The following is a 71408-nucleotide window of genomic DNA, read 5'->3' as shown; positions in this document are numbered from 1 at the left end:
AGTAAGGGTCAGTGTAGGGTCTGTGTAAGGGTCAGTGTGAGGGTCAGTGTGAGGGTCAGTGTAAGGGTCAGTGTAAGTGTCAGTGTGAGGGTCAGTGTAAGGGTCAGTGTGAAGGTCAGTGTGAGGGTCAGTGTAAGGGTCAGTGTAAACGTTAGGGTGAGGGTCAGTGTAAGGGTCAGTGTGAGGGTCAGTGTAAAGGTCAGTGTTAGGGTCAGTGTAAGGGTCAGTGTAAAGGTCAGTTTGAGGGTCAGTGTGAGGGTCTGTGTGAGGGTCAGTGTAAGGGTCAGTGTGAGAGTCAGTGTGAGGGTCAGTGTAAGGGTCAGTGTGAGGGTCAGTGTGAGGGCCAGTGTAAGGGTCAGTGTGAGGGTCAATGTGAGGGTCATGTGAAGGTCAGTGTGAGGGCCAATGTAAGGGCCAGTGTGAGGGTCAGTGTGAGGGTCAGTGTGAGGGTCTGTGTGAGGGTCAGTGTGAGGGTCAGTGTGAGGGTCAGTGTGTGGGTCAGTTATGAATTTCGTTCTTTGGGTAGATTCAGGGCTGAAACCCGTATAATTCTGGATTCAAAGGGACCCAATGAACACCGGGATATTGCGGGAACACCGGGATATTGCGGGAACACCGGGATAGCAGAGCAGTTTAAAAAGACCCAAATACCTGACCCTTGCTCATATTGCTGATATCGGAGGAGATGAAAGGATCCTTGGCAAATTGCTGATCTGTACCTTGTACGTTGCACAAAATAGCAGCCACATTGGTGGTGGGTGGTGGGGGGGTAATATTGTATCTTGTTCATGATGGTTGATGGACTGCTTTGTCCTGGATAATGTTGTTCAACAACAACAATTTGCATTTATATAGCACCTTTATTATTCAAAGGAGTAAGGTGGTCACAGAAATAATTATCAAATAAAGGGGTAAGATAAGGTAAATAAGTCCTTGACTCCCAAAATGACAGAAGAGATGCAGAGTAAGATTAAGCAGAAATAAAAGGGCAGGTAACAGGTGTCAGGTGGATAATACAATTGAGAAGCAGACTGGGCGTTTGGAAGGTTTAGAGCACACAGAGAGTATGAGAAGACAGGACATTGGAAGGTTTAGAGCACACAGAAAGTATGTGAAGCCAGAGCGTTGGAGGGTTTAGAGCACAGAGAGAGTATGAGAAGACTGGGTGTTGGAAGGTTTAGAGCACAGAGAGAGTATGAGAAGACTGGGCGTTGGAAGGTTTAGAGCACACAGAGAGTATGAGAAGACCGGGCGTTGGAAGGTTTAGAGCACACAGAGAGTACGAGAAGACTGGGCGTTGGAACGTTTAGAGCTCACAGAGAGTATAAGAAGACAGGTCGTTGGAAGGTTTAGAGCACACAGAGAATATGAGAAGACAGGGCGTTGGAAGGTTTAGAGCACACAGAGAGTATGAGGAGACTGAGCATTGGAAGGTTTAGAGCACACAGAGAGTATGTGAAGCCTGAGCGTTGGAGGGTTTAGAGCACACAGAGAGTATGAGAAGACTTGGCGTTGAAAGGTTTAGAGCACAGAGAGGGTATGAGAAGACTGGGCGTTGGAAGGGTTAGAGCACACAGAGAGCATGAGAAGACTGAGCGTTGGAAGGTTTAGAGCACACAGAGAGCATGAGAAGACTGAGCGTTGGAAGGTTTAGAGCACAGAGAGAGTATGAGAAGACTGAGTGTTGGAAGGTTTAGAGCACACAGAGAGTATGGGATGACTGGGCGTTGGAAGGTTTAGAGCACAGAGAGAGTATGAGAAGACTGAGCGTTGGAAGGTTTAGTGCACACAGAGAGTATGAGAAGACTGAGCGTTGGAAGGTTTAGAGCACACAGAGAGTATGAGAAGACTGAGCGTTGGAAGGTTTAGTGCACACAGAGAGTATGGGATGACTGGGCGTTGGAAGGTTTAGTGCACACAGAGAGTATGAGAAGACTGAGCGTTGGAAGGTTTAGTGCACACAGAGAGTATGGGATGACTGGGCATTGGAAGGTTTAGAGCACAGAGAGAGTATGAGAAGACTGGGCATTGGAAGGTTTAGAGCACACAGAGAGTATGGGATGACTGGGCGTTGGAAGGTTTAGAGCACACAGAGAGTATGAGAAGACTGAGCGTTGGAAGGTTTAGTGCACACAGAGAGTATGAGAAGACTGAGCGTTGGAAGGTTTAGTGCACACAGAGAGTATGGGATGACTGGGCATTGGAAGGTTTAGAGCACAGAGAGAGTATGAGAAGACTGGGCATTGGAAGGTTTAGAGCACACAGAGAGTATGGGATGACTGGGCGTTGGAAGGTTTAGAGCACACAGAGAGTATGAGAAGACTGAGCGTTGGAAGGTTTAGAGCACAGAGAGAGTATGAGAAGACTGAGCGTTGGAAGGTTTAGAGCACAGAGAGAGTATGAGAAGACTGAGTGTTGGAAGGTTTAGAGCACACAGAGAGTATGAGAAGACTGAGCGTTGGAAGGTTTAGTGCACACAGAGAGTATGAGAAGACTGGGCGTTGGAAGGTTTAGTGCACACAGAGAGTATGAGAAGACTGGGCGTTGGAAGGTTTAGAGCACACAGAGAGTATGGGATGACTGGGCGTTGGAAGGTTTAGAGCACAGAGAGAGTATGAGAAGACTGAGCGTTGGAAGGTTTAGTGCACACAGAGAGTATGAGAAGACTGAGCGTTGGAAGGTTTAGTGCACACAGAGAGTATGGGATGACTGGGCGTTGGAAGGTTTAGAGCACAGAGAGAGTATGAGAAGACTGAGCGTTGGAAGGTTTAGTGCACACAGAGAGTATGAGAAGACTGAGCGTTGGAAGGGTTAGAGCACAGAGAGAGTATGAGAAGACTGAGCGTTGGAAGGTTTAGAGCACACAGAGAGTATGGGATGACTGGGCGTTGGAAGGTTTAGTGCACACAGAGAGTATGGGATGACTGGGCGTTGGAAGGTTTAGAGCACACAGAGAGTATGTGAAGACTGGGCGTTGGAAGGTTTAGAGCACACAGAGAGTATGGGATGACTGGGCATTGGAAGGTTTAGAGCACACAGAGAGTATGTGAAGACTGGGCGTTGGAAGGTTTAGAGCACACAGAGAGTATGGGATGACTGGGCGTTGGAAGGTTTAGTGCACACAGAGAGTATGGGATGACTGGGCGTTGGAAGGTTTAGAGCACACAGAGAGTATGAGAAGACTGGGCGTTGGAAGGTTTAGTGCACACAGAGAGTATGAGAAGACTGGGCGTTGGAAGGTTTAGTGCACACAGAGAGTATGAGAAGACTGAGCGTTGGAAGGTTTAGTGCACACAGAGAGTATGAGAAGACTGGGCGTTGGAAGGTTTAGTGCACACAGAGAGTATGGGATGACTGGGCGTTGGAAGGTTTAGAGCACACAGAGAGTATGAGAAGACTGGGCGTTGGAAGGTTTAGTGCACACAGAGAGTATGAGAAGACTGGGCGTTGGAAGGTTTAGTGCACACAGAGAGTATGAGAAGACTGAGCGTTCGAAGGTTTAGTGCACACAGAGAGTATGAGAAGACTGGGCGTTGGAAGGTTTAGAGCACACAGAGAGCATGAGAAGACTGAGCGTTGGAAGGTTTAGTGCACACAGAGAGTATGAGAAGACTGAGCGTTGGAAGGTTTAGTGCACACAGAGAGTATGAGAAGACTGAGCGTTGGAAGGTTTAGTGCACACAGAGAGTATGGGATGACTGGGCGTTGGAAGGTTTAGTGCACACAGAGAGTATGGGATGACTGGGCGTTGGAAGGTTTAGTGCACACAGAGAGTATGAGAAGACTGGGCGTTGGAAGGTTTAGTGCACACAGAGAGTATGAGAAGACTGAGCGTTGGAAGGTTTAGTGCACACAGAGAGTATGAGAAGACTGAGCGTTGGAAGGTTTAGTGCACACAGAGAGTATGAGAAGACTGGGCGTTGGAAGGTTTAGAGCACACAGAGAGTATGAGAAGACTGGGCGTTGGAAGGTTTAGTGCACACAGAGAGTATGAGAAGACTGAGCGTTGGAAGGTTTAGTGCACACAGAGAGTATGAGAAGACTGGGCGTTGGAAGGTTTAGAGCACACAGAGAGTATGAGAAGACTGGGCGTTGGAAGGTTTAGTGCACACAGAGAGTATGAGAAGACTGAGCGTTGGAAGGTTTAGAGCACACAGAGAGTATGAGAAGACTGAGCGTTGGAAGGTTTAGAGCACAGAGAGAGTATGAGAAGACTGGGCGTTGGAAGGTTTAGAGCACACAGAGAGTATGAGAAGACAGCGCTGGAAGGTTTAGAGCACACAGAGAGTATGGGATGACTGGGCGTTGGAAGGTTTAGAGCACACAGAGAGTATGAGAAGACTGGGCGTTGGAAGGTTTAGAGCACACAGAGAGTATGAGAAGACTGGGCGTTGGAAGGTTTAGAGCACACAGAGAGTATGAGAAGACTGGGCGTTGGAAGGTTTAGAGCACACAGAGAGTATGGGATGACTGAGCGTTGGAAGGTTTAGAGCACAGAGAGAGTATGGGATGACTGGGCGTTGGAAGGTTTAGAGCACAGAGAGAGTATGAGAAGACTGAGCGTTGGAAGGTTTAGTGCACACAGAGAGTATGAGAAGACTGAGCGTTGGAAGGGTTAGAGCACAGAGAGAGTATGAGAAGACTGAGCGTTGGAAGGTTTAGAGCACACAGAGAGTATGGGATGACTGGGCGTTGGAAGGTTTAGTGCACACAGAGAGTATGGGATGACTGGGCGTTGGAAGGTTTAGAGCACACAGAGAGTATGTGAAGACTGGGCGTTGGAAGGTTTAGAGCACACAGAGAGTATGGGATGACTGGGCATTGGAAGGTTTAGAGCACACAGAGAGTATGTGAAGACTGGGCGTTGGAAGGTTTAGAGCACACAGAGAGTATGGGATGACTGGGCGTTGGAAGGTTTAGTGCACACAGAGAGTATGGGATGACTGGGCGTTGGAAGGTTTAGAGCACACAGAGAGTATGAGAAGACTGGGCGTTGGAAGGTTTAGTGCACACAGAGAGTATGAGAAGACTGGGCGTTGGAAGGTTTAGTGCACACAGAGAGTATGAGAAGACTGAGCGTTGGAAGGTTTAGTGCACACAGAGAGTATGAGAAGACTGGGCGTTGGAAGGTTTAGTGCACACAGAGAGTATGGGATGACTGGGCGTTGGAAGGTTTAGAGCACACAGAGAGTATGAGAAGACTGGGCGTTGGAAGGTTTAGTGCACACAGAGAGTATGAGAAGACTGGGCGTTGGAAGGTTTAGTGCACACAGAGAGTATGAGAAGACTGAGCGTTGGAAGGTTTAGTGCACACAGAGAGTATGAGAAGACTGGGCGTTGGAAGGTTTAGAGCACACAGAGAGCATGAGAAGACTGAGCGTTGGAAGGTTTAGTGCACACAGAGAGTATGAGAAGACTGAGCGTTGGAAGGTTTAGTGCACACAGAGAGTATGAGAAGACTGAGCGTTGGAAGGTTTAGTGCACACAGAGAGTATGGGATGACTGGGCGTTGGAATGTTTAGTGCACACAGAGAGTATGGGATGACTGGGCGTTGGAAGGTTTAGTGCACACAGAGAGTATGAGAAGACTGGGCGTTGGAAGGTTTAGTGCACACAGAGAGTATGAGAAGACTGAGCGTTGGAAGGTTTAGTGCACACAGAGAGTATGAGAAGACTGAGCGTTGGAAGGTTTAGTGCACACAGAGAGTATGAGAAGACTGGGCGTTGGAAGGTTTAGAGCACACAGAGAGTATGAGAAGACTGGGCGTTGGAAGGTTTAGTGCACACAGAGAGTATGAGAAGACTGAGCGTTGGAAGGTTTAGTGCACACAGAGAGTATGAGAAGACTGGGCGTTGGAAGGTTTAGAGCACACAGAGAGTATGAGAAGACTGGGCGTTGGAAGGTTTAGTGCACACAGAGAGTATGAGAAGACTGAGCGTTGGAAGGTTTAGAGCACACAGAGAGTATGAGAAGACTGAGCGTTGGAAGGTTTAGAGCACAGAGAGAGTATGAGAAGACTGGGCGTTGGAAGGTTTAGAGCACACAGAGAGTATGAGAAGACAGCGCTGGAAGGTTTAGAGCACACAGAGAGTATGGGATGACTGGGCGTTGGAAGGTTTAGAGCACACAGAGAGTATGAGAAGACTGGGCGTTGGAAGGTTTAGAGCACACAGAGAGTATGAGAAGACTGGGCGTTGGAAGGTTTAGAGCACACAGAGAGTATGAGAAGACTGGGCGTTGGAAGGTTTAGAGCACACAGAGAGTATGGGATGACTGAGCGTTGGAAGGTTTAGAGCACAGAGAGAGTATGTGAAGACTGGGCGTTGGAAGGTTTAGAGCACACAGAGAGTATGAGAAGACTGAGCGTTGGAAGGTTTAGAGCACACAGAGCGTATGTGAAGACTGGGCGTTGGAAGGTTTAGAGCACACAGAGAGTATGAGAAGACTGAGCGTTGGAAGGTTTAGAGCACACAGAGAGTATGAGAAGACTGGGCGTTGGAAGGTTTAGAGCACACAGAGAGTATGAGAAGACTGGGCGTTGGAAGGTTTAGTGCACACAGAGAGTATGAGAAGACTGGGCGTTGGAAGGTTTAGAGCACACAGAGAGTATGAGAAGACTGAGCGTTGGAAGGTTTAGAGCACACAGAGAGTATGGGATGACTGGGCGTTGAAAGGTTTAGAGCACAGAGAGAGTATGAGAAGACTGGGCGTTGGAAGGTTTAGAGCACACAGAGAGTATGAGAAGACTGGGCGTTGGAAGGTTTAGAGCACACAGAGAGTATGAGAAGACTGGGCGTTGGAAGGTTTAGTGCACACAGAGAGTATGGGATGACTGGGCGTTGGAAGGTTTAGAGCACAGAGAGAGTATGAGAAGACTGAGCGTTGGAAGGTTTAGTGCACACAGAGAGTATGAGAAGACTGAGCGTTGGAAGGGTTAGAGCACAGAGAGAGTATGAGAAGACTGAGCGTTGGAAGGTTTAGAGCACACAGAGAGTATGGGATGACTGGGCGTTGGAAGGTTTAGTGCACACAGAGAGTATGGGATGACTGGGCGTTGGAAGGTTTAGAGCACACAGAGAGTATGTGAAGACTGGGCGTTGGAAGGTTTAGAGCACACAGAGAGTATGGGATGACTGGGCATTGGAAGGTTTAGAGCACACAGAGAGTATGTGAAGACTGGGCGTTGGAAGGTTTAGAGCACACAGAGAGTATGGGATGACTGGGCGTTGGAAGGTTTAGTGCACACAGAGAGTATGGGATGACTGGGCGTTGGAAGGTTTAGAGCACACAGAGAGTATGAGAAGACTGGGCGTTGGAAGGTTTAGTGCACACAGAGAGTATGAGAAGACTGGGCGTTGGAAGGTTTAGTGCACACAGAGAGTATGAGAAGACTGAGCGTTGGAAGGTTTAGTGCACACAGAGAGTATGAGAAGACTGGGCGTTGGAAGGTTTAGTGCACACAGAGAGTATGGGATGACTGGGCGTTGGAAGGTTTAGAGCACACAGAGAGTATGAGAAGACTGGGCGTTGGAAGGTTTAGTGCACACAGAGAGTATGAGAAGACTGGGCGTTGGAAGGTTTAGTGCACACAGAGAGTATGAGAAGACTGAGCGTTGGAAGGTTTAGTGCACACAGAGAGTATGAGAAGACTGGGCGTTGGAAGGTTTAGAGCACACAGAGAGCATGAGAAGACTGAGCGTTGGAAGGTTTAGTGCACACAGAGAGTATGAGAAGACTGAGCGTTGGAAGGTTTAGTGCACACAGAGAGTATGAGAAGACTGAGCGTTGGAAGGTTTAGTGCACACAGAGAGTATGGGATGACTGGGCGTTGGAAGGTTTAGTGCACACAGAGAGTATGGGATGACTGGGCGTTGGAAGGTTTAGTGCACACAGAGAGTATGAGAAGACTGGGCGTTGGAAGGTTTAGTGCACACAGAGAGTATGAGAAGACTGAGCGTTGGAAGGTTTAGTGCACACAGAGAGTATGAGAAGACTGAGCGTTGGAAGGTTTAGTGCACACAGAGAGTATGAGAAGACTGGGCGTTGGAAGGTTTAGAGCACACAGAGAGTATGAGAAGACTGGGCGTTGGAAGGTTTAGTGCACACAGAGAGTATGAGAAGACTGAGCGTTGGAAGGTTTAGTGCACACAGAGAGTATGAGAAGACTGGGCGTTGGAAGGTTTAGAGCACACAGAGAGTATGAGAAGACTGGGCGTTGGAAGGTTTAGTGCACACAGAGAGTATGAGAAGACTGAGCGTTGGAAGGTTTAGAGCACACAGAGAGTATGAGAAGACTGAGCGTTGGAAGGTTTAGAGCACAGAGAGAGTATGAGAAGACTGGGCGTTGGAAGGTTTAGAGCACACAGAGAGTATGAGAAGACAGCGCTGGAAGGTTTAGAGCACACAGAGAGTATGGGATGACTGGGCGTTGGAAGGTTTAGAGCACACAGAGAGTATGAGAAGACTGGGCGTTGGAAGGTTTAGAGCACACAGAGAGTATGAGAAGACTGGGCGTTGGAAGGTTTAGAGCACACAGAGAGTATGAGAAGACTGGGCGTTGGAAGGTTTAGAGCACACAGAGAGTATGGGATGACTGAGCGTTGGAAGGTTTAGAGCACAGAGAGAGTATGTGAAGACTGGGCGTTGGAAGGTTTAGAGCACACAGAGAGTATGAGAAGACTGAGCGTTGGAAGGTTTAGAGCACACAGAGAGTATGTGAAGACTGGGCGTTGGAAGGTTTAGAGCACACAGAGAGTATGAGAAGACTGAGCGTTGGAAGGTTTAGAGCACACAGAGAGTATGAGAAGACTGGGCGTTGGAAGGTTTAGAGCACACAGAGAGTATGAGAAGACTGGGCGTTGGAAGGTTTAGTGCACACAGAGAGTATGAGAAGACTGGGCGTTGGAAGGTTTAGAGCACACAGAGAGTATGAGAAGACTGAGCGTTGGAAGGTTTAGAGCACACAGAGAGTATGGGATGACTGGGCGTTGAAAGGTTTAGAGCACAGAGAGAGTATGAGAAGACTGGGCGTTGGAAGGTTTAGAGCACACAGAGAGTATGAGAAGACTGGGCGTTGGAAGGTTTAGAGCACACAGAGAGTATGAGAAGACTGGGCGTTGGAAGGTTTAGTGCACACAGAGAGTATGAGAAGACTGGGCGTTGGAAGGTTTAGAGCACACAGAGAGTATGAGAAGACTGAGCGTTGGAAGGTTTAGAGCACACAGAGAGTATGGGATGACTGGGCGTTGAAAGGTTTAGAGCACAGAGAGGGTATGAGAAGACTGAGTGTTGGAAGGTTTAGAGCACACAGAGAGTATGAGAAGACTGGGCGTTGGAAGGTTTAGAGCACACAGAGAGTATGAGAAGACTGGGCGTTGGAAGGTTTAGAGCACACAGAGAGTATGAGAAGACTGAGCGTTGGAAGGTTTAGAGCACACAGAGAGTATGGGATGACTGGGCGTTGAAAGGTTTAGAGCACAGAGAGGGTATGAGAAGACTGGGCGTTGGAAGGGTTAGAGCACACAGAGAGCATGAGAAGACTGAGCGTTGGAAGGTTTAGAGCACACAGAGAGTATGAGAAGACTGAGCGTTGGAAGGTTTAGAGCACACAGAGAGTATGAGAAGACTGAGCGTTGGAAGGTTTAGAGCACACAGAGAGTATGGGATGACTGGGCGTTGGAAGGTTTAGAGCACAGAGAGAGTATGAGAAGACTGAGTGTTGGAAGGTTTAGAGCACACAGAGAGTATGAGAAGACTGAGCGTTGGAAGGTTTAGAGCACACAGAGAGTATGGGATGACTGGGCGTTGGAAGGTTTAGAGCACACAGAGAGTATGAGAAGACAGTTTTGGAAGGTTACGAGCACACAGAGAGTATGGGATGACTGGGCGTTGAAAGGTTTAGAGCACACAGAGAGTATGGGAAGACTGGGCGTTGGAAGGTTTAGAGCACACAGAGAGTATGAGAAGACTGGGCGTTGGAAGGTTTAGAGCACACAGAGAGTATGAGAAGACTGGGCGTTGGAAGGTTTAGTGCACACAGAGAGTATGGGATGACTGGGCGTTGAAAGGTTTAGAGCACACAGAGAGTATGGGATGACTGGGCGTTGGAAGGTTTAGAGCACACAGAGAGTATGGGATGACTGGGCGTTGGAAGGTTTAGAGCACACAGAGAGTATGAGAAGACAGTTTTGGAAGGTTTAGTGCTCACAGAGAGTATGAGAAGAGCCTGGCAGCTAACGTAAAAGAGAATCCAAAAGTCTTCTGCAGGCATCTAAATACTAAAAGGATGATAAAAGTAGGAGTGGGGTTGATAAAAGAGGTATTAGATAAACTGACTCTATTTAAAGTTCTGAATCGCCAGGACTGGTCGAAATGTATCCAGAATGCTGAGGGGAGTGGGTCTGGAAATCATAGGGTGGGATTGTCCCCGACCCGGCGGGGCGGGCGGTCCCGGCGCCGAGGAGCGGCGGTACCACTCCGGCATCGGGCCGCCCAGAAGGTGCGGAATCCTCTCCACCTTCAGGGCGAGGGCAGCACCGCCGGGGTTGGCACTGCCCCAGCTGGCGCCGAAGGGCCTCCGCTGGCCAGCGCGAGTTGGGGCATGCACGGGGGGGGGGGGTCGTCTCCGCGGCGGCCATGGCGGACCGTTACACCGGCCGGCTCGGAGGGAAGGAGTGCACCCACGGCACAGGCCAGTTTGCGGATCTGTGGGCCCGGATCGGGGGCCAGGCCTCCGTGCGCCAGATCCCCCCCACAGCCCCCGAGGACTCGGCAGGCCGCCCACAGAGCCAGGCCCCGCCGGTACGGACCTGGTGTAATATACGCCGGCGGGACTGGCCGAAAACAGGCGGCCACTCGGCCCATCGCGGGACACAGAATCGGCGGGGGGCCGCTGCCAATGGTCCCTCACCGGCGCAACGATTCCCGCCCCCGCCAAAAACCGGCGCCGGATAATCCAACAGCCGGCGGCGGTGCGGGATTCCACACCACCCCCCAGCGATTCTCCGGTGCGGCGGGGGTCCGAGAATCCCACCCATAGTGTTTCAACCGTGTTTAGATAGAGGGATGATGTCAGAGGACTGGAGAATTGCAAGTGTCACATCATCGTTGAAAAAAGAATATGAGGATAAGTCCAGCTTTACAGGCCTGTCACTTTAATATTGGAAACTTTCAGTAACAATGGGCACAGGTTACCAGAGCGACGTGTTCAGCCGCGTGTTTCCCGAGCTCGCAGCAGTTAGATACAGGGCCTCAGCGGGGAGCGCACAGCCAGGGCCGCACATCGCCGCGTTTTCTGCACTTATCAAATGTAGTTCCAATCTCTGGAGCCTCCGACACAACCCTAGAACCCCCCCTCCTCACCCCCCAAGTTCCAACTCAGTATTCGGGGGTACTTGGGCCCCCACACACCCCTCCCAACACCCGCGCAGGGCACTCCCAGCCCAATCGTCACCGTGCAAAAAATGCCAGCTCGGAACCCTGGCTGTGCCACCTGGACACCTTGGCAGGGACAGGCTGGCACCCAGGTGGCACCAGTGGTGCCAGGATGCCACCCTGACCAGAGGGAAAGCACCTGGGGCCTCCGATCCCCTGCGGAAACCCCACAAGTGCCATTCGGCCTGGTCCTCGAGAAGCAGGATAAACCAAAGGGCACAAATGTAAAGTGTGCTAAGAGGCACAGAAGCTGGTGTTTGGATGCAGATAATTGAAGGTGGTCGAAGGAGGGAATGGTAAGTGGCTAAGGATTGGGAATCGCTTCCTGATTTGTGCTCCCAGCGTGAGTGTAAATAAGGTGCAATTCAGCTCCAGCGGGAGAATAAAGAATGGGATTCTCTGTCCCGTCAGCCGGCCAGTGGGGTTGCCCATTTTTGGCAGCCCCACGCCGTCGGAAATCCCAGCCTGCCAGAGCAACGGAGAATCCTGAGAGCAGAGAATCCCGATAGCGGAAAATCCAGCCATAGTCTCTCAGACAGCGAATCCTGCTCCAGGGGCGAGATTCTCCGACCCCCCGCCAGGTCGGAGAACCGCTGGGGGCTGGCGTGAATCCCTCCCCCGCCGGTTGCTGAATTCTCCGGCACCGGATATTCGGCGGTGGCGGGAATCGCGCCGCGCGGTTGGCGGGCCCCCCCCCGGTGATTCTCCGGCCCGAGGTCCCGCTGCTAGAATGCCTGTCCCGTCGGCGTGGATTAAACCACCTCTCTTACCGGCGGGCCAAGGCGGCGCGGGCGGGCTCCAGGGTCCTGTGGGGGGGCGCGGCGCGATCTGGCCCCGGGGGGGGGGGCCCCCACGCTGGCCTGGCCCGCGATCGGTGCCCACCGATCCGCGGGCGGGCCTGTGCCGTGGGGGCACTCTTTTCCTTCCGCCTTCGCCACGGTCTCCACCATGGCGGAGGCGGAAGAGACGCCCTCCACTGCGCATGCGCGGGAATGCCGTCAGCGGCCGCTAACGCTCCTGCGCATGCGCCGCACGGCAAAGTCATTTCCGTGCCAGCTGGCGAGGCAGAAATCAGTCCGGCGCGGGCCTAGCCCCTCAAGGTTAGGGCTCGGCCCCTCAAGATGCGGAGGATTCCGCACCTTTGGGGCGGCGCGAAGCCGGACTGATTCGCGCCGTTTTTGGCGCCGGTCAGCGGACATCGCGCTGATTGCGGAGAATTTCGCCCCAGATGCCACGCGGTTGGTATTCGCATGATCAGATCAGGTGGTCAGAATTGGCAAAGGATGAAACGACAAATTAGGAGGGAATCTTGGTTGGCGTCTTTCGAAGCCGTTCTGAGCGATTGGATGGTTTTGGGTGTTGAAGTGTAAAAATAGTACAAATTTACTGACTAAGCATAAACACACCATCTGGTCACGCTCAGAAACACAGGGTAACAGTGACACCCAGTGTCGAGACTCTGCAACTGCTTACAGACTTAACACAGTTTTCAATATAACCAGTGCTCACATTAATATTGGAAATCCTGAGCGGGATTCTCTGGAATCCGGCGGGCGGGCTGTACTGGCGCCAAAGAGTGGCGTGATCCACTCTGACGTCGGGCCGCCCGGAAGGTGCGGAGGCGCCGGCGGGGCTGGCGCGTGTTGGCACATGCGCGGGCGCACCAGCGTGTTCTGGTATGATCCCAGCGCATGCGCAGGGGGTTTCTTCTCCACGCCGTCCATGACGAACCGTTACAGTGGCCGTGTCGGAGGGAGAGAGTGCCCCCACAGCACAGGCCCGCCTGCAGATCAGTGGGCCCCGATCACGGGCCAGGCCACCGTGGGGCGCCCCCCCCCGGGGCCAGATCCCCCCACGCATCCCCCTGAGGACTCCGCAGGCCGCCCGCAGAGCCAGGTCCCGCCGGTAAGGACCTTGTTTGATTTACGTCGGCGGGATTGGCCGAAAGCAGGCAGCCACTCGGCCCATTGAGGAGCGGAGGATCGCCGTGGGGTGGGGGTCCACTGCCAACAGCCCGCAACCACGCGATGCGATTTCCACCCCCGCCAGAAAAACGGCACTGGAGCAACTCTCAGTATCGAATCCATGGTACATGAGACCTGGTGGGATGTCCAGGCTGCTCTGGGTGGGAGAAAGTGCAGAAATCAGGGGCGGACTTCTCCGGAAACGGCGCGATGTCCGCCAACTGGCGCCCAAAACGGTGCAAATCAGACGGGCATCGCGCCGCCCCAAAGGTGCGGAATGCTCCGCATCTTTGGGAGCCGAGCCCCAATCTTAAGGGGCTAGGCCAGCGCCGGACGAATTTCCGCCCCGCCAGCTGGCGGAAAAGTCCTTTGTCCTGGCGCGGAAATGACATCCCCGGGCGGCGCATGCGCGGGAGCGTCAGCGATCGCTGACAGTTTCCCGCGCACGCGCAATGGAGGGAGTCTCTTACGCCTCCGCCATGGTGGAGACCGTGGCGGAGGCGGAAGGAAAAGAGTGCCCCCACGGCACAGGCCCGCCCGCGGATCGGTGGGCCCCGATCGTGGGCCAGGCCACCGTGGGGGCACCCCCCGGGGCCAGATCGCCCCTCGCCCCCCCCCCAGGACCCCGGAGCCCGCCCGCGCCGCCTTGTCCCGCCGGTAAGGTAGGTGGTTTAATTTACGCCGGCGGAACAGGCATTTTAGCGGCGGGACTTCGGCCCATCCGGGCCGGAGAATCGAGCAGGGGGGGGGCCCGCCAACCGGCGCGGCGCGATTCCCGCCCCCACCGAATATCCGGTGCCGGAGACCTCGGCAACCGGCGGGGGCGGGATTCACGCCAGCCCCCGGCGATTCTCTGACCTGGCGGGGGGTCGGAGAATCTCGTCCCAGTTTAGATCTCCCTTCTAGTTGGTGGACCATTCTTCACACTCTTAAGAGTATTAATAATGATAGGACTTTCACATCTCTTCTGAGAACCGGAGAAAGCACCAAATCCAGTCACCACTTCAATAACAGCGGAAAGGAGACTCCAGCTTCAACACAAACAGCAGCACAGCGTCTACATTAACCGTAATCTTTTACTGCTTCTCCCCACAACCCAGCCCGATATCAAGAGGTTGTACATAATGGCTCTATGGCCGACGCAAACAGCAAGGGGGCTACGGGGGAACTCAGTCTGGTTCCTCTCTGCAGACCAAAGTTCTTGGACATGAAACCATTTGTGAGTATCGCCGCCAGGGGTCTACGATCCGACACCTGAACCCACTGAATATGTTCCGCACCCAACCCAAATCTCCACAGTGTGTACACCAGATAATTCCACCCAATCAAAGCTTTCTGCGCACCCAGGAGTTCACCAGCCTGTTCAGTGGCCACTTCTGGAAAGCCTGGATCACATTCAATAACCGTCTGACATGATTACTGGGAAACTGACCTTTAAAAACCCAGACTGATCCTCCTGAATGGTCATTGGAAGAATTCCCTCTAACTTTCACATCAATACCTTAGATAACAACTTTAGATCAACATCCAGTAGTGAGATTGGCCTGGAGGGGGCACATTCCTCCGGGTCCGCGCCCATCTTCAAAATCAGGAAGGTGTTGCCACCCGGAGTGTTGGTGGCAAACCCGTCTCAAAGGACTAACCAATGGCCTTATTAACAGATCCTTAAATTCTCTGTAAAACCCACACCCAAAACCATCTGGCCCTGGGGCTTTACTCAGCTGAAGTTCCTTCATGGCCACAACCACCTCATTTTTACAGAAAGAGGTACTTGGACAAAAGCTGATTCTCCGAAACCTCACGGAGCTCGAGGGAAGAGAAGACGGCCCACATGCATTCCTCACATCACCAGACTGGCCCGATTTACATGATTCAGCATAGAAATCCCTAAATGTCCCATTAACCTCCTACCTCCCGAGTTCCGTGCAGAGGGGATGCTCTAGAGTACGCCCTCTTAGTCAAAAAAGCTGAGAGGTTACTCGGCTCATTCACAAACTCATATAATCTTTGTGGACCTTATACTTCTCTCAGATTGCCGCATCAAGAGGCACTCTAACAACATGAATCTTCCTCAGCAGCTGCTGCTCGGGGACCTTCTGTACATCAGTCAGGCAAACCGCAAACCCATGCTGAGTCTCCAGAATTCTCTGCGTTTTATTACTTGTGGAAGAAATATCCAATCTACCGAGCAGCGGCCTTACAGATCTCCCACAGACTGGAAGGAGTGACATCAGAAAGGAAACTGACCAAGTCAAAAGCCTAAAACTCCTTAAAATACGTAATGAAGGATTTATCCCGAGGCAGGGAGCTGTCAAACTGCCATCACCGAAGCTGGGGAGGGGAGGGGGGGCGCGGAATTGCAGGAAAACGGGAGCATGGTCCAAGATTACATCAGAGTGTGGCAACTAGGGGATTTTCACAGTAGCTTCATTGCAGTGTTAATGTAAGCCTACTTGTGACACTAAAGATTATTATTCTTATATTATTATTATCACAATGCGTCCCATAGAGCAAGAGGACACTAACTGTAGGATACAGTGGAGAGTGGAGGGGATTTCCCATGACCGGGATCTTCTCCATCAAGGGGTTCAGGTGACAAAGACTCCGCCCACAAAAGAATGAGCCAATGCTAAGAAAGTTAAGTGCATTCCAATCACTCAAGCGTGTGATTTCACTGCACTTACCCTTCTTTGATGTGGTCAATAGGGTTTCACCACTTAAGCCACTGAAGCCTGAAAGGAAATGAATGGATCAAAGGTACAGATGGTTTTACAAGCTGTCAATCACAGACCACAACTAGAAAGCTATGAATGGCCTGCAGATAGTGGATCTGACACAGACACAGCTGCTCTGCTTCCAGGAATGGACATGTGGAGCTGCAAGGTGAGTATTACAGCTTCATACAGATTTGGCCTGGCCTGCTCCCTACCTTCCAGACACGGGGTTGCTTTTCCCGGGGGGGTGGATCTGTGGAGGTGGGGGGGGTCCCTTAGTCAGGGGGTCCTAGGGGGTTGCTTTACTTAGGGGGGGGTTCCCTTTAGTGAAGGGATCTCTGTGGAGGACCTCCCCAGTACACCGGTGGGGGGGGTTACCTATTACATCGTTCCCTGTGGGGGGGTCTCCCTATCACAAGGGTCCCTGTGGGGATCTCCCTATCATAGGGGCTCCCTGGTGGGCAGATCGGGACAGACCCTTACTTGGGGTGGGCACCCAGGCAATCCGGGGTTGGGGGCTGCTGTGTGGTGCAGGGAAGGGGAGGTTAAGGGCCCATTTGCCGTGGGGGAGGGAGAGCCTCGGGCCTCTGATTGGCTCAGATGGTCTCTACCATCGTAGCCCTGGCATCGTGGACCTTCTGGGGGGCCAAGAGTCAACGTTTGGCACATTGGACCACCGTGAGGTCCACTTCGACAGGGCCACAGCTGTGGAGACCACAAGTGAACCAGGGGGATCGCGAATCACAGGAGGGTGGAGTGTAGGGCACCGGATCGCTAAATAGATGAAAGTGGGTCATTATGAGCCATTTGCATTTATTTACGTGCTCCTGTTGGTGCGTGACGTGGAGCTTCTTCACGCTGCCAGCGGGGAGGGAGAGGGGGGCGCAGGGAGGGGGGTTCAGCGCATGGCTTTCAGGTCAACGACCGCTGCTGATCCCGATTTTGCCCCAATGTCCTATTCTCCACCCCGTCGGGAATGCATTCCGGGCGCCCTGGGGATGGAGAATGCCGCCCTGTATTTTTAGGAACATCATTTAAAATTCCGGTCCTGCAAAAATTATTTCCATCAATGAGTGAGAGTCCACAACCAAATCAAGATCTGGATTCGAAAAATTGAAAGTTACCGTCAAACCTTCGTTTTTGGAAGCTACTAAATGAGTTGTTGTTGAATATTTGATTCTTACAGATCTTTCTCTGACATCTCTGCTAACTCATCTGATTGGACAGTAACTGACTTTGTCCACATCCACAAGAGATCAGGAACAATGATTAAGGGCCAATATTAAGGACAGCCAAGAATGGTTATAAATGGTTGAACGCATTGTTAATGAGCAATACAGACTATTGTGCGATCAAATTGGATTCAAAGCAACTTGCTTAACTTGTCATTGGAAAGTGAGCTGCGATCCTGCCAAAGGACTGGAGTTTACAGATGTTATATCACTGTTCCAGACAGGAAAGAGGGATCGAGCAGGACCCATCGGCGTAACGTCAGGAATGGGGAAGCTTTTCATGGTTAGCACTGCTGCCTCACAGCGCCAAAGACCAGGGGCGGGATTCACCCCTACCCGGCGGGGCGGGGGATCCCGGCGGGATGGAGTGACGTGAATCTCTCCGCCGTCGGGCCGCCCCAAAAGTGCGGAATCCTCCGTACCTTCAGGGGCTAGGCCCACCCCGGAGTGGTTGGCGCCCCGCCGGCTGGCGGGAAAGGGGCTGGGTGGCACGCCAACCGCTGCCTAAGAGCCACCGCTGGCTGGCATGAGTCGGCGCATGCACGGGAGCGCCAGCGGGTGCTGGAGTCATCCCGCGCATGCGTAGTGGGAATCGCTTCCGCACCGGGAATTGCGGAAGACCCCAGCCTCCAGTGCGGAACAATAGAGTGCCCCCACGGCACAGGCCCACCCGCGGATCGGTGGGCCCCGACCATGGGCCAGGCCACCATGGGGGCACCTCCCGGGGCCAGATCCCCCCGCGACCCCCCAAGAACCCCGGAGCCCGCCCGCACCGCCAGGTCCCGCCGGTAAGGGACCTACTCTGATTTACGCCGGCGGGACTGGCAAAGAACAGGCGGGGCTTCGGCCCATTGCGGGCCTGAGAATTCGGTCAGCCCCGGGGCCCATTGAGTCGCCCCGGACCCCGCCATTCTCCGAGGTGGGCGGCGCGACTCCCGCCGGGGCAATCTTTGGGTGGTGGGAGAATTAGGAGGACGGCGGGGGCGGGATTCATGCCAGCCCCCGACGATTCACCCACCCGGTGGGGGGTCGGAGAATCCCGCCCCAGGGTTCAATTCTGGTCTTGTGTCACTGTCTGTGTGGAGTTTGCACTTTCTCCCCGTGTCTGAAATGAAATGAAATGAAAATCGCTTATTGTCACAAGTAGGCTTCAAATGAAGTTACTGTGAAAAACCCCTAGTCACCACATTCCGGTGCCTGTTCGGGGAGGCTGGTACGGGTGTCTGCGTGGGTTTCCTCCGAGTATTTTGGTTTCCTCCCACAGATGTGCAGGTTAGGTGGATTGGCCATGCTAAATTTCCCCTTAATGTCCAAAAAGGTTAGGTGGGGTCATTGGGTTACGGGGATAGGGTGGGAGCCTGGGCTTAAGTAGGGTGCTCTTTCCAAGGGCTGGTGCAAACTCAATGGGCCGAATGGCCTCTTTCTGCTCTGTAAATTCTATAATTATCTAAGGAAAAATTAATTGGCTATTGGAAAAATGTGGGTTAATAAGTGACAGTCATCATACGGGACTATAATATTGGAAAACCGTGTTTGATAAACTTGATTCAGTTATTTGATGAAGTAACGGAAAAAATAATCAAAGATTTCATGGGTAGACGGATATTCAAAAGGTGTCTGGCAACGTACTGCATACAATATACATCGCCGCATATAAACTTCTCATCAAAATTGAAAGCCATAAAATTAAGGAAGAAATTAAGTGACAAGGGGACCCCCCCCCCCCCCCACAGGGGCCCCTTCACTAAAGGGACCCCCCTCCCCCCCAGGGACCCCCTAACTAAAGGAATCCCCTCGGACCCCCTGACTAAGGGAATCCCCCCCACCTCCACAGATCCCCCCCCCCCACCCCAGAAAATCAACCCCATGCCTGGAAGATAGAGAACAGTGTGGACACAAAACTGCCTCAGAGACAGAAAGCAGAGAGTAGAGGTGAATGATATTTTTCAGGCTAGAGGAAAATGTACTGTCGTGACCCCCTGGGGTTGGTATTAGGACTCTGTTCTATTTGGTGGATTTTGACATAGAGCGCCTCATTTCAAAGTTTGCAGGTCACAAAAAAGGCAGAAATGTGGTCTTGCAGACTGCAGGAGGATATAGATTCAGGAAATGGGCAGTCACGTAGAACCAGAGGACCATAGAATTCCAACAGTGCAGAAGGAGACCATTCAGCCCATCAATCTGCATTCACCCTCTGAAAGGGCACCCGTCCTAGGCACAGTCCCCCGCCCAACTTTCATGGCTTTCAATTTTGATGAGAAGTTTATACGTGGCGATGTATATTGTATGCAGTACGTTGCCAGACACTTTTTCAATGTCTCCCGTCCAACCGGCACATCTTTGGACTGGGAGGAAGTCGGAGCACCTGGAAGGAACCCCCACAGAAGATGCAATTAAATTCAGAGAAGTGTGAAGTGATGCATTTTGGTAGGAAATACAGCGAGAAGTCATATAAACTGAATAGTTAAAGGGGATTCTGAAATAGGGAGTGGCAGGACAAGACGGTCTCTGAGGCCCAGAGTACAAAACCAAGGAAATTAAGATGAGCCAGTGTAGGTCACTGGCTGGGTCCCAGCATTGCTTTTTACTCACTCACAGAATGTAGACGTCACTGGGAAGACCAGCATTTATTGCCAATCCCTAATTGGGAAGGGAGTGGTGAGTCACCTTCTTGAACACTGCAGTTCGTGTCGGGAAGGTGCGCCTACAATTCTGCAGAAAGGGAGCTCCGGGATTTTGATCCGGTGACGATGGAGGGACGACGATATTTTCTGCTCAGGACTGTGAGTGACTCCGAGGAGGAACCTCTAGGTGATGATTTTCTCAAGCACCTTCTGCCTTTATCATTCTAGAAAGTAAAGTTTGCGATTTTGGAAGATGCTGCGAAATTATCAAACTTTGATGAACTGTTGCAGGGCGTTTTGTAGAGAGCATCACGATGTCCTGCTGCACCAATGATGGAAGGACTGAATGTTTAATGTGGTAATGGGTTACCCATCAGATAAGCTGCTTTGTCTTGAACAATAACAAGTTTATTTTGTGTTGTTGGCAATTCACTCATGCCGATGAGTGAGGAGTATAACATTACGTTCCTGAATTGTGCCTTATGCATGGTGGAAATGTTTTAGGAAGACAAGACATGAGTTAGTTGCTGCAGAATATACAGCTCCTGACCTGCCTGTTGTAGTCACAATAATCATGTGTTCAATCCAGTTAAGTTTCTGATCAATGGTGACTATGAGGCTGTTAATGATCGAAGATCAATGTGGTGTCATTGAATGTCAAGGAGAGATGGGTAGACTCTCTCATGTTGGAGATGGTCATTGACTGGCACCTATTTGGCATGAACCGTGCTTGTCACTTATCTGTCCAAATCTGAATGTTGTCTGGATCTTGCTGCATGTGGACGCATATTGAGAAGTTGTGAATGGAACCAATCAATATGAAATCATTAGTAAACATCCCACTTCTGACCTTATGTTGGAGAGAAGGTCATCGATGAAACGGCTGAATATGGATGGTTCTAGGACAGAACCCTGAGGAGCTCCCGCAGCAGAGTCCTGAGACGGATGTGATCGGACTCCATCAACCACAACTATTTCCATTTGTGTGAGGTAGACTCCAGCCAATGATCCTCATTAGCTTCAATTTTACTCCGGGGCACCTTGATGTCACAAACAGTCAAATAATGTCAAGAACAGTCGCTTTCACGTCAACATTCAAATTCCGCTCTTTACCTATGTTTGGATCAAGGATAGAATTAGATTTGGAGAAAATTTATAGCTCAGAAAGAGGTAATTCTTTCCATTATGTTTGTGCCGGTCCTTCTGCAACTCAAGCTGAGCAGGTGGCGAGCAAGTTATTGGGAGTAAGCAGTGCATGATGGCACTCACAAAGACACTTCCATTACTTTTTTGAAAGTTTAATTGCTGTACATTATTTTTAAATACATGGTCGCTTTAAGATTTTATCAGCAGTTGCGCATGGGGTTTATCACCGAACAAGGTCTGACGTGATACCCATGCAGCCAAACAGGAACATCGCTCAGTTAATTACTTTCCCTGCACAGTCACCTCGTTATACACCTTCCAGCCTGCAGTTTCTTCTGGGTTATGAGGCCCGGACCTTCCATGGAGGGATAGCCATTCTGCTCAAACCTTTCCACATCTTGATGCTGCCCACATTTCTTGCTGGGTCTTCTGAGCCAAGCTTTTCCAGAAATGCTGAGCGCAGCGTCCATTGAAGGATACGTAGCATCAGGGGGAAGACAGGACATGCTCCTTTTGTTTATTCACAACACTGCTGTATGGTAAATTTAAATGTCTAGTGTGAATGTTAGTGAATGAGTGAATGGGTAGGCTGGGTGAGTTAAGTGGGTAAGTGAGTTAAGTGCGGTGAGTAAGTGGGGAGGTAGGTAGGTTGGAATGTGGTCATGATGTGCATCTTGTGTCATGTGCCTAGTATTTCTGATCTGGAGACCGGAAAATCTGGGCCATTGTTTCCTTCAGCAGAATTTGCCCAAAGTTGACCAGCTTGGCAGAATAAGTTGATCAATTTTCAGCATAAATTATATTCAAGACGAAACGTGTTTCCGCAATCTTTTGAACTAGATTTTAAAAATCGCACTAAATGATGACCCTGACTATCAAACAGCCAAGTTCCCATGCTGAATTAATCACTGTTGCAAGTTTCAGCGAATTGCACCTATTTCGGGGTGATAACAGTTAAATTGACTATTTTGGGTGCAATAAACTCAAAGTATTTTAAAAAATATTTTACCAGGATATTGAAAATTGTAGAACAATGTAACTAACCAAGTGGGGAGATTTTGAAAATTAATTTCCAGTCAATTAATATTGGGTTGCTGTCAGGTGAAAATGTTGGAGATACTCAGTAAGCTAGGGAGCATCTCTGGAAAGAGAAAGAGTTAAAATTTTGGATCAATTCTAACAACAGCTATATCTCCCACAGATGCTGCCCGATCTGCTAAATATCTCCAGCCTTTTCTGATTTGATCTCAGATTGCCAGCATCTGCAGTATTCCGCTTGTGTTCTGAAGTTTAAAGTACACTTCCACTTTATAAGTAATGTAACAATTCACAGACACTATAAAATCAAGTCTAAAAAAAGACATTGATGCTAATTGTTTCATTGTGTGCTTTCAATGATTTCTGTGCAGAACAAAACACTTTGTTCTCTGCTTTGTTTCATAGAGAATTTTTAGTTTCCAACCAAAATCATTTAATAAGTTACTTATCAGTAGAATGCAGTGGCAATCAGCATGGATTTAAATAGCTTTATTGAATGCATTTCCATTTATTTGGGGGTCTTTATCCGAGCTATAATGTTCACCAGAACACAAGCTTTTGGCTTTATCTCCTGCACCCAGAGTTAAATGACTAACAGTGTAAGGTGGGGAAATAATGTAATTTTGTTTTGTATGACTATCAGGTGCAATACTCTGCTCTGGAATCTTCAGCAACCCCACCAGGCCGTCCTGCTCCAATCAGAACCTGTCAGCCATTTATTGGTCAGCAGTGATTTTGACATCAATACCGATCTAACCAATTGTAACTGCGTCTTGCGGTTTCAAAGAGCTGCTCGCTTTGTCTCATATATAATTGCCACAGAATGAAATGATCGTACTGAAGAACGAGAATCAGAGTGGACAATCCCTGCTTTGCTTCAGAAAAGTAAAATCGCTTTGGCATTGAAATTAAATCTTTCGCTTTTTATTTTAGGCACGTGGAGACATTTTACGGCATGAAACCGAGGACAGTTTTGCTGCTCACTGCACTGCTCTACATTGATGCTGCAGGTAGTTTCAATCATATATCATCTTTTGTGCTGTTTATTGGTAGGAAGTTGATCTTCTGTTTTGTCCTAGGCATCTTCAGTTATAAGTTGGAAAATATCAATTAAATAAAAAATCTAACAATATTGCATAATTCCATCTGAGCTCACAATATCCTCTATCTCAATAGATTTTACCAATGTGACCCCAATTTGAAAAACTTTAGCCTGCAGTTCATAGGATCCCTACAGTGCAGAAGAAGACCATTTGCCCACTGAGTCTGCACCGATACTCAGAAAAAGCACCTACCTAGGCCCACTCCCCATAAGCCTACCTAACTTGCAGATCTTTGGACAGTGGGAGGAAACCACAGACACGGGGAGAACGTGCAAACTCCACACAGAGTCACTCGAGGCCGGAATTGAACCCAGGGTCCTGGCGCGGTGAGGCAGCAGTGCGAACCACTGTACCACCGTGCCGCACAATTTCACAACGTGGTGGGGTCTTGCAAATCTATCAGCCGCTATGTAGGTGTGATTTAAACTACAGACTATTCTCAGAATAAAAGAGCCTTGCCTTTATATAGAGCCATTCACAAGCTCAGGATGTTTCGGAGCAGAATGGTGAAGGCACTGAAGAACTTTAAAGTGTAATCACCGTTGAAATGTACGAAATACAGTAATTTGCCCCACAAACAGCCGCCTGATAGTTACCAGATCATTTCTTTGTTTAATGATGTTCAAAGATAAATATTGTCTGGATCATTAGAGACAACCCCAATGCTCTTAGTGCCATGGAATCTTTCCTGTCAATCGGAGGTGGCAATCAGGACCTCAATTTAATATCTCCTTTGAAAGACAGCCTCCAACATTATAATTCTCCCTCCAGGCAGTGCTAAGATGGGCAATGTATTTTCACTGGTGTCAGCTTAAAATCTATGATCACCACAGGGAGTGGGTTTAAAGCTGCAACCTACAGACTCCAAGGTATGAGCTTTACAGCTGGCAAGGTAACCACTGTAATCCTTATATCCCACTATCATCTATTGATTATTTCAAACAATTTTGGAAAGTACTTTATAATGCAATTATATAATTATAATTTCAAATGTACTGAGGAACAATTATAAAACTGAATAGTGCATAGACAATTCTATCCCAAAGTACACAATTCTCATTCACAGGCCGCTGTGTGGAGCTTTATGTTCACTTACAGCTGGTTTGATGGGTATCTGCAGAGGTGACCATCAGCTGCCGTCTGCCAGCTCTGCTGAGCATTGTGAACTCGTCTGGATGTTATGTATAGAGGACCCACTTATGGCAGAGCAATAGGTTTGTGTGGCTGGGAGATTGTGATAATTCAGTCCACTGCAAGTTCAGTCTAACAGTGCCAGTTAGAGATTACAATAAAACTAAACTGGAATCACAGAGCTCCTCGTAGCCCAGCTGCCTCTTTCAATTAGTGCGGACAGTCAGATTTGAAAGCGGGTTTTAAAATAGCAGCAACATATTTCTGTGTATTTCCATTTTTAACTTTTAATTCTGAATCTGCCATTACAGAAAACAGTAACTGTTCCTCGAAGATACACCGTATATTTTTAAATATTAATTTGCGGGATGCGGGCCTCACTGGATAGACCAGCGTATATTGCCCACCCCTAGCTGCCCTTGAGTAGGTGGCGGTCAGCTGCCTTCTTGAATCGCTGCAGTTGTTGAGGTGTAGGTACACCCACAGTGCTGTTAGGTAGGGAGTTCCAGGATGTTGACCCAGCGACAGTGAAGGAACGGCGATATATTACCCAGTCAGCGTGGTGAGTGACTTAGAACATAGAACATAGAACGATACAGCGCAGTACAGGCCCTTTGGCCCACGATGTTGCACCGACATGGGAAGTCAAAAAACAAAAGCCACCTAACCTACACTATGCCATTATCATCCATATGCTTATCCAATAAACTTTTAAATGCCCTCAATGTTGGCGAGTTCACTACAGTTTCAGGTAGGGCATTCCACGGCCTCACCACTCTTTGTGTAAAGAACCTACCTCTGACCTCTGTCCTATATCTATTACCCCTCAGTTTAAAGTTATGTCCCCTCGTGCTAGCCATTTCCATCCGCGGGAGAAGGCTCTCACTGTCCACCCTATCTAACCCTCTGATCATTTTGTATGCCTCTATTAAGTCTCCTCTTAACCTTCTTCTCTCTAATGAAAACAACCTCAAGTCCATCAGCCTTTCCTCATAAGATTTTCCCTCCATACCAGGTAACATCCTGGTAAATCTCCTCTGCACCCGCTCCAAAGCCTCCACGTCCTTCCTATAATGCGGTGACCAGAACTGTACGCAATACTCCAAATGCGGCCGTACCAGAGTTCTGTACAGCTGCAACATGACCTCATGACTCCGGAACTCAATCCCTCTACCAATAAAGGCCAACACTCCATAGGCCTTCTTCACAACCCTATCAACCTGGGTGGCAACTTTCAGGGGTCTATGTACATGGACACCTAGATCCCTCTGCTCATCCACACTTTCAAGAATTTTACCATTAGCCAAATATTCCGCATTCCTGTTATTCCTTCCAAAGTGAATCACCTCACACTTCTCTACATTAAACTCCATTTGCCACCTCTCAGCCCAGCTCTGCAGCTTATCTATGTCCCTCTGTAACCTGCAACATCCTTCCGCACTGTCGACAACACCACTGACTTTAGTGTCGTCTGCAAATTTACTCACCCACCCTTCTGCGCCCTCCTCTAGGTCATTTATAAAAATGACAAACAGCAACGGCCCCAGAACAGATCCTTGTGGTACGCCACTTGTAACTGAACTCCATTCTGAACATTTCCCATCAACCACCACCCTCTGTCTTCTTTCAGCTAGCCACTTTCTGATCCACATCTCTAAATCACCCTCAATCCCCAGCCTCCGTATTTTCTGCAATAGCCTACCATGGGGAACCTTATCAAATGCTTTACTGAAATCCATATACACCACATCAACTGCTCTACCCTCGTCTACCTGTTCAGTCACCTTCTCAAAGAACTCGATAAGGTTTGTGAGGCATGACCTACCCTTCACAAAGCCATACTGACTATCCCTGATCATATTATTCCTATCTAGATGATTATAAATCTTGTCTCTTATAATCCCCTCCAAGACTTTACCCACTACAGACGTGAGGCTCACCGGTCTATAGTTGCCAGGGTTGTCTCTACTCCCCTGCTCTCTGTGGTCCCCTGGGCTCCCGTGCATCTTCCCCCCCTCTCCCCCCGCCCTATTGGCTGTTGGCTTCGAACGGGTCCTGGAACAAGTTGGTGAATGGCCTCCACGTTTTGCTCTCCTCTGACCCTCAGATAGCGAATTTGATCTTCTCCAGCTGGAGGAATTCCGCCAGGTTTACCAGCCAGTCTGCAGCTGTGGGTGGTGCTGCTGACCGCCAGCCGAGCAGGATTCTCCGGCAGGCAATTAGGGCAGCAAAGGCAAGGGTGTCGGCTCCCTTCCTCATGAATAGCTCTGGCTGGTCTGGTACCCTGAAGACTGCCACTCTCGTGCACGGCTCCACCCTCACCCCCACAACCTTGCACATTGCCTCGAAGAAGGCTGTCCAGAACCCGAGCAGTCTGGAGCTTGTTGAGTGTTTTGCTGGCCGGAATGGGAGTGCTGCCATGGTGAGGTCCGGACGGTCATTCTTGTACAGACGGACTCCTCCATCCTCACCCATTCCGTGTCTGGTTCCTTCATCCAGAACATGTGGGTGTGGTTGGCCGGGCCCCTCTGGCACCGCTCACATTTGTCCTCCACCTCCGGGAAGAACCTGCTCATTCGGGTTCTGGTCAGGTGCACTCTGTCAACCAGTTTGAACTGCATTAGGCTTAGCCTTGCAGATGAGCAAGTGGAGTTGGTGCTGTTCAGAGCTTCACTGCAAAGTCCTCACCCCATTTCCGTCCCAAGCTCTTCTTCCCATTTTTCCCTTGTTTCACCCAGTCGGGAGCGCGTCCTTTCTAAGAGTCACCCGTATATATCCTGCAGCTCCCCTTTCCCAGACTGTCCATGTCAGTAACTCCTCCAGCACTGTGCTTCCCAGACTGTCCGTGTCAGTAACTCCTCCAGCACTGTGCTTCCTGGGGTTCGTGGCTAAGCTGTCTTCTCCTTGCAGAGAAAGTTTTTGACCTACAGATGTCGGAGTTCCTGTCCATTTGGTAGTTCCAGTCTCTCTATCGTTGGTTGCCACAGCTGGTGGCCACGATGGACACCTCGGTCATGCTGCCTCATCTGGTTCCAGGTTTGGAGAGTGGCTACCACCACTGGGCTGGTTGAGTGTTTTGCTGGTGGGGATGAGAGCGTTGCCATGGCGAGGGCCCTGGAGGGTTGTTCCTGTACAGGAGGACTCCTCCATCCTGGTCCATTCCGTGTTTAGGGTCCTTCACCCACCTCCTCACTCTCTCGGCCATGGTTGCCCAGTGGTGGTATTGCAAGCAGGCCCCCCAAGTTCCTTCTTCTTTGTAATACCGTTTTGGGGATTTGGGGATTGTTCACCACCGCCCCCCCCCTCCCTCCCCCACGCCCCTACCCCACACACACACACACACACAAACAGCATGAAATCCCATTGAGAAGCAGCGGGAGTAGAGAATCCTGTCGTCAGTGAATGGTGCGTCACGCAGTTGGGGGCTGCCCTGCGTATATACGTTTGCCGATCCATCTATTCCCGCAACCTCTTAAATTGTACTACAAAGTTAGACTTTAGGAACGTTTAGCATAGTTGCATTCCCCGATCAGCGACACCCACAACCCAAGAATAAATGTATTAAAATGTACCTGATGAGGACTAATTTTCAGGTGGTGGGAAGGAACTAGCTTTTCAAAAGGGTTAACACACAGGCAATGATTTGCCGAATAACCACCCTTTGGACTATAATAGTCAACAATTCTGTGATTCTATCTGGGCCATGTTATGAAATCTGAATTTAGCTCAAGTCATTTGAGAACACCTTCAATAAATCATCTTTAAAAAGGCTGGTATTTTCACATTTACTCACTCCTCACTCCGTGTTGAGGAGTTGGGGATTTCATCTGCGGCTCAGTGACTGACATGAGACTTGCACTCTGGGTTTTTGGGAAGGTCCACTGGACCACATGCCAATCAGGCAAGGGCGAGGCCAGCAGTGGCCTTGCTCTGGAATCAAGGCCCCAGGGGTGAAGGTCCCACTGGCCTGGGCTCAGCAGCACCACACGGAAGGCCCTGGTTGCTGCAGCAAAACATCCACTGGAGTCCCAGGATCATGGAATGACCGAGGCCTAGCTAAGTCATAAGGGGGGGGGGGGTTTCGTTGAGTGGGGGGTTCACTGAGAGAGGGTTGTAGAGGGTCAGAAGCGAGGGAAGGGTGGCTCTCAGTGGAACTGCCCCTCTTCTCAATGCACAGTCCCTCAAAGGTCACAAATAGTTCAGTGAATGCCCTCAAAGTGCCCTTTGTTGCTTGACATCAAGAAGGGCCGTCCTCTGAAAGACATAAAAGTGACTGATAAAAGTTACTCTCCAAAACAAATTTCAGATTGTAATCGTCTGTCAGAACCCTTGAAATCTAGTTGAGAGCACTTTCCATTTCAGAGGTGCTTATTGAGCTTCAGTCTCGTCTCCAGAGAGATCCGGAATCTAGCCTCCCACATGCAGCCATGAGTAATAATGACCCCCATACTCCCCCCACCCCCGTGATGAATGAAGCGTGTGGCTAACAATGCCTCAAAACAGACAGGAGAGGGTCCAACCGGGCGGGAGGGCACCAGACATCAGTGTCCTCATCTCCTGAGAGGAACAGGCCCTGGAAGTCACGGGGGGGCCGAGGACAGATCGGTCACTGGCGTAGAGTTGGCGTACGCCGCAGAGGTGAAGATCCACTGGCCCCACCCAGATGACCTGTCACACGTGAGTTGTCAATGCTATACCGACTGACCCATCCCTCCCACTGACCACATGTCCATTCTCCCGCAGGATCTCCATCCAACGATGCAGACCCACTCCTGCCTCCCATCAGAACACCTCGGAGCGGAGCTCCAAAGAGACCATCGTATTCGTGGCACAGCTGTCGCCCCACCCTCCACCAGAACAGAGATACACATTGGTGGGTGACAGTAGCGACAAACAGCAGTGTCTTTCACCCTGGGACTCTCATTTACCCCTTACCACCCCCCCCCCCCCCCACCCCACATCCCGGTGCCCGGGGTGGTTCTTGATTCTGGGTTCTCCCGCCATCCTATGGCCTCGTCGTGCTCTCACTCAGGCACAATGCAGCAAATAAATCGCGCCACTGTATTGCTGTATAACATTTGTGTAATAATTTTATTTGGTCTAATTTTTCAATTGCACAATACACTGAGGCAGTCCGTACCACAAAATATTTCTTCAAAGACCTGTATTTATCCAGCTCCTCACATGACCACAGGGGGTGGGGGGTGGGGTACCAAATTGCCCAACAGCCAATGAGGAGCTGCTGAGGTGAGCAGTCACTGTTGTAATGTAGGAAACATGGCAGCCATTTAGGGCACAAAATACTCCCCAAAAAACATTGTGACAAGGACCAGATTCTTGGTTACTGGGATGTCGACTGAGGAATAAAAATTGGCCAAAACCTGGGGGAGAGCTCCTTAGCTCGCTTTTGAAAAAGCGTCTCAGGATCGTTTGTATTCACCCAAGAGGCAGATGGTGAGGCCGCAGTTTAATATCTCACCTGAGAGACAAATGACACAGTTCAGTCACATTGCAATGAGCTGAATTATAAAGATCCAATGACTCTAATGAGAAGGACATCAATGTGTTTATCTTATTTATTTTACAGCAACTGTCAGTATTTGGAATTCAGCAAGTCGACTAAATGAGAAGAAAATACAGTCCCTGCGTCACCATTTATCTGACAATGCTCAACTGAAATCTTACCCTCGTCCTGTTCCTGAGAAAAGCCAAGAGCTACGTTATTCCCATCCTTTACCTGAGAGCAACCCAGAGGTCCCTAAATCCCATTCCATTACTTTGCCTGACAACAACAATGTAAAGGCGCCTCACCCCCATTCCGGAGCTTTGCCCGACAGCAATGCCATAGCTTATTATCCCTATCCTTTGCCGAAGAACAACAAACCAGATTCGCCTTTTCGCCGTCCTCATCCTCTGCACCCTCAGAACAAACCAATTTTTACCCAAGATTTTCCTCGTCCCTATCTTGTAAGTCCTCCACATAACTATCCTACCAAAACCAATGTGATTATTCCTGAGACCCGTCCTTACCCTCATTCCTATCCTCATCCCTATCCCTTTGTGGACAAAAACAAATTACTGCCTTTTAACTATCCGGAAATGGATCCCTCTTCAGAGCATGAGTCAGAAGTAGAAGCGTCCCATTCTCCGGAGAATGCGACAGATATGGAACCTTATGCTTCCTTAGAGGATGAGCTCGAGCAAGACATTGATTCCTCTGCAGAGGACGACACAGAAAAGGACATGTATCTTTCTTCAGAGAACGAGGTGCAAAAGGAACCTCCTATCACTGCGACCAATCTCCATGTCAAGCAAGCATCTTGTTTAATTGGGTGGATTTATAATAATCAATTATCTGCCTGTTACAACTTTTTCCAAGTAAAAATGACTTGGATACAAGCTGAGGTAAGAGTCTGGATGTGCTTATTATTACTTCACTTATTAAAATAGCTTTAATAAGAAAGAAAATAACATAAAATAATGTTCCATTTCTTTTTGTTTGTATGCGTCTGATTAACAAAGTCCACTCTGTCGCACATGCAATATTATCTGCAAATTGTGCGGTATTTTAGAAACATGGGGGTTACATACAGAGCCTTTCTGGTTCTTGAAAACCTTGCAACAAGTAATTGATACTAGTGATATAGGATTACTGGATTTCTACAGCAAAGCTTCACTATAATAAGTAGCTACGTGTGTAAAAAGCGCGGGAGGAGAGAGCCGGGACAGCGAAAACAGCGCGAGAGGAGAGAGAGCCGGGACAGCGAAAACAGCACGGGAGGAGAGAGCCGGGAGATTTAAAAAGCGCGGGAGGAGAGAGAGCCAGGACAGCGAAAACAGCGCGGGAGGAGAGAGCCGGGAGATTTAAAAAGCCCGGGAGAGAGCCGGGACAGCGAAAACAGCGCGAGAGGAGAGAGAGCCGGGACAGTGAAAACAGAGCGGGAGGAGAGAGACGGGAGATTCAAAAAGCGCGGGAGGAGAGAGCCGGGACAGCGAAAACAGCGCGGGAGGAGAGAGCCGGGACAGTGCTGGGAGAGGTGAGTGCACAAAAGGTGTGGCAGGAGTGCCTTTAGTCACAGAGAGCTGATTGGAACAGAGTGCATCTGAGTTTAGGTGAGTGACTGAGTTCGGGTGAGTGGCTGTGTTTTTGTTGGTGTTCGGGTTTATCCTTAAGGTTATATCAAAAATGTAAAAATAATAATAATTATTTAAATTAATTAACTAAATGAATATGGCTGGACAGGCGATGTGCTGTTGCTGTATGATGATGGAGCTGGTGGATCCCATTGAGACCGTCAGTGACCACATCTGCAGCAAGTGTTGGCTGCTCGAGGAACTTTGGCTCAGAATTGATGAGCTGGAGACCGAGCTGCACACACTGCGGCACATCAGGGAGGGGGAACATTACCTGGACTCTTTGTTCCAGGAGGCAGTCACACCCGGTAGAATAAGTACTGTTAATTCGGACAGTGGTCAGGGACAGAGTGGTGTGACTGCAAGGGAGGCAGGTAGGGGGATCCTGAGTTTAGGAGTTGAGGAGCCTCAGCCCTTGACCTTGTCCAACAGGTATGAGGTACTTGCTCCCTGTGTGGATGAGGAAGAGGGCTGTAGGGAGGATGCGTTGACTGACCACTGCACCGTGGTACAGGAAGCCATTCAAGAGGGGGGAGCAAAGAGACAAGTGGTAGTTGTAGGGGATTCTATAATTAGGGGGATTGATGGTATCCTTTGTAAGCCAGATCGAGAGTCCCGCATGGTATGTTGCCTGCCCGGTGCCAGGGTGAGGGACATCTCTGATCGGCTTGAAAGGATTTTGGAGAGGGAGGGGGAGGATCCAGCTGTTGTGGTCCACGTTGGGACTAACAACATAGGTAAGACTAGGAAAGCGGACCTGTTTGGGGATTATCAAACACTAGGGACTAAATTAAGGAACAGGTCCTCCAGGGTTATAATCTCTGGATTACTACCCGAGCCACGTGCCAATTGGCATAGGGTTGAGAAAATTAGGGAAGTTAACACGTGGCTAAAGGAGTGGTGCGGGAAAGAGGGATTCCATTTCATGGGGCATTGGCATCGGTACTGGGCAGGAGGGACCTGTACCGTTGGGACGGTCTTCACCTGAACCATTCTGGGACCAGTGTTCTAGCGAATAGGATAAATAGGTTGGTCACAAGGACTTTAAACTAGCAAGTTGGGGGGAAGGGAAGTGTAAAGCTATGGACAGTATAATGGTTAATGGAGATCTAGGCAGCAGGTTACGTGACAGGTTATTATGTAGAGATATGGGTTCAAAGACGAGGAAAATTAGGAGAAAGGGTAAGAGGAAAAATAAATTGCGAAAAGTTACTGATCAAAGTGTTAGGATTCATAACAAAGACATAAAAAACAGCATAAGTGTACTTTACCTGAATGCTCGTAGTATACGGAATAAGGTAAATGAGTTGATGGCGTAAATCATCGTGAATGACTATGATTTAGTGGCCATTACTGAAACATGGTTAAAAGATGGTCACGACTGGGAGTTAAATATCCAAGGGTATCAGACTATACGAAAGGATAGAATGGACGGTAAGGGCGGTGGTGTAGCTTTGTTGTTTAAGGATGGCATCCGGGCAATAGTAAGGGATGATATTGGTGCTATGGAGGACAAGGTTGAATCAATTTGGGTGGAAATCAGGAATAGTAAGGCGAAAAGGTCACTGATAGGAGTAGTCTATAGGCCACCAAATAGTAACAGGATGGTAGGGCAGGCAATAAGCAAAGAAATAACGGATGCATGGAGAAATGGTACAGCGGTTATCATGGGAGATTTTAATCTGCATATCGATTGGTTTAACCAGGTTGGTAAAGGCAGCCTTGAGGAGGAGTTTATAGAATGTGCCCGGATAATTTCCTGGAACAGTATGTAATGGAACCTACAAGGGCACAAGCGGTCCTAGATCTGGTCCTGTGTAATGAGGCAGGATTGATTAATGATCTCATAGTTCGGGATCCTCTTGGAAGGAGCGACCACAATATGGTGGAATTTAAAATACAGTTGGAGGATGACAAGGTAAAATCAAATACGAGTGTTTTGTGCTTAAACAAAGGCGATTACAATGGGATGAGAGAAGAACTAGCTGAGGTAGACTGGGAGCAAAGACTTCATGGTGAAGCAGTTGAGGAACAGTGGAGAACCTTCCGAGCGATCTTTCACAGTGTTCAGAAAAGGTTCATACCGACAAAAAAGAAAGACGGTAGAAAGGGGAAAAATCGACCGTGGATATCTAAGGAGGTGAGGGAGAGTATCAAATTGAAGGAAAAAACATACAAAGTGGCAAAAATTAGTGGGAGACTAGAGGACTGGGAAGTCTTTAGGGGACAACAGAAAGCTACTAAAAAAGCTATAAAGAAGAGTAAGGTAGACTATGAAAGTAAACTGGCTCAGAACATAAAAGCAGATAGTAAAAGCTTCTACAAATATATAAGACAAAAAAGAGTGGCTAAGGTAAATATTGGTCCTTTGGAAGATGAGAAGGGAGATTTAATAATAGGAGACGGGGAAATGGCTGAGGTGCTGAACAGGTTTTTTGGGTCAGTCTTCACAGTGGAGGACACAAATAACATGCCAGTGACTGATGGAAATAAGGATATGATAGGTGCGGATCTTGAGATGATTGTAATCACTAAGAAGGCAGTATTAGGCAAGCTAATGGGGCTAAAGGTAGACAAGTCTCCTGGCCCTGATGGGATGCATCCCAGAGTGTTAAAAGAGATGGCTAGGGAAATTGTAAACGCACTAGTGATAATTTATCAAAATTCACTAGACTCTGGGGTGGTCCCAGAGGATTGGAAAGTAGCAAACGTGACACCACTGTTTAAAAAAGGAGGTCGGCAGAAAGCGGGTAATTATAGGCCGGTAAGCTTAACTTTGGTTGTAGGGAAAATGCTGGAATCTATCATCAAGGAGGAAATAGCGGGGCACCTTGAGGGAAATTGTCCCATTGGGCAGACGCAGCCTGGGTTCATAAAGGGTAGGTCGTGTCTGACTAATTTGGTAGAATTTTTTGAGGACGTTACCAGTGCAGTAGATAACAGGGAGCCAATGGATGTGGTATATCCTGATTTCCAGAAAGCTTTTGACAAGATGCCACACAAAAGGTTGCTGCATAAACTAAAGATGCATGGCATTGAGGGTAAAGTGGTAGCATGGGTAGAGGATTGGTTAACTAACAGAAAGCAGAGAGTGGGGATAAATGGGTGTTTCTCTGGTTGGCAACCTGTAACTAGTGGGGTCCCTCAAGGATCAGTGTTGGGCCCGCAGTTGTTCACAATTTACATAGATGATTTGGAGTTGGGGACCAAGGGCAATGTGGCAAAGTTTGCAGACGACACTAAGATGAGTGGTAAAGCAAAAAGTGCAGAGGATACCGGAAGTCTTCAGAAGGATTTGGATAGGTTAGGTGAATGGGCTAGGGTCTGGCAGATGGAATTCAATGTTGCCAAGTGTGAGGCTATCCATTTTGGGAGGAATAACAGCAGAATAGATTATTATTTAAACGGTAAGATGTTAAAACATGCTGCTGTGCAGGGGATTAGATTATGACGAGAGGTTGAGTAGACTGGGACTGTACTCATTGGAGTTTAGAAGGATGCGGGGGGATCTTATTGAAACATATAAAATTATGAAGGGAATAGATAGGATAGAAGCGGGCAGGTTGTTTCCACTGGTCGGGGAAAGCAGAACGAAGGGGCATAGCCTCAAAATAAGGGGAAGTAGATTTAGGACCGAGTTTAGGAGGAACTTCTTCACCCAAAGGGTTGTGAATCTCTGGAATTCCTTGCCCAGTGAAGCTGTTGAGGCTCCTCCTTTAAACGTTTTTAAGAAAAAGATAGATACCTTTCTAAAGGTAATTGGGCAGCACGGTAGCATTGTGGATAGCTCAATTGCTTCACAGCTCCAGGATCCCAGGTTCGATTCCGGCTTGGGTCACTGTCTGTGCGGAGACTGCACATCCTCCCTGTGTCTGCGTGGGTTTCCTCCGGGTGCTCCGGTTTCCTCCCACAGTCCAAAGATGTGTAGGTTAGGTGGATTGGCCATGATAAATTGCCCTTAGTGTGGGGTGAGGTTACTGGGTTATGGGGATAGAATGGAGGTGTTGACCTAGGGTGGGGTGCTCTTTCCAGGAGCCGGTGCAGACTCGATGGGCTGAATGGCCTCCTTCGGCACTGTAAATTCTATGAATTCTATGATAATCTATGATAAAGAATAAAGGGATTTGGGGATATGGTGTTCGGGCTGGAAAGTGGAGCTGAGTCCACAAAGATCAGCCATGATCTCATTAAATGGCGGAGCAGGCTCGAGGGGCCAGATGGCCTACTCCTGCTCCTAGTTCTTATGTTCTTATGTTAAGAATGCAACTAAATAATGCAAGATATCAGATTCAGTCCTCTTTTTGGACTGGATTAATAACTGCAGCGGCGTTACCTCTTGTTGGAGGAACGGATCACGTGATAATTCCGAAAGATTGATCAATAGAATAAAAGAACGAGCAGAGTTGATTTAATCATTGCTGCACAGGTCGGCACTTTCAGGAAAGGCGGATAGACGGTGGAGTGCTGACAAAATCAGAGCTTGGATAAGGTTAAGATTTTTATATTCTTCAAACTTCATTCCTTGGCTTCGAAGCAAGACTTGAAATTGTTGTCCAGCGAGAACTCCCAGGATTTATCTCTAAATATATAATTAAATGTGTAAATATATAATGATTGACTGGTCAATCTCCCAGGATTTTGCGCATGGTGCTCAGAATCAATTCCCTCCCACTTTCTGGTGTGGGATGTCCCAGGCGGGCAGCAGACAAATTTCGTTTCACCTCCTCAGTTGCCTAATTGTAGCGTTCCGCCAATGGGCCGCACTCTGGTGGCCGATGAACACTCCAATAGCAGCCTGCTTCGTTATCACATGTCCGGCCAGTCTGCACCTTGGCAGCTTTGCTCCTGTTAAATAGGAGATGCACCCCATAGAAGGAAGCTGTCAATACTACAATCATCTCCAAGAAGACATTAAATAGATGAAGTCCAGTGGAGGAGAGAGGACTTTGAAGTTCATGGCTATAGTGCTCAAGGCCCCAGTAGTGGAAGTTGAAAGGGGGAGAGAAGCCAAGAAGCTAGAGGCTTTGGGGGCATGGGGGCACAATTTCCATGGACATATTGTGGCCTGAGTGGATGCTGTCCTCTCTCTTCACAGGTCTAACTGATCTCCACTGCAAGCTGCCAAATTTACCTGGCTTTGTCTGGCTTCTCATAGGGAGCTCTTAGCACTGATCTAAAGGGATCGGGAGGATAGCAGACACACATCAGAGCAATCCTCCAGAGCCCAGGCACCTCACAACAATCCTGCTGGAGATATTAGTAGTTTTGTCTTTATTGAAAATGGGTGGGAAGCTGCGGCCACATTAAAGGTGATGGAATGGAACATGAGCAATGAAAAATAGATCACACAACATTTTATTTCAATTTCAAGATGGCGTGTCAAAACTATGCAGCAGGCACACATCTCACCTCCATCCACGGCGACGATGACAATCAGTTCATTCGAGGTTTGATAAAGCAAAAGAATCCAGCGGAACCGAGTGCTTGGATTGGTCTGAGTGATTGCCACAAGGTAAAGCTGATGAAATGATTGGACATTTACTGTCACAGCAACATTCATATATTAACCAATCATCTCCCTGTTTCTCCAAATATCATCGTTTACCATGAATGAAGCAACAGAATTTGTAATATAAATAATCCAGACAATCACAGCACCTCACTCTAAACCAATCCCCCTCCCACATCCCCCACCCCTCCCCTGGACCCCAATCGCAGCACCGCCCTCTAACCCGCCCCCCCCACTGTCCCCCCCACCCCTCCCCCCCAGACCCCAGACAATCACAGCACCTCACTCTAAACCAATCCACCCCCCTACATCCCCCACCCCTCCCCTGGACCCCAATCACAGCACCGCCCTCTAACCCCCCCCCCCCACTTTCCCCAACCCCCACCCCTCCCCCCCTGGACCCCAGACAATCACAGCACCGCACTCTAAACCACCAACCCCCCCCCCCCGCCCCCCTCCACCCCTCCCCTGGACCCCAATCACAGTACCGCCCTCTACCCCCCCCCCACCCCTCCCCCCTGACCCCAGACAATCACAGCACCGCCCTCTAACCCCCCCCACCCCTCCCCCCCTGGACCCCGGACAATCACAGTGCCGCACTCTAAACCAACCCCCCCCTGCCCCCCCCACCCCTCCCCGGACCCCAATCACAGCACCGCCCTCTAACCCCCCCCCCACCCCTCCCCCTGGACCCCAGACAATCACAGCGCCACACTCTAAACCAACCCACCCCCTGACCCCCCCACCCCTCCCCGGACCCCAATCACAGCACCGCCCTCTAACCCCCCCCCCCCACTGTCCCGCCCCCACCCCTCCCCTGGACCCCAGACAATCACAGCACCGCACTCTAAACACCACCCCCCCATGAACCCCCTCCCACCCCTCCCCGGACCCCAATCACAGCCCCGCCCTCTAACCCCTCCCCTGGACCCCAATCGCAGCACTTTCCTCTATCCTCCTATCCCGCACCTCCTCCTTCCCAAGAAATCCATCCTATGTTATCCAATTATTGGAATTGCTCTTTCTTGATTCCAATCTTATCTCGATGAAGATTGTTATGTACTTTGTAACATACCATCCAGTTACCTCGAGAAACCCCAAACACCCATCCTTGCCCCTTTCTCCCACATCGACAAGCTGCCTTGAAGTGAATCATTCAAAGAAACATTGACAATACTGAGTTCTGTTTCTCCACTATCTCTGTAGACAGCTCCACTGATTGAATGATGTTAGATTGCTGGCACCCAGTCCTGGCTGAGACCCAGGTTGGAATTATTCCATCTGGGATGAAGGCATGAGGCGGGGGTGGAAACGGGGAGTGTTTGCCACTGCAGAGGCCAATGGAAAGCCACGCCATCACCTCCAGCCCAAATCTCACTAATTATACACCTGGGCGTTTAACGCCATATTCCCTGGTGCGGTGGTCACGATACCATGCGTGCGGCCAACATATCTGGGTGCCATGTAGAAATCATAACCAACTTCACTCATGCATCAGTGAAGAAAGAAGATGGATCTCCAGGAACACTCTGAGACTGGAAAGTGGACCTCCTTAATGAGTGAATCTGAAGATCCACCTGGAGATGCCCCCCCACCAACTTCATTCAGCAGCCCAGGATTGCTGGCTGGCCTCCATTCCGAATGCCATCCCCAGGATTGCTGGGTGGCCTCCATTCCGAATGCCATCTCCAGGATTGCCATGAGGTGTGAACCTGGTGAACTTCACTTCATCGATGAAATTGGGGTATGTCAATGCTGCTTTCACTGAGATTTAAAAGCTTTCCTGTGACATATAGATCCTCCTCTGACTCTCTGGCCAAGCTGGTGCCCCGAGGCAAGACCAGGTGGAAAGGTGGAAGACATATACAATATTTTTTGGGGGGGCTCAAAGCTACCAGAGGAAGGCTGGAGTGTAATAGGAAGTCAGGGAACTTTGTGACAATGGGGTGAATCTGACGGGTGATATTGGAGATTGGAAGCTGGCTTCCCATTAAGAAGTCCAGAAGTTCCATTATTACCTTGGAATAACACTTTGAAAAATAACACTTGAAAAAAATCCCTCGGGGAGAGGTCTGAGGCATGTGGGAGGAGCCAACAACTAAAACTTTGGCAGATTGAAGGTGGGAACCCGGATAATTATCTGCTAAAGACATCAAGATCAATGTTCATCTGAGCACTGTTGTTGTGGGTCCAATGCCCATTGGCGGACTATTGCTCCTTTACTAATGGTGCACATTCAGGTGAGAATCTCTTGTTTTGGAGATAGATTTGAGTCACCCTGATTGGCCGTGTGTTTCTGTAAAAGCATGAAACAGCCAAAGGCCAGAGCTGTTGGACAGAAGCTACATGTGCTCTACAAGAATCAATATTCCCATGTTAATGACCATGGCTTACAGGGTATAAAGATCATCATGTCATTGGAACAAGGCTAGCCCAGTGTCGAGGCTAAACTGACATTAGCCTGACTGAGGTTAGAACACATGGGTGCACTCACCCTGATCCACATCCTCTTTGTAAATGCACAGTCATATTGGAGCGGGGTGTTCGGCCACATGTGGACCTTCAGGATGTGCTTCCACTGCAAGGGGTGACCTCGGGTGTCATGTCTAGATTGAGGGCAGCCCAAATGGGCTTCACACTGGTTTTCTAGCTTGCAGATGGAGGGAGAACCTTCAAAGGTAAGGTGCAATGATGTCTCAAATATATTGGTCAACAGACACAAGGAGAAGTGGAAAATGCAAACTGCTACCTTCTTGATAACTTGGAGATGACTGGAAGCACCATTATCCTGAGGTACAAGAACCCTGTGGTCCCAGAAAGATCTGAACATTGATGTGGAAGGACCAAATCCACTAACATATTCTGTTCTATCAAGGATCATCAGAAGATGCAGTTCATGCATGGAGATCAGTGAAAGACAGAGCTGCCAATGCCTTCGCTTGTCTAGGGATGTGATATAACTCATATTTGCTGCATTCTCCATGAGGATTCACATTGCAAGGTCTTGGAGATCATCGAATGACAGTATCCCTCAAGGTTGCTGCAGCCCTTTGACCAGTGGATCGTTCCAATATGGACCTTGCAGTATCTCCTAATCAGTAACTCATAAATACAAAAGGGAGGTGATTGATGCCCGATTCAATTACCTGCAGTTCCACATGGGCAAAGCAAGCTAGACGGCTAGAACTGTGGGAATTGCTGCACTCATATGACCTTGAGAGCTCTCTGGAAGCAACCAATGTGATTGATAAACTAAAAGATTTCACTCTCTAAACGTTCAGTGATGATAGAATGCGGATCATGCATGTTTGTGCTCTATACCCTGCGGGCTCTCATGGTTCTTGCATCGTGAGTCACTTGCATGGACATTGATATCTTTAAGGTCCCTCAGGGGGTAGATGGTTAGTTCTTTGATGGAGTCTTTGATACACTAAAATGCTGGAGATAGATATCTGACAAACTTCTTCATTCTTCATTCAGTCTGGTGACTGCTTCTGGCAACTCTGTCTGATGTTCCCCTGCCTGTATTTACATCTCCACTGTTAGTCTTAGGGCTGATTTGAGAGGCTCATCATCGGACTCCACCAGACCAGCTGTCTAGCCAAGTGACAACTTGACTGGGGTCTGGTTTAGCTCAGTGGGCTGGCCAGCTGGTTCATGATGCAGGGCGAGGCCAGCAGCGTGGGTTCAATCACCGTACCGGCTGAGGTTATTCATGAAGGCCCCGCCTTCTCAACCTTGCCTCTCGCCTGAGGTGTGATGACCCTCAGGTTAAATCACCACCAGTCAGCTCTCCCCCCTCAAAGGGGAAAGCAGCCTATGGTCATCCGGGACTATGGCGGCTTTACAATCGAGAAACAGCAGAGCAGACAATCACTGATTGCCCTGTGATGAGATTCAACAAATTCTTCACTGATGCGTGATTAATGAGCTGAAAACTCACCTCACCGCCAGGCAGGAGTCAATCTTCCCATCCATCATCACGTCTAAATCGACAAAATGGAAAGCTCCAAAGTTATCATAGGCGGGATTCTCCGTTCCTGACGCTGATATCATGATCGTCAATCGGGAGGAGAATCCCTTCTGACGCCCAAACCGGGGGCGCCGCCGGTTTGATGCCAGTTTCTGAGTCTCCATCCCCTCTGAAATGGCGCCATCGCTTCACGCGCCAGTTGGAAAGGCGTTGGCGCGTCATCAGAAGCCCCTCCCCAATGCTCCGCCCCCGATGGGCCAAGTTCCCGAAGGCGTGGAACACATCTGCTATTTTTTTTCATCGACCCCACATGGCGGCTGCAGACTGTATCCAGTGCCGTCACAGTCGGGGGTGGGCGGGGGGGGGGGGGGGCTTCGGCAAGGGCTGGGGGACTGATGGGGGGTAGTCTGCCACGGACCTGGCCATTCTCCAGCCGTTTTTGCCGTGGGAGCCGGGGACCGGTGTGGCTGTCAGCTCCCCGATGGTCCCAGAATCAGGGCAGCTGTTGCAACGTTTCTTCTGGTGTAAAATGCAACAATTCCCCCGCCGCCATCAGCATTTCGTCTGCAAATGGGGGAATCCAGCCCCTTATTTTCCCTTCCAGGCACTAATTCTGTAACCTTGGCATCAATTCTCCCCCTGATCTCTCAGGCTAACCAGGACCAAACTGAATTTCTGATTCTTTCCCAAAAATTCACAAAGATTCTTCCCCATCACCACTGCGATCCCCACAAACACCTTCAAACTCAAACTTTACTTCCCTCTGATTTTGGCCTCTATTGGTTTCTTCCACTTCCTTTGCCTTACGATTGACAACAGCGCCTTCAGAAACCTAAAGCTCGTGATCTGTGATGCTCTCCGCAAACCTCTTCACTTCTTGTTTATCCTTAAGGTCATCCTCATGCCCTCTTGAATCACTTTTTGCTCACCCAGATCACCCCCTCTTTGGATTCTTATCTATTTTTTGACAGGGGATTCTGAGGAACATTGCTCACGTTCCTGTATAAACACGGGTTTTGTTGTACGTGTCGTGGTCGAGGCGTAACGTTCCCAGTGATGCTGACTGTAATTTCCAGCTTCATGTTGTGACTGATATTTTGATGGATATTGATATCCTGAATAAAATTATTTCTGATGAAGGAGGGCACTTATCTGTGGACTGATGGATCCATGTTGGATTTCGGAAAATGGTGTGAAAACCAACCTGACGATGAAACAGAGATCGAAAACTGTGTGAACATCAATTCTGAAGGTACATTCAGATTGTAAACTGTTTTATGATGTCTCATACTTGCACATGAATTTCAGAAGCATGAAGGTGTCGGTTCACATTTAGTATGATTCTGAGTCGTAGAATCCCCACAGTGCAGAAGGAGGCCATTCGGCCCATCGAGTCTGCACCACCCCTTGGAAAGAGCACCCTACATAGGCCCATGCCCCCACCCCATACCCGTATTCCAGTAACCCCAGCTAACCTTTTGGATGTTAAAAGGCAATTTTATCATGGCCAATCTACATCTTTGGACTGTGGGAGGAAACCGGAGCACCCGGAGGAAACCCACGCACACACGGGGAGGACGTGCAGACTCCGCACAGGCAGTGACCCAAGGTTGGAATTGAATTGGGGTTCCTGGGGCTGTGAGGCAGCAGTGCTAAACACTGTGTCACTGTGCCGCCCAAATAGTTAGAACGGAATAGAATCTCTACAGTGCAGAAGGAGGCCATTTGGCCCATCAAGTCTGCACCGACCCTCTGAAAGAGCCCCCTACCTCGGCCCACTCCCACACCCTATCCCTGTAACCCACCTAACCTTTTAATAGAACATAGAACATTACCGCGCAGTACAGGCCCTTCGGCCCTCGATGTTGCGCCGACCTGTGAAACCACTCTAAAGCCCATCTACACTATTCCCTTATCGTCCATATGTCTAGCCAATGACCATTTGAATGTCCTTAGTGTTGGCGAGTCCACTACTGTTGCAGGCAGGGCATTCCACGCCCTTACTACTCTGAGTAAAGAACCTACCTCTGATATCTGTCTTATATCTATTTCCCCTCAATTTAAAGCTATGTCCCCTCGTGCTAGACATCATCATCCGAGGAAAAAGGCTCTCACTGTCCACCCTATCCAATCCTCTGATCATCTTGTATGCCTCAATTAAGTCACCTCTTAACCTTCTTCTCTCTAATGAAAACAGCCTCAAGTCCCTCAGCCTTTCCTCATAAGATCTTCCCTCCATACCAGGCAACATTCTGGTAAATCTCCTCTGCACCCTTTTCAATGCTTCCACATCCTTCATATAACGCGGCGACCAGAATTGCACGCAATATTCTAAATGCGGCCGCACCAGAGTTTTGTACAGCTGCAACATGACCTCATGGCTCCGAAACTCAATCCCTCTACCAATAAAAGCTAACACACCGTATGCCTTCTTAACAACCCTCTCAACCTGAGTGGCAACTTTCAGGGATCTATGTACATGGACACCGAGATCTCTCTGCTCATCCACACTGCCAAGAATCTTACCATTAGCCCAGTACTCTGTCTTCCTGTTGTTCCTTCCAAAATGAATCACCTCACACTTTTCTGTATTAAACTCCATTTGCCACCTCTCAGCCCAGCGCTGCAGCTTATCTATGTCCCTCTGTAACTTGTAACATCCTTCCACACTGTCCACAACTCCACCGACTTTAGTGTCATCTGCAAATTTACTCACCAATCCTTCTACGCCCTCCTCCAGGTCATTTATAAAAATGACAAACAGCCCCAAAACAGATCCTTGTGGTACACCACAAGTAACTGGACTCCAGTCTGAACACTTCCCATCAACCACCACCCTTTGTCTTCTTCCAGCTAGCCAATTTCTGATCCAAACTGCTAAATCTCCCTGAATCCCATGCCTCCGTATTTTCTGCAGTAGCCTACCGTGGGGAACTTTATCAAACGCTTTACTGAAATCCATATACACCACATCAACTGCTTTACCCTCATCCACCTGTTTGGTCACCTTCTCAAAGAACTCAATAAGGTTTGTGAGACACGACCTACCCTTCACGAAACCGTGTTGACTATGTCTAATCAAATTATTCCTTTCCAGATGATTATACACCCTATCTCTTATAAACCTTTCCAAGATTTTGCCCACAACAGAAGTAAGGCTCACTGGTCTATAGTTACCGGGGTTGTCTCTACTCCCCTTCTTGAACAAGGGGACAACATTTGCTATCCTCCAGTCTTCTGGCACTATTCCTGTTGAGAAAGATGACGTAAAGATCAAAGCCAAAGGCTCAGCAATCTCCTCCCTAGCTTCCCAAAGAATCCTAGGATAAATCCCATCCAGCCCAGGGGACTTATCTATTTTCACCCTTTCCAGAATTGTTAACAGCTCCTCCTTATGAACCTCAAGCCCTTCTAGTCTAGTAGCCTGAATCTCAGTATTCTCTTTGGACACTAAGGGGCAATTTAGGGGCAATTTATCACGGCCAATCCACCTAACTTGCACATCTTTGGACTGTGGGAGGAAACCGGAGAACCCTGAGGAAACCCACGCAGTCACGGGGCAAAACTGCAAACCCCGCAGACAGTGACCCAAGGTTAGAATTGAACCGGGGTTCCTGGCGCTGTGAGGCAGTAGTGCTAACCACTGTGTCACCTGATGAAATGAGATAATAGGGTCCATTTTCACCCAACACTGGGCACCATAATACTTGGCAGTCCAGAAGTACAAAGGTGGATATTTAACCAGCATTATAATGAGAAACTACCTGATTTGAGCTGTACATTATTAGTATTGAGCTTTTGTTTAAGATACATGTTGATTCTGAAGAGTTTCTCTATGATTGTAGTGTCCGAATATCTGTCAGGTAAAATAATTTTTAAGATGGCCGGGATTCTCCATTCCGCGATCGGCCGCAGAATGGAGCGTCCCCCGAAAAATGGGTTTGGCGCCGGGCACCAGAACCTTCGTTCTGACTGACGGAGGATCTAAGCATTTACTGCCATGATAAAAAAGGAAGTGAAACCACTTTGCTCCTTTGATGTGGTGAGGAGCTGTCAATCATAGCAAGAGTATTCATAAACATTACGGTTAGCATCGAAGCAGAGTATTTGAGATGCATTTAAGCATGAAGGGTAAGATCAATAAGCAGTCCGCCAGGCGGTTCCGCCTGATCCATTAAACTGGCAATCACAGTGAAAGGTATTTCACTGAGAAATTGAATGGAAGTTTAGCATTTCAAAGGGACTCAGGGGATTTGAAGCCTTTTCAAGTGTTGTGGTCCTTCCAGGAAGCCTCTGACATTGGTCACAGCTGCTGTTTTGAAGGCTTTTGTCTGAGGGAGCAGATGTTAGGAACGTGTTTCTGCATTGCTTCCTCAGTGAGCTGCCTGGACTCAGATTTGAAACCCTCCAGGAGGATGCTGTTGATCCGAACGCTGCCCGCCATCGCCATGCCAAAGTGATCTTCAGGTTGGCCAGGGCTGGGAGGGGCAGATGGGACCCTGGACCCGGGGCTCCCGGGGTCAACCCGTCGCCCTCAGCCCGAGCCCACCCACCCTCCAGGACCTTTGACCCCCCCCCCACACACAGCCTGGCAGCAGCAGTGGGGCATTTTAACAGAGTCTTGACCCTCTTGACACCCCTTGGGGTCAGCGATGCCAGGCCCGGTTTCACTGCCAGGGTGTAGGTGCCAGGGGGCAGTGCACGATTGGCAATGCCGGGGGTGGGGACTGACCGGGGTGTCTGATGTGGTGTCCCGAGGGGGTCTGGTGGGGTGGCGGCGGTTAATGAGGATGCTGGGAGGCAGGTTTTTCTTTGTGGGGATAGAGGGGGCCTGCCGGTTTTGTGACCAGGCGACCGCTCAAAATGGCAGCCCGATACCAGGATTCAGCTGGAATACGGTGAACCCACCCCCATGCATAAATTTGCATCGTTAAGGAGTGAGACTCGCACCTAGGTGCTGTTCCCAGTGGCAGCGCCGACTGGCTACCATTCTCCAATAGTGAGAGCACGTCGGGCTGGATTCTCCGATTCTGCGGCTATGCCTGCAGGATCCGTCTGGTCTTACAACCAGAAAGTCGGCTCCATGCCCGCACTGATGCTCCGCCCGGTGGGGGGCTAGCAGCCGGGCCGCGTAAAGCTCCCGGCTTTACCTGCAGCTACGGCCGCAGAATGGCTGGGTCCATGGCTGCCCATGCACACAGTGGAGACCTGCGGCAGCCGCCCTGTACAACATGGTGCCAGCTTTCCACGGAACCGGCCTGCCAAAAACTGTGCCCTGTCACCCACCACCAGTCCCCCCAGACCCCGCCTCAGCCCCCTCAGCCAGCGGAACGGCTTCCCCCCCCACCCCCCGACTGTGGCGGCTGGACACAGTCCGCAGCCGCCACACGAGGTCACTCAAATTGTGAGGACATGTGTCCCGCACCATTGGGGACTTGGCCCATCCGGGGCGGAGCATCGGGGAGGGCCTCAGGTGACATCCTGAGGCCGTCCCGACCAAGTGCGTTTTTGACGGAGCATCATATTTTGCGGATGCACGGGGGGTTCTCTTCCCGCGTCGACCATTGCAGAGCCCGACAGGGGCCTGGCGCGGAAGGAAGATCGTGGGATCCCCCCGGGTTCAGATCCCCTCGTGCCCTTCCGAGCACCGCCCACGCCGACTTAACTGCCAGGTCCCGCTGTGTGGCACCATACGTAACCCACGTCGGCGGGACTGGCCAAAAACGGACGGCCACACGGCCCATCGGGGCCGGAGAATCACCGGGGGGACCGCTGCCATTGGCCCCTGACCAGCATGGCGGGAATCCCGCCCCCGCCCGAAAAACGGCGCCGGAGAGTACGGCAGCTGCCGTCGGGGCTGCGGGGCTGGATTCGTGCCACCCCCCCAGGGATTCTCCGACACCCCGCCCACAATGTATCAATGACCCTTTGACAAAGCTGAAAGACAGAGAAAGTGGGAAATATTTATACCGTGGGGGATGAGGGAATGAAAGATGAGTCAATGTAGATGTGGGGGGGGGGGAAGGGGGAAGCAAAGGGGAGAAAAGGTGAGAGGGGAAATAAAATAGGGGGGGAATATATAAAGAAAGACAAGAAAGAAATAAAAGGTAAAAGACAGTTGAAATGAAATGGGATGAATACAAATGGGTCGAGGTGGGGCTGATCATCTGAAGTTGTTGAATTTGATGTTGAGACCGGAAGGCTATAGCGTGCCTAACCGGAAGGTGGGATGTTGCTCCTCCAGTTTGCGTTGAGCTTCACTGGAACATTGCAGCCGGCCAAGGACAGACATGTGGACATGGGAGCAGGGTCTTGTGTTAAAATGGCAAGAAACGGGAAGGTCAGGGTCCTGAATGCGCTCAGACTGAAGGTGTTCAGCAAAGTGTTATGGGCCAGGGTTTAGAGAACCCCAAAGTGTATCATGGAGTTCACCTGACCCACAACTTTTACTAGATTGTGGTATGGGGAGCACACGGCCCACTCTACAGGTGTGGTACAGCAGAAATGGAAAAGTATTTTTTAAAGCAAAACAATGTTTATTCTGTGAACTCAAGTTAACCTTTTTAAAACATACAGTGAACATCATAGCAACCATCAATTCAAATACAACCCCCAAAGACTACAACACTAAGTAATCCTTAATAAAATTCCCAAACAACATCCAGAAGACAAAAGACCCCTTTAACGCAGAGATCGGGTTTAAATTCTCTAATGAGAGAAGTTATCCCTTTGAAATCACCCAAATGAACACTATTCAGCTTGTAGAGAGATCCATGCACATCTGCTGGCTTTCACTGCAGCTCTTCTCTCTGAAAACAAAACTAAAACCTCACTCTGTAGCAGTCTGCTCAAAAACGAAAGTAAAACAGACAGACCGCCCAGCTCCACCCACACTCTGACATCACTGCAGTAATAAACACCCATTTCTTAAAGGTACACCCACTACAGCTATTCTATAAAAAACACCCATTTCTTAAAGGTACTCTCACATGACACCTCCCCCAAAAGAAAAAAAAATAAACCAACAACTTCAAGATGGTTTCATTTTTCAACTTTTCACTATTCTTCAAGAAACGCACACAGTAAATATACGTTTTCGTTTCAAAAAAACAACACACGCAAACAGGTAGAATAATATCGTCCATTTTTGTTCTTTCAACTGGAATCCTTCTCGATTGACAGTCTCTTTGAACAAGAAGGTCTCTGCACGATCCATCCTTCCTCTACGCCTCAGCATTTCTCTTTAAAGTCAGATACTTTAGTTCAATCTGATCACAGAGCCCTTTGCAATTCTCCAACACAGGAGCATTGGTTATCACAGCTTTCAGGCCGTCAAATGCCTGTTGAAACTCCGCTGTCCACTGAAATTTTTTGACGTTTCTTCAGCAAGTCCATCAGTGGAGCAAACACGCCACAAACATTTTTCACAAATGTTCGATCAAATCCACTCATGCCAAGAAATCCCATTATTTCCCTTTGTCTTGAGGATATTGGAAACTCCTCAATAACTGTTGTTATCACATCCCATTCGACCCTGTCCATTTGTATGGCACAGGAAGGTGACTTGGGCTTTTCCAAATGCACTTTTGGCTAGGTTTATCACCAAACCCGCCTCCTGAAGTCGATCGAATAACTCCATCAGATGTTTTAAATGTTCTTTCCATGTCTGGCTGAAAATTACCAGATCGTCGATATATACCGCACAATGGGGTAATCCTGAAACGACTGTGTTAGTTAACCGTTGAAATGTGGCTGGGGCGTTTTTCATGCCAAATGGCATAACTTTGAACTGGCATATACCATCTGGAGTCACAAAAGCTGAAATCTCCTTCGCCCTTTCGGATAAAGGTACCTGCCAGTAACCTTTAAGTAAATCCAATTTAGAAATAAAAGCTGATTGTCCCACTTTCTCAATGCAATCCTCCAAACGTGGGATAGGATAAGAGTCCGTTTCTTGTAACTGCATTTACTTTTCTATAGTCCACACACAGCCGTTGGGTACCGTCTGGTTTAGGTACCATCACTATGGGTGAGCTCCATTGGCTGCAACCCACTTCAATTATGCCATTTTTAAGCATACGCTCAATCTCTTGGTTAACCTGTGCCAATTTTAAAGGGTTAAAGTCTGTATGGATGTTGTTTGATTGGAACAGCATTTCCCACATCTACATCATGTATAGCCATTTTAGTACTTCCCAATTTATCTCGACAAACTTGCCCATGTGATATCAATAACTCTTTCAGGTCAGTTTGTTTTTCATCTGGAAGGTAGCTAAACAATTTATCCCAATTTTTAAGAACACCCTCATTTTCCAATTTAATTTGAGATATGTCAAATTCACAGTCATCTGGATTTGGTTCGTCACTTTGACTTAGAATTATTATGTTCTATGTTCTATGTTCTAAAACCTCCTTTTTCTCTCCTTCCCTTTCTTTTTAAAAAAAAATATATTTATTCAAAGTTTTCAACAAAAATGTTCAACCATTTAAACCCCGCCCCTCGTAACAAAAAGAAAAAGAGAAGGAACAGAACAAAATGAATGAAATGAAATGAAAATCGCTTTTTGTCACGAGTAGGCTTCAATGAAGTTACTGTGAAAAGCATAAACATATCAATCCAACATAATACAGAACTTGTACAATGGGTTCCTCCCGCACATATTGACTCTCCCATACGTTTATGTTTTTCCTTTTTCAAGTGCCCCTAGGAAAAACCCCTTCCCCGTCCACCCATATACCCCCTCCGAAAGAGACACCCCCCTCCACTCCCCACCCCCTCCCCCCCGGGTTGCTGCTGCTGACCGACCTCCTTCTAGCGCTCCGCGAGATAGTCTAGGAACGGTTGCCACCGCCTGGAGAACTCCTGCGCAGACCCTCTCAAGGCAAACTTTATCCTCTCCAGCTTTATGAACCCTGCCATGTCATTTATCCAGGCTTCCACACTGGGGGGCTTCGCGTTTTTCCACAATAGCAAGATCCTCCGCCGGGCTACCAGGGACGCAAAGGCCAGAATACCGGCCTCTTTCGCCTCCTGCACTCCCGGCTCGTCCGCCACTCCAAATAGTGCAAGCCCCCAACTTGGTTTGACCTGGACTTTCACCACCTTAGACATAGTGCTCGCGACACACCTCCAGAACCCATCCAGTGCCGGGCACGACCAGGACATATGGGCATGATTCACCGGGCTTCCTGAGCACGTCCCACTTCTGTCCTCCACCCCAAAGAACCTACTCAGCCTCACCCCTGTCATATGCGCTCTGTGAATAACCTTAAACTGTATCAGGCTGAGCCTGGCACACGAGGAAGAGGAATTAACCCTACTCAGGGCATCAGCCCACAGACCCTCTTCAATCTCCTCCCCAAACTCCTCCTCCCATTTGCCCTTCAGCTGTCTGTGCGGAGTCTGCACGTTCTCCCCGTGTGTGTGTGGGTTTCCTCCGGGTGCTCCGGTTTCCTCCCACAGTCCAAAGATGTGCAGGTTAGGTGGATTGGCTGTGATAAATTGCCCTTAGTGTTCAAAATTGCCCTCAGTGTTGGGTGGGGTTACTGGGGATAGGGTGGAGATGTGGGCTTGTGTAGGGTGCTCTTTCAAAGAGCCGGTGCAGACTCGATGGGCCGAATGGCCTCCTTCTGCACTGTTAATTCTATGAGCTCCCCTACCAAAGCCTCCTCCTCTTCTTTCATCTCCTGATATAGCACCGAAACCTTGCACTCTCCGACCCATAACACCCAAAATCACCCTGTCCTGAATCCCCTGTGCCGGGAGCAACGGGAATTCCCTCACCTGCCGCCTCACAAACGCCCTCACCTGCATATACCTGAACGCATTTCCCGGGGGTATCCAAAACTTCTCCAGCGCCCCTAGGCTCGCAAACGTCCCATCTATAAACAGGTCCCCCATCCTCCTGATCCCTGCCCGATGCCAGCTCTGAAACCCCCCGTCCATCCTTCCTGGGACAAACCGATGGTTATCTCTGATCGGGGACCACACCGAGGCTCCCGTCGCACCCCTGTGTTGTCTCCACTGTCCCCAGATCTTTAGCGTTGCTGCCACCACCGGACTAGAGGTGTACCTTGTCGGCGAGAGTGGCAGCGGTGCCGTCACCAGCGCCCTCAGGCTCGTTCCTTTGCAGGACGCCATCTCCAACCTCTACCATGCCGCCCCCTCTCCCTCCATCACCCACTTAAGGATCATCGCCACGCTGGCTGCCCAATAGTAGCCACCCAGATTCGGCAACGCCAGCCCTCCTCTGTCCCTACTACGCTCAAGAAACCCCCTCCTTACCCTCGGGGTCTTGTTTGCCCACACAAAACCCATGATGCTCCTGCCTACCCTCTTAAAAAAGGCCTTGGTAATCATAATAGGAAGGCACTGGAACACAAAAAGAAACCTCGGGAGGACCATCATTTTAATCGACTGTACCCTGCCCGCTAGCGAGAGTGGCAACATGTCCCATCATTTGACGTCCTCCTCCATCTGCTCCACCAGCCGCGTCTAATTAAGTTTGTGCAAGGCCCCCAAACTCCCAGCCACCTGGATCCCAAAGTACCGAAAGTTCCTTTCCGCCCTCTTCAATGGTAGATCGTCTATCCCTCTTCCCTGGTCCCCTGGATGCACCACGAAGAGCTCACTTTTCCCTACATTGAGCTTATAGCCCGAGAAGTCCCCAAACTCCCTGAGGACCTGCATGACCTCCACCATCCCCTCCACTGGATCTGCCACATACAGCAACAGGTCGTCCGCATACAGCGACACCCGATGCTCCTCTCCCCTTCGGACCACCCCCTCCATTTCCTGGACTCCCTTAATGCCATGGCCAAAGGCTCAATTGCTAATGCAAACAACAGGGGGGACAGGGGGCACCCCTGCCTCGTCCCTCCATACAGCCGAAAATACTCCGACCTCCGCCGATTCGTAACCACACTCGCCACCAGGGCTCTATATAGGAGCTTAACCCAACTGATAAACCCCTCCCCAAACCCAAACCTCCGCAACACTTCCCAGAGATACTCCCACTCCACCCGGTCAAAGGCCTTCTCCGCGTCCATAGCTGCCACTATCTCCGCCTCTCCCTCCACCGAGGGCATCATAATCACGTTTAGGAGCCTCCGCACTTTGGTGTTTAGCTGCCTGCCCTTTACAAATCCCGTCTGGTCCTCATGAATCACCCCCGGGACACAGTCCTCAATCCTCGTAGCCAGCACTTTTGCCAGCAAGTTAGCATCCACATTGAGGAGCGAAATCGCCCTATACGACCCACATTGCAGTCGGTCCTTGTCCCGCTTCAGGATCAAAGAAATCATCGCCCCGGACATTGTCGGGGGCAGGGTTCCCCCCCCCCCTCCCTTGCCTCATTGTAAATCCTCACCAGCAATGGGGCTAACAGGTCCGCATACTTCCTGTGAAACTCAACCGGGAACCCATCTGGTCCCGGGGCCTTCCCCGCCTGCATGTTCCCCAGTCCTTTAATCAGCTCCTCCAACCCAATTGGCACCCCCAAACCAGCCACCTCCTGCTCCTCCACCCTCGGGAACGTCAGTTGATCCAGAAATCGTCGCATCCCCTCTTCCCCCGCTGGGGGCTGAGATCTGTACAGCTCCTCATAAAAGGCCTTAAATACCTCATTTACTTTCACTGCACTCCGCACCGTAGTTCCCCTGCTATCCCCTGATATATCCAAGGATTCTATGGGAAGCAAGAGATGAAATTGCAGAGCCGTTGGCAATGATCTTTTCGTCCTCACTGTCAACAGGGGTGGTACCAGGGGATTGGAGAGTGGCGAATGTCGTGCCCCTGTTCAAAAAAGGAACTAGGAATAACCCTGGGAATTACAGGCCAGTTAGTCTTACTTCGGTGGTAGGCAAAGTAATGGAAAGGGTACTGAAGGATAGGATTTCTGAGCATCTGGAAAGACACTGCTTGATTAGGGATAGTCAGCATGGATTTGTGAGGGGTAGGTCTTGCCTTACAAATCTTATTGAATTCTTTGAGGAGGTGACCAAGCATGTGGATGAAGGTAAAGCAGTGGATGTAGTGTACATGGATTTTAGTAAGGCATTTGATAAAGTTCCCCATGGTAGGCTTCTGCACAAAGTAAGGAGGCATGGGATAGTGCGAAATTTGGCCAGTTGGATAACGAACTGGCTAACCGATAGAAGTCAGAGAGTGGTGGTGGATGGCAAATATTCAGCCTGGATCCCAGTTACCAGTGGTGTACCGCAGGGATCAGTTCTGGGTCCTCTGCTGTTTGTGATTTTCATTAATGACTTGGATGAGGGAGTTGAAGGGTGGGTCAGTAAATTTGCAGACGATACGAAGATTGGTGGAGTTGTGGATAGTAAGGAGGGCTGTTGTCGGCTGCAAAGAGACATAGATAGGATGCAGAGCTGGGCTGAGAAGTGGCAGATGGAGTTTAACCCTGAAAAGTGTGAGGTTGTCCATTTTGGAAGGACAAATATGAATGCGGAATACAGGGTTAACGGTAGAGTTCTTGGCATTGTGGAGGAGCAGAGAGATCTTGGGGTCTATGTTCATACATCTTTGAAAGTTGCCACTCAAGTGGATAGAGCTGTGAAGAAGGCCTATGGTGTGCTCGCGTTCATTAACAGAGGGATTGAATTTAAGAGCCGTGAGGTGATGATGCAGCTGTACAAAACTTTGGTAAGGCCACATTTGGAGTACTGTGTACAGTTCTGGTCGCCTCATTTTAGGAAGGATGTGGAAGCTCTGGAAAAGGTGCAAAGAAGATTTACCAGGATGTTGCCTGGAATGGAGAGTAGGTCTTACGAGGAAAGGTTGAGGGTGCTAGGCCTTTTCTCATTAGAGCGGAGAAGGATGAGGGGCGACTTGATAGAGGTTTATAAGATGATCAGGGGAATAGATAGAGTAGACAGTCAGAGACTTTTTCCCCAGGTGGAACACACCATTACTAGGGGACATAAATTTAAGGTGAAAGGTGGAAGATATAGGAGGGATATCAGAGGTAGGTTCTTTACCCAGAGAGTAGTGGGGGCATGGAATGCACTGCCTGTGGAAGTAGTTGAGTCGGAAACATTAGTGACCTTCAAGCAGCTGTTGCATAGGTACATGGATTACGGGAAAATAATATAGTGTAGATTTATTTGTTCTTAAGGGCAGCACGGTAGCATTGTGGATAGCACAATTGCTTCACAGATCCATGGTCCCAGGTTCGATTCCGGCTTGGGTCATTGTCTGTGCGGAGTCTGCACGTCCTCCCCGTGTCTGCGTGGGTTTCCTCCGGGTGCTCCGGTTTCCTCCCACAGTCCAAAGATGTGCGGGTTAGGTGAATTGGCCAATGATAAATTGCCCTTAATGTCCAAATTGCCCTTGGTGTTGGGTGGAGGTGTTGAGTTTGGGTAGGGTGCTCTTTCCAAGAGCTGGTGCAGACTCAAAGGGCCGAATGGCCTCCTTCTGCACTGTAGATTCAATGATAATCTATGATTAATCTAGGACAAAGGTTCGGCACAACATCGTGGGCCGAAGGGCCTGTTCTGTGCTGTATTTTCTATGTTCTATGTTCTATGTTCTATCCTTAACTCCACCTATCTCCCTCGCTGCCATCCTCTTACGGAGCTGATGTGCCATCATCCGGCTCGCCTTCTCCCCATACTCGTACGTCGCCCCCTGTGCTTTCCTCCACTGTGCCTCTGCCTTCCCTGTGGTCAACAGGTCGAATTCCGTCTGGAGACTTCGCCTCTCCCTGAGTAGTCCCCCTTCAGGGGCCTCTGCATATCTCCTGTCCACCCTTAAAATCTCCGTCACCAACCTCTCCCTTTCCCTGCCCTCTCTCTTCTCCCCGTGAGCCCTGATGGAGATTAACTCTCCCCTGACCACCGCCTTCAGCGCCTCCCACACTACCCCCACCTGCACCTCCCCGTTGTCATTGGCCTCCAAATACCTTTCAATGCACCCCCGTACCCTCCCGCACACCTCCTCATCTGCCAGTAATCCCACATCCAGACGCCACAGCGGGCGTTGGTCCCTCTCCTCTCCCAACTCCAGCTCCACCCAGTGCGGGGCGTGGTCTGAGATGGCTATGGCCGAGTACTCCGTTCCCTCCACTTTCGGGATCAGCGCCCTGCTCAGAACAAAAAAATCTATCCGGGAGTAGGCCTTATGTACATGGGAGAAAAAAGAAAATTCCCTGGCCAGGGGCCTGGCAAATCTCCACAGATCTACTCCCCCCATCTGGTCCATAAACCCCCTAAGCACCTTGGCCGCAGCCGGCCTCTTCCCCATCCTAGATCTGAAGCGATCTAATGCTGGGTCCAACACCGTGTTGAAATCCCCCCCCATTATCAAGCTTCCTACCTCCAGGTCCGGAATGCGCCCCAAAATACGCTTCATAAATCCGGCATCGTCCAAGTTCGGGGCGTATACGTTTACCAACACCACCCACGTCCCCTGCAGCCTACCGCTCACCATCACATATCGACCTCCATTGTCCACGACTATATTCTTGGCCTCAAACGACACCCGCACCCCACCAGTATTGCCACCCCTCTGTTCTTCGCATCCAGCCCCAAATGAAATACCTGTCCTACCCATCCCTTTCTCAACCTGACCTGGTCTGCCACCTTCAAATGTGTCTCCTGAAGCATGACCACGTCTGCCTTCAGTCCCTTTAAGTGCGTGAACACTCCTCTTAACCGGCCCATTTAGGCCCCTCACATTCCACGTTATCAGCCGGATTGGGGGCTTCCCCCCCCCCCCCCCCACCCCCACACCCCCCACCCCCCTGCTGACTAGCCATCTCCTTTTCTAGGCCAGTCCCGTGCCCGCGCCTCCCGCACCCTCCAGCCCTCAGACGGGGACCTCCGCCCCGACCACCTCTTCTGTTTTCAGTTCCCCCTCGGCCAATGCAGCAGCAACCCTATACCCCCCCTCTCCCCCCCTTCCCCCTCCCCCCGCTAGACCCATGTCTAGCTCTTTTGCTCTCCCCATGACACTCCCGTAAGTCAGCTGACACCTGCTGACCCCGGCCTCCCCCGCCATCCCATTGACCCCCCCCCCGTGTGTAAATCCCCCCTCCTCCTCCTCCCCAGCAATCGGTGTGCGCTCCTCCATCCCACCCCCCTCCATCCATCCCTAACGCGGGAAAAAGCCCGCGCTTTCCTGAGCCAGCCCCGCCCCCTCTGGCGCAGCTCCTTTTGCGGCCTTATCCCAATTCCCCCATCCCCGGGCCTCCCCTCCCTCTATCTGCCTCGTCCTCCACCTTTTCTTGTTCCTTTTCAACCATCTGATCAAAAATCGCTCCTGCTAATGGCACTTCAACTTCATCTTCACTCTTTGATTTCTCCTCTTGTCTTAACCTGTGACTTTGCGACCTTGTTACTACACAATCCGGAAAAATCCCAGTATACTTGTCCTTCAACACTTCAGTTGTCTGATTTTCCACTGGCTTATCAACCACAGTATGCATCACTCCCACCTGCGATCCAGCTATATCATTACCCAAGATATACTGTATTCCTGGACAAGATAGTTTCTCCATTACTCCTACTAGCACTTCACCACTCTTCACTGGACTTTCCAACCTTATCTTATATAATGGAACACTACTCCTCTCACCTTGAATTCCACATATTACCACCTTTTCTGGCAATATTATTCCCAAACTACATAACTCCTCATCTCTTGCCATTAAAGATTGACTGCCCCTGTATATTTAAAATTGTGACTTCTTTACCTGCTCCTCCTGATACACATGAGTAAACTTTACCCACACAAGTAAATTCTTTAAAGACATCTGGCACCTTCTTAACAATCACCTCTTGATCAGGCTGTCCAATCTTTTGCACCTCCTTCGCTTCACTTGGGCTTTCCTTTACCACTTTCACAAACCCCACTGTCTTATCCTGTTTTACCACATCAGCCTTCCCAGTGCTTTTCTTCAACCACCAACACTGTGACTTTACATGGCCTAGTTTATGACAGTAAAAACATTTGAACCTTTTCATTTCTTTTCCACCCTCCTGGATTTCTTTTTTAATCAGAGGTACACTCTCCTTATTATCTCCCATCAGATCACCTTTACCTTTACCACTTGAGTATTTCTCATGTCCCCAGTTTCTATCCCTCACAGGCTGAAACTGATGTCGGAAACCAACCTTTGATTTATGAACTAATTTGTAATCATCTGCCATTTCCGCTGCTAACCTCGCAGTTTTAACCCTCTGGTCTTCCACATGAGTTCTCACTACATCAGGAATTGAAGTTTTAAAGTCCTCCAAAAGTATAATTTCTCTGAGAGCTTCATACGTTTGGTCTATTTTCAAAGCCCTTATCCACCTATCAAAATTACTCTGTTTGAGCCTTTCAAACTCCATGTATGTTTGACCAAATTCTTTCCTTAAATTTCTAAACCTTTGCCTGTAAGCTTCAAACACTAGTTCATATGCACCTCAGATGGATTTTTTCACCTCCTTATACGTCCCAGAAACCTCCTCCGGTAGGGATGCAAACACTTCACTAGCCCGACCTCCCAGCTTTGCTTGAATCAGTAATACCCACATGTCCTGTGGCCATTTCATTTGTTTAGCTACCTTCTCAAATTAAATGAAAAAGGTTTCTACGTCCTTCTCATCAAACCTTGGCAATGCTTGGACATATTTAAAAGGGGGCTGGTTTAGCACAGGGCTAAATAGCTGGCTTTTAAAGCAGACTATGGCAGGCTACCAGCGTGGGTTCAATTCCCATACCAGCCTCCCTGAATAGGAATGTGGCGACCAGGGGCTTTTCACAGTAACTTCATTTGACAATAAGCGATTTTCATTTTTCATAGATCCCCACCAAGCCTTTGGCTATGACGCACTTTCTCACTATCCTCATCACTATCATCCAACTGTACGTTTCTCTTATCGTCTGCCAATTTTAACTGACTGTCATGTGTCATGGCCATTTTCTGAAGTTCAAACTCTCTCTTTTTATCTTTTTCCCTGATCTGAATCGCCCTTTCTCTTTCTTTTTGTTCTGCTAGGGCTATTCTTTCTTTTCTCCTTTCTTCTCTCTCTTTTTCTTTGTCCTCTCTATCTCTCTCTCTCTTTCTTTTTCCTCTCTTTCGTATTCAAGCTGCTTTAATTCTTTCTCATGTTCCATTTGTTTAATTTGTAACTGAAGTGTTGCCATTTCCAATGAGTCAAACTCTATCTCAGGCAACTTTAAATGCTTAGCCACCGCCACAATTACCTCATCTTTTTGCATTTTGTCAGGTAATGTTGCCTGTAATATTTTTGCCAAATCTAACAATCTGCTTTTAGTCTCTGTCCGTAAGGTACTGCGTGTGACCATCTCCACCCCCAAAAACTTCTGTGCCTCTGAAAGAGCCATTGTCCACAACACACTCCCCACTTAAACTAGAATACCACACCTGAAAAGCAACCACAACATGCTCACCCCTCGCTGTCTTTAAGTTCACTGAGCCAATCCAATAGATAGACTTTTATCCCCCTCGAGCCCGCAATTTGTTATGGGCCAGGGTTTAGAGAAACCCAAAGTGTATCATGGAGTTCCCCTGACCCACAACTTTTACTAGATTGTGGTATGGGGAGCACACGGCCCACTCTACAGGAGTGGTACAGCAGAAATGGAAAAGTATTTTTAAAGCAAAACAATGTTTATTCTATCAACTCAAGTTAACCTTTTTAAAACATACGGTGAACATCTTAGCAACCATCAATTCAAATACAACCCCCAAAGAATACAACACTCAGTAATCCTTAATAACTTCCCAAACAACATCCAGAAGACAAAAGACCCTTTTAACACAGAGATCAGGGGCGGGATTTTCCGACCCGCCCCGGCGGGCCCCCGAGCGGCCGCCCGTTTTCGGCCGCACCCACCGGCGTGAATTACACAAGGTCTATACCGGCGGGACTTGGCTCTGCGGGTGGCCTGCAGAGTCCTTGGGGGGGTGCGGGGGGGATCTGGCCCTGGGGGTGGGTGGGGGGGTGGGGCAGGGTGGCCAGGCCCACGATCAGGGCCCACCGATCTGCGGGCGGGCCTGTGCCGTGGGGACACTCTTTCCCTCTGCGCCGGCCTCTGTAAAGCTCCGCCATGGCCGGCGCCGAGAAGAAACTCCCTGCGCATGCGCTGGAATCACGGCAGCGGTTGTGCACATGCACCAGAACACGTTGGCGCACCCGCGCATGCGCCAACTCGCGCCGGCCGGCGGAGGCCCTTCAGCGCCGGTTGGCGGGTCATCAACCACTGCTGCGCCGGCCTAGCCCCCGGAAGTGCGGAGGATTCCGCACCTTCCGGGCGGCCCGACACCGGAGCGGTTTACGCCGCTCTTTGGCGCCGGTACGGCCCTCCCGCCGGTTGGGGGAGAATCCCGGCCCAGGTTTAAATTCTCTAATGAGAGCAGTTATCCCTTTGAAATCACCCAAATGAACACTATTCAGCTTGTAGAGAGATCCATGTACATCTGCTGGCTTTCACTGCAGCTCTTCTCTCTGAAAACAAAACTAAAACCTCTCTCTGTAGCAGTCTGCTCAAAAACAAAAGTAAAACAGACAGACCGCCCAGCTCCACCCACACTCTGACATCACTGCAGTAATAAACACCCATTTCTTAAAGGTGCACCCACTACAGCTATTCTATAATAAACACCCATTTCTTAAAGGTGCTCTCACATGACAAAAGCGAGCACAGTATCTGAACATCCATTCATTTCCAGCTTTGTGGCAGTATTTTACGAGATGAAGCATCATAATTCTGAACAGAAACACTGGGCTTGATTCTCTGCCGCCGGTAGTGGGGTCCCCGATGCGGCGGTGAATCGGGAATCTGGGAAAAATCGAGATCGGCGCTCGCTCCAGCCCATTGGCGGGGGGATCCAGGGTCACAGCCGTGTGCCAGCAGGAGGATACTAATAGATGGTCCCCAATGACCCATCTGCATCCACTTAGTGGGCCGGCACCAGAGTCTCCGGGTGCTCGGGATTCCCTGGACCCCTGGGCAGGGCATCATGTGCTTGGGGGGGGGAATTACTACAGGTGTCACCAAATCTGACGGAATGGACCTCACGGTGCGCCAAGGCGGTAACTCAATGAACAAAGAAAAGTACAGCACAGGAACAGGCCCTTCGGCCCTCCAAGCCTGTGTTGACCATGCTGCCCGTCTAACTACAATCTTCTACATTTCCAGGGAAAAACTCCTTAAGGGGGTTGCCCCCAAAGTCCATCCGAGGGCCACCCTACACCCCCTCCCCCCTGACAATGCATGGTCTATCTACCCTTCTCCTACCAGACTCCCTCCCCCCCCTCCAGGGACCCTCTAACTTCAGAACCCCGTCCCCAGGGACCCTCTAAACTGGGAACCCCCCAGAGACCCTCCTAACTAGAGGGACCCCCCACAGGAACCCCATAACTAGAGGGACCCCCCTCCTCAGAGCCCCTAACTACAGGGACCCTGCCCACAGACCACAGTTCAAACACTCACCTGGAAAGGGAACAGCTGTGACCTGTGTTTAAACCCCTCAGACCCTGTAGCAATTCATTCATTTCTGGTAGTGGACTGTGATTGACAGCTGCCACAAACCAGCCTTGCTCCATTCATCTTCTTCATGGATGAATACGCCTGAGTGCAGAAACCACAATGTTTACAAACACCAAAAACAGCAAAGAGGGTTAAGTGCATTCCAATAACTGCCCTTCACGCCTGAGTGATTTTGAAGTGCTGTGCGGGTAATTGACAATGCTTAACCCCCCCCCCCCACTCCCCCACACTATCACCCCCACACCCACGATGTAACGTACGTCTTACAGGATACCTGGCCATGAGGCAGGGCCATCCGACGTCCACCTCCCCCGGTCCCAACCACAAGACTAATCCAGCGATGAGGTGGGACCTACTGGTGTCGGGACCCCCTAGCTGCAGCCCCGTGTCACCCCGGAGGACATGTCCGGGGAAAACACTGACTCCCCAGCACAGCTATCACTATCACCCCCCCCCACCATCCCAGGGACACTCACCTAGTTCGGGCATATTAGTGTAGAGGCTCCTGGGACACTCTCTGGTGCACATCACACAGCTGCTCCAGTACAGCAGGTGGAGATGGGAATCCCGAGGGCGTGGACTGTCGGGTGCGGCCCAACCCCGAGGACAAGCTGCCATCCAGACGGGTCTCAGACGTCTGGAAGGGGCAGTCCCATCAATGGTGGCGATGCAGTCGCAGAGCCAGGGACTACATGAGGGGATGTCAGCGACCACCCAGCGTCTGCAGGTGCAGTTGGAGGAGTCCACCCACCTGCAGGGGCAGAAGGCGGTGCCGACAATGTTTGCTACCCAGGTCAACACTGCATGCGTGGAATCCGTGGTGGAGGCCTCGTGGGCGAAGGTATTGGCCATGCCCAAGGCTTGTGCACTCTGCGGGCTGTGGCCGAGGCACAGGACAGGGCAGCCATGTTACTGCCAGCCAGATCCAGGGCCACCTGGAAGTTGCTGCGGTGCTCCAGAACGTGGCCCAGTCACAACGGGCAATGGGCTGCAGGCGTTAGCAGTATTGGCCAGGCGCTGGTTGATCTGAGCCAGTCACAGAGGGACCTGGCACAGTCTCTGTGCTCCATGGCCGCCTGCGTTTGGACCCTGGTCGAGATGAGAGTCGACCTCCAGAGCTGGCAGCGCCAGGTGGCAGGGGAACCCATTGAGCTCGCTCTGGCCGGGAGTAGCCCGGAGGCCATTGGGCACCCGAGGGTGGCGGAAGCCGGGCCCATGTCAGTGACTCCCGCAGGGGAGGTGCTAGATCAGTGCAACGCTTCTGAGTCCCCCCCCCCCCTCCCAACCTCATGTCCTTGGCACATCCAATGGGCAGCGGGCAGAACAGGGTGACAACATACCACCTGGGACAGCCGAACGATTGCCGGGCCCATCCAGGCCTGGTCACTCCAGAGGAGTCGCCAAAGGGGACCCAGGTCACAGGGTGGGAATCACAGCATGGCCGCCTCCCGCCTGGGGAGCCACCGCGATGGGGCGTTAGAACCATAACTACAATAAACACCTCTGTACACAAACATTCCAAACTCCCTTGGTGCCCTGTCTGCACGGTGTGAGGAATGGACTGGGCTGGGAACAGAGGGTAAGCCATGGCTGGAGGTGGAGGCTGCTGGTGTAGGGCGCGGGTGGGCACGTGCCAGAGCCCCCAGGGCAGCCACCACACCCGCCCCAGTCCTCAGCCCCACCCGTCCCCCCCCCCCACCGGCCCCGATGCCGTCCCCAACTCCAGCACACAAGGGTTTGATGGCACATTGAGGTGAATGTGCAGCTTGCATGCAGGGATCACCCGGGTGGACGGTGGAATGCGCTACCGAGGGCAGGAGTCAGATTCCGTTCAATAACGTGGAACACCAAAGCTCATCGCAGAGCGGGTGGTCATCATCCTCCATCCCATGGAGCAGGCCCGCTGATACTGCCAACCCAGGGCCCCCACCCTGTAGTGAGGCAAGTATGGAGCACAGACAGACGGACGGGGAGTGGGGGGGCTGGTGGTGGGGGAGTGGTGGAGGTGAAGGGGGGTGGTGCAGGGAGGGTGGACAGGTGGTGATTGGGGGGGGGGGGTTTATTCATTTTACGGGATGTGGGCGATGCTGGTTAGGTCGATATGCAGCCAATAGGAATCGGGTGAGGATTAAACCTGTTTAATGAAGGGGCTGTCTCGGAATTTTCAAAATGTAGACTGGAGGCAAAGTGGCGTGAGGCTGAGTTCTGAGGGGTTTTTAATTCATTTTATGGGATGTGCGCGTCGCTGTCGAGACCAGCATTTGTTACCCATCCCTAATTGCCCCTTGAGAAGGTGGGGGTGAGCTGCCTTCCTGAACCGCTGCAGTCCCTGAGGTGTAGGTCCACCCACTGTGCTGTTAGGGAGGGAGTTCCAGGATGTTGCCCCAGCGACAGTGAAGGAACGGCGATATATTTCCCAGTCAGGGTGGGAGTGACTTGGAGGGGAACCTCCAGGTGGTGGGGTTCTCAGGTATCTGCTGCTCTTGTCCTTCTGGATGGTAGGGGTTGTAGGTTTGGAAGGTGCTGCCTAAGGAGCCTTGTTGAGTTCCTGCTGTAGGATTCCTGCCGAGGTAACCACAGTATTAATATGGCCAGTCCAGTTCGGTGCCACAGGATTGGGTGCCCTCCCCCATACCCCCACAGTGCCAGATGCTCCATGATCTGACTGAAATGTCACACGATCCTCTGCTGAGCCGGAGTCGGCGGCAACACCCTCGGTCCGGCAGGTCCTCGGATGACGGGCGCTGCCAATATACACGAGGCATGATGCGGAACCTTGTTCCCACCTCCTCTTTGGCCAGTTGTGCGGCCAGCTCGCCACTCTCACCGGCCCTAGGGCAGGCTCCGCATCTTAGCGCAGTCACAACGCCATTGGTGCCTCACCGGCCAACCCGCCCGAGATGCTCTGCCCCCGATGGGCCGAACTCCCGATGGCGTGGGACACTTGTGGTCTCAGTGATTGGGAACCCGGCGTGACGGCTGTGGACTGTGTCCAGCGGCACCACACTCGGGGGGGGGGCTTCTGCGTGGGCTGGGGGTAGCCGTTGGAGAATCCAGCCCATAGTCTCCCAGATCGAAAATTCCGTCCACTCTAAGTCCATCAAGAGGGAGGTTGGTAGGTGGTGAATAATTTACTCGAAGATTAAAGGTGACACCCTATTGGAGGAACATTGAACAATGGTCAGGAGATCAGGGACTGGATTCTCCCAAAATGGGGCCAATTCCCCACACCGGGGTAAAAATGCTGCCGTTTCACTCGGGAGATTCCTTAACAATATTAGCAGCTGTTCATTTACCTGCAGGGGGCTGGCAGGGCCCCGGAGTGCTTCAGCTGCGGATACGGGCCCCGCACGCCCGATTCCCAGTCCACGGATGCTCAAGCAGCCGCGCCAAACGCGATACTGGATTCAGCCGGCGTACCAGGACGAGAAAAGAAGGTCCCAACGATCGGCCCGGTGCCGCTACATATAACCCGCCCAATCGCCGCCCCGGCCGCCCACAGGCCCCCCTGGTACGTGATCCCCCTGCCCCCCACCAGGGCGGCCGCGCACTGAGTCCGCAGCCACCACCCGAGGTTCCCGACTGGCAATAGGTGGTTAGAACCATGCCGTCGGGAACTCAGCCAGTTTTGCCCGGAGAATCATTGGGGGGCCTCTGTCAATGGCCCCCCAGCTGTGCCTCGTAATCCGCGGAGCGGCACCGGCTACGATTCCCGCGTAAAGATCGATTCTCTGCCCCTGCGCCAAACACCCCTGATTCGGAGCGGAATCCTGTGCCCATTCACTGTGCTGGGCTTTGTGGCTAGGAGGGTTAGGGTTGAGGCCTTGTCACAATCCCACTTCCTACTTGAATCAGTCAGTGGTGGGGAGGGCCCTGGACGGTTTTCCTGCTCCTCCGCCAATTGAGGGTAATAATTGGGAAATTAATGTCCATTTAATGGGCTTCTCCTGCAGCCACTGGCACTAAACTAGCGGCGGGCAGGGGACTGGCAATGCAGCCTGCATGACAAGAAAACCTTGTTGTGTTTGCTTGCCCACTTCTCATTGGGGACCTTCTTCCAATCAGTGCCTGGTTGAGGGACACTACAATGGGGATAGGGGGGATTGCCCACCAAGAATCACCCTACTTGCTGCCAACTCCCCTACACCCCTCTCCTCATGACCCCCATCTGACATCACTCACCTCTGGCCTGGGTCCTGACCCTTGAGTGGGTCTCGTTAGAAGATCGCCTCCCTTTGGCATTACCATTCAAAGGTACTGCAGCCTTTGATTGGCCCGCACCTCTTGGTAGACAGGACTGATCCCAAGGAAAAGCCCGGTGCTGACCTGTCAACTGCCTGATTTACACATACTACTGGTTGGACACGATTCGGCAGACTCAGATGCTGCTGGTCTGAGAATCACCCCAGGGAGTTTCTCCCTGCCAAGGCCACACTTTGAGTCATTTCCTGCTGGTGAGCTGATCTCGCCAACAGGAACGGCTGTTTGCAGATCGGGGCGGCATTTTGATTGGCAGCCTCGATCTCCCCACCCCCCCCTCCCCCCCCACACACACACGCTTTATGGCCCCCCCTCATACCCCAATCTTGTCAAGATCCCTGGGAACCCCCCTCACTTCCCCTCCAATTGGCAAGGCCCCCCCCCACCCCAGGCCTGACACCTGGCAGTGCCAACCTGATACCTGGCAGTGCCAACCTGGCACCCAGGCAGTACCACCAGTGCACCTGTCTGGTGTTCATGCACAACAGGAGACAAATATTTGGGTCTAAATACGAGGGATATCCTTGCATAAAGCAACCAATACTAGCCCGTTGTGACAGAAATTGTTCACCCTAACAATTGTTATTCTTCACAGGTGTTGGAGGCAAATGGTATGACAGAATCTGTTCAGATGAACTTCCATTTATCTGTTCCTACAAACTCAACTGAAGTTAAAAAAACCCTCAACAATGCTTCAAGAATTCTTTTGATTTGCTTCATAGTGCTGGGTTTACAGTTTAAAGTCATTCCAGTGGCTTACGCCAGCAGCAAATAATGAGCACAATTGCAAAGTAATCTCTTTTGTTTTAGTTTATTTACTGAGACAGGCTTGTAATCAACTCGTTCCTTAAATATTGAATTAGTAGTAATATGCTTGACACAATTTGGGAATTTCTTTGGAAATCCCCCACATAAAGGATTTAGAAAAATTGTTTCTAACAGGTTGTGTCGTAAAGCAAAGTGTATTCACATAAATTTAAAGGGACAATATATGATTAAAATACTAATGAGCTACCGTCAATATTGTTTTCCCATAGACTTTAAATAGCAGTTCAATAGCCTGTCCAGAAATCAATATCGGCCTTGCAACCACTGGCTGCAAATAGAAAATGGAAAATTGACCCAGAGAGAGAGAGACAAGTGGGACATTTCAGACAAAATGCTCTGCAGATTGGGAATTGGATACATACTTATCAAGATATAAAGGGAAGAAAATGCAGGACTATTGGAAAAAGGGAAGGTAGAGGGACCGACTGGATAACTCTTTCAAAGAACCAGCACTGACATCTGTCTGATGGTCTTCTGTGCTGTGTGATTCTTCGATCGAGGAATTGGTCCAGTAAAGGCTGCGAGAAGGTTAAAGTGTGGTGGAGCCTTTAGAAGTATTTTTGTCAAAAGTCAAACAGGGTGATGTGAGGAAGCTTAACTATGTTCATTATTTTGCATTACAACACAAAGATGAATTGTGTAGAGGAAATAAATGGATCTGATCATAACTGTTGCTCTGTATGTTCATTCATGTCAAATAAAACTTAACAATTCACTTGGGGTCATGTCTTAAAAAGGTTGGCTGGTTCTGTCTCTGGAATTGACTGAGAACATGTACAAAAAACAGCAAAAGTCATGTTAAGCTCAGACCTTGAAAGTTTTATTGTCTCACTTCTGAATCATGCAATGACAAAGTAAGTGATACATTGAGCAGTGTGGCTCCATTCTCACTAAGTGGACATCAGAGGAGAGTCAAGACCTAAACATTGAAAGATGACACAAAACTTCATGCAATAGTCGCAAATATTCAGTAAAAATAACTTTGAGAATGTGTCGCTTCACTGTTATTTACTAAATTAGATTTTATTCATGTTCATCTCTAATGTATTTATACATTAAAATTGCATTAAAAGGAAAAGTTCTGATTGTTTCTGATATTCAAACGAGTCTGCTGCTGTTAGTCCGTGAGTATTTTACAACTTCTGTAATGCCAAAAATATATTTCAACAAACATTCATCACAAATCTGATTCCTTCAAGCACGATCAATAGGAGTGGAGATGAGTGCATTGTATACATTATATATATAGTGCATTGTATACATTATATATATAGTGCATTGAATACATTACACAGCAGGGTGTACACACTTCAATATGTTAATGCCAGGAGAATCAAAATGAGGTGAAAACAGTATTGAGATTTGCAGTGACGTGTAAAATTATACAAAACCCCTCTTTAGTGGTACTCTGTCTTTATATGATGAATGAGGAATACTTTCACTGCTCTCGTGTTACAATCACCAGAAAATAGACGGTCAAAGATTTCTGTCTGTATGGAAAAGATTATCATTCCAAGATTTGTGAATGAGTAGACCGTAAATAAGCGACGTTCACTCAGGTCACTAAAATATCAAAGAACAAAGAACAAAGAAAAGTACAGTACAGGAACGGGCCCTTCGGCCCTCCAAGCCTGCACCGACCATGCTGTCCGACTAAACTAAAATCTTCTGCAGGGGTCCGTATCCTTCTATTCCCATCCTATTCATGTATTTGTCAAGATGCCCCTTAAACGTCACTATCGTCCCTGCTTCCACCACCTCCTCCGGCAGCGCGTACCAGGCACCCTCGACCCTCTGTGTAAAAGACTTGCCTCATACATCTCCTCAAAACCTTGCCCCTCTCACCTTAAACCTATGCCCCCTAGTAATTGACCCCTCTACCCCGGGGAAAAAGCCTCTAATCCGAGTGGAAATTTCGAACAGCAAATTAAATATTTTCATGATTAAAATCATGGCGGGAACTCTCCGTCTGTGAGTGCCGGCGGGAACTCTCTGTCTGTGAGTGCTGGCACGAATTCTCTGTCTGTGAGTGCCGGCGGGAATTCTCTGTCTGTGAGTGCCGGCGGGAATTCTCTGTCTGTGAGTGCCGGCGGGAATTCTCTGTCTGTGAGTGCCGGCGGGAACTCTCTGTCTGTGAGTGCCGGCGGGAATTCTCTGTCTGTGAGTGCCGGCGGGAATCTCTGACTGTGAGTGCCGGCGGGAACTCTCTGTCAGTGAGTGCCGGCGGGAACTCTCTGTCTGTGAGTGCCGGCGCGAATTCTCTGTCTGTGGGTGCCGGCGGGAGCTCTCTGACAGTGAGTGCCAGCGGGAATTCTCTGTCTGTGAGTGCCGGCGGGAATTCTCTGAGCGTTAGTGCCGGCGGGAATTCTCTGTCTGTGAGTGCCGGTGGGAACTCTCTGTCTGTGAGTGCCGGTGGGAACTCTCTGTCTGTGAGTGCCGGCGGGAATTCTCTGTCTGTGAGTGCCGGCGGGAATTCTCTGTCTGTGTGTGCCGGCGGGAACTCTCTGTCTGTGAGTGCCGGCGGGAACTCTCTGTCTGTGAGTGCTGATGGGAACTCTCTGTCTGTGAGTGCTGGCGGGAATTCTCTGTCTGTGAGTGCCGGTGGGAATTCTCTGTCTCTGAGTGCCGGCGGGAATTCTCTGTCTGTGAGTGCCAGCGGGAATTCTCTGTCTGTGTGTGCCGCCGGGAACTCTCTGTCTGTGAGTGCCGGCGGGAACTCTCTGTCTGTGAGTGACAGCGGGAACTCTCTGTGAGTGCCGGCGGGAACTCTCTGTGAGTGATGCGGGAATTCTCCGTCTGTGAGTGCCGGCGGGAACTCTCCGTCTGTGAGTGCCGGCAGGAACTCTCTGTGAGTGCCGGCGGGAACTCTCTGTGAGTGCCGGCGGGAACTCCCTATCTGTGAGTGCCGGCGGGAATTCTCCGTCTGTGAGTGCCGGCGGGAACTCTCTGTCTGTGAGTGCCGGCGGGAACGCTCTGTCTGTGAGAGCCGGCAGGAATTCTCTGTCTGTGAGTGCCGGCGGGAACTCTATGTGAGTGCCGGCGGGAATTCTCCGTCTGTGAGTGCCGGCGGGAACTCTCTGTCTGTGAGTGCCGGCGCGAACTCTCTGTCTGTGAGTGCCGGCGGGCACTCTCCGTCTGTGAGTGACGGCGGGAATTCTCTGTGATTGCCGGCGGGAACTCTCTGTGAGTGCCAGTGGGATATTTCTCTGTCTGTGAGTGCCGGCGGGAATTCTCTGTCTGTGAGTGCCGGCGGGAACGCTCTGTCTGTGAGAGCCGGCAGGAATTCTCTGTCTGTGAGTGCCGGCGGGAACTCTATGTGAGTGCCGGCGGGAATTCTCCGTCTGTGAGTGCCGGCGGGAACTCTCTGTCTGTGAGTGCCGGCGCGAACTCTCTGTCTGTGAGTGCCGGCGGGCACTCTCCGTCTGTGAGTGACGGCGGGAATTCTCTGTGATTGCCGGCGGGAACTCTCTGTGAGTGCCAGTGGGATATTTCTCTGTCTGTGAGTGCCGGCGGGAATTCTCTGTCTGTGAGTGCCAGTGGGAACTCTCTGTCTGTGAGTGCCGGCGGGAATTCTCTGTCTTTGAGTGCCAGAGGGAATTCTCTGTCTGTGAGTGCTGGCGGGAATTCTCTGTGAGTGCCGGCGGGAATCTCTGACTGTGAGTGCCGGCGGGAATTCTCTGTCTGTGGGTGCCGGCGGGAGCTCTCTGACAGTGAGTGCCAGCGGGAATTCTCTGTCTGTGAGTGCCGGCGGGAATTCTCTGAGCGTTAGTGCCGGCGGGAATTCTCTGTCTGTGAGTGCCGGTGGGAACTCTCTGTCTGTGAGTGCCGGTGGGAACTCTCTGTCTGTGAGTGCCGGCGGGAATTCTCTGTCTGTGAGTGCCGGCGGGAATTCTCTGTCTGTGTGTGCCGGCGGGAACTCTCTGTCTGTGAGTGCCGGCGGGAACTCTCTGTCTGTGAGTGCTGATGGGAACTCTCTGTCTGTGAGTGCTGGCGGGAATTCTCTGTCTGTGAGTGCCGGTGGGAATTCTCTGTCTCTGAGTGCCGGCGGGAATTCTCTGTCTGTGAGTGCCAGCGGGAATTCTCTGTCTGTGTGTGCCGCCGGGAACTCTCTGTCTGTGAGTGCCGGCGGGAACTCTCTGTCTGTGAGTGACAGCGGGAACTCTCTGTGAGTGCCGGCGGGAACTCTCTGTGAGTGATGCGGGAATTCTCCGTCTGTGAGTGCCGGCGGGAACTCTCCGTCTGTGAGTGCCGGCAGGAACTCTCTGTGAGTGCCGGCGGGAACTCTCTGTGAGTGCCGGCGGGAACTCCCTATCTGTGAGTGCCGGCGGGAATTCTCCGTCTGTGAGTGCCGGCGGGAACTCTCTGTCTGTGAGTGCCGGCGGGAACGCTCTGTCTGTGAGAGCCGGCAGGAATTCTCTGTCTGTGAGTGCCGGCGGGAACTCTATGTGAGTGCCGGCGGGAATTCTCCGTCTGTGAGTGCCGGCGGGAACTCTCTGTCTGTGAGTGCCGGCGCGAACTCTCTGTCTGTGAGTGCCGGCGGGCACTCTCCGTCTGTGAGTGACGGCGGGAATTCTCTGTGATTGCCGGCGGGAACTCTCTGTGAGTGCCAGTGGGATATTTCTCTGTCTGTGAGTGCCGGCGGGAATTCTCTGTCTGTGAGTGCCGGCGGGAACGCTCTGTCTGTGAGAGCCGGCAGGAATTCTCTGTCTGTGAGTGCCGGCGGGAACTCTATGTGAGTGCCGGCGGGAATTCTCCGTCTGTGAGTGCCGGCGGGAACTCTCTGTCTGTGAGTGCCGGCGCGAACTCTCTGTCTGTGAGTGCCGGCGGGCACTCTCCGTCTGTGAGTGACGGCGGGAATTCTCTGTGATTGCCGGCGGGAACTCTCTGTGAGTGCCAGTGGGATATTTCTCTGTCTGTGAGTGCCGGCGGGAATTCTCTGTCTGTGAGTGCCAGTGGGAACTCTCTGTCTGTGAGTGCCGGCGGGAATTCTCTGTCTTTGAGTGCCAGAGGGAATTCTCTGTCTGTGAGTGCTGGCGGGAATTCTCTGTGAGTGCCGGCGGGAATCTCTGACTGTGAGTGCCGGCGGGAACTCTCTGTCAGTGAGTGCCGGCGGGAACTCTCTATGAGCGCCGGCGGGAACTCTCTGTCTGTGAGTGCCGGCGGGAATTCTCTGTCTGTGAGTGCCGGCGGGAATTTTCTGTCTGTGATTGCCAGCGGGATATTTCTCTGTCTGTGAGTGCCGGCGGGAATTCTCTGTCTGTGAGTGCCGGTGGGAACTCTCTGTCTGTGAGTGCCGGCGGGAATTCTCTGTCTTTGAGTGCCAGTGGGAATTCTCTGTCTGTGAGTGCCGGCGGGAATTCTCTGTGAGTGCCAGCGGGAACTCTCTGACTGTGAGTGCCGGCGGGAACTCTCCGTCAGTGAGTGCCGGCGGGAACTCTCTATGAGCGCCGGCGGGAACTCTCTGTCTGTGAGTGCCGGCGGGAACTCTCTATGAGCGCCGGCGGGAACTCTCTGTCTGTGAGTGCCGGCGGGAATTCTCTGTCAGTGATTGCCGGCGGGAACTCTCTGTCTGTGAGTGCCGGTGGGAATTCTCTGTCTGTGAGTGCCGGTGGGAACTCTCTGTCTGTGAGTGCCGGTGGTAACTCTCTGTCTGTGAGTGCCGGTGGGAACTCTCTGTCTGTGAGTGCCGGCGGGAACTCTCTGTCTGTGAGTGCCGGCGGGAACTCTCTGTCTGTGAGTGCCGGCGGGAACTCTCTGTCTGTGAGTGCCAGCGGGAATTCTCTGTCTGTGAGTGCCGGC

At 50.5% G+C, this 71408-nt stretch overlaps 1 protein-coding gene across 3 annotated transcripts; it reads left to right on the top strand.

Annotated features, from left to right (window-relative positions):
* The first annotated feature begins 22670 nt into the window (after positions 1-22670).
* LOC140396585 (uncharacterized) lies at positions 22671-66324 on the top strand. Of its 3 annotated transcripts, none has more exons than XM_072485375.1 (6): positions 22671-22756; positions 23086-23162; positions 29974-30791; positions 36892-37032; positions 42143-42254; positions 65377-66324. In XM_072485375.1, the coding sequence occupies exons 1-6, from the start codon at positions 22740-22742 to the stop codon at positions 65448-65450; spliced, it is 1239 nt and encodes a 412-aa protein (XP_072341476.1). In that variant the 5' UTR covers positions 22671-22739; the 3' UTR covers positions 65451-66324. The 3 variants fall into 3 exon arrangements, with proteins under 3 accessions (XP_072341476.1, XP_072341477.1, XP_072341474.1); XM_072485376.1 differs by having other exon boundaries at positions 22704-22751; XM_072485373.1 differs by lacking the exons at positions 22671-22756; positions 23086-23162 and adding an exon at positions 29132-29259.
* Positions 66325-71408: the final 5084 nt, after the last annotated feature.

This window comes from Scyliorhinus torazame, chromosome 19, assembly GCF_047496885.1.
Source record: "Scyliorhinus torazame isolate Kashiwa2021f chromosome 19, sScyTor2.1, whole genome shotgun sequence".
NCBI lineage: Eukaryota > Metazoa > Chordata > Chondrichthyes > Carcharhiniformes > Scyliorhinidae > Scyliorhinus > Scyliorhinus torazame.
This window is presented reverse-complemented; position numbering and strand designations above follow the sequence as displayed.

Bases quoted from the DNA above. Each gene is read 5' to 3' on its own strand.
- LOC140396585 (XM_072485373.1), top strand. From the start codon at position 29,145: ATGCAGACCCACTCCTGCCTCCCATCAGAACACCTCGGAGCGGAGCTC. The intron at 29,260-29,973 runs GTGGGTGACAGT...TTTATTTTACAG, and splicing joins CAGAACAGAGATACACATTG to CAACTGTCAGTATTTGGAAT. The intron at 30,792-36,891 runs GTAAGAGTCTGG...TTCAATTTCAAG, and splicing joins TGACTTGGATACAAGCTGAG to ATGGCGTGTCAAAACTATGC.